This window comes from Lampetra planeri, chromosome 23, assembly GCF_965212315.1.
Source record: "Lampetra planeri chromosome 23, kcLamPlan1.2.h2, whole genome shotgun sequence".
NCBI classification, from domain to species: domain Eukaryota; kingdom Metazoa; phylum Chordata; class Hyperoartia; order Petromyzontiformes; family Petromyzontidae; genus Lampetra; species Lampetra planeri.
The window spans coordinates 2,120,965-2,192,552 of NC_136129.1; the positions used below are offsets into that span (position 1 = coordinate 2,120,965).

Consider the following 71,588-nt stretch of genomic DNA (forward strand, 5'->3'; position numbering starts at 1 on the left):
ACTTCACGTGGCCTCAACGTGCAGATAGCCTGGCACAAGCGTCGTGGTGATGTCACCGCCACATTGTGGCGAATGGCAATTGTTGTAATTGTGAATGTGTGTGTGTATGTGCGAGTGAGTGAGTGTGTGCATGTGTCTGTGAGTGTGTGCGTGTGCGTGTGTGCGTATGTGTAAGTGTGTGCGAGTATGTGTGTGAGTGTGTGTGATTGTAAATGTGTGTGTGCGTGTAAGTTTGTGTGTGTCAGTGTGTATGAGTGTGCGTGCGTGTGTGAGTGTACGTGTGTGTAGGGTGGAGCGGTAGCGTCGTGGTTAGCGCTACGCTGCGCTACGAACACGGCCACCCGAGTTCGATTCCCGCTCACGGTCAACACCAGTGACAATTATCTGTACCGGTCCTGGGCTTCCCCTAGGTCGACTCAGCCTAAAATGAGTACCTGGTGTGATGTGTAGTAAACATCGGCACTGGGGAGACAAAGGCGGCCGGGCGTGGTTCTGACCACCCACCACCTCGTGTGCCGTGCCAGCATTCATAGGTGCTCGCGAACAGCACTTGCTTCAACAGTCTGTTAAGGCTACACGGGGGATCTTTGTCTGTGTACGTGCGTACCACAGGTAGGGTGGAGTACGCCAGGCTGTACACCTCTGCTGTTCTGCCAGAATTTACGCGTGTTGAACTTCTTTCACACCGTATGTAGTCAGCTGTGCTAAACGGAGGTGAATGTGTGGTGAGTGTGTGGGTGGGTCAGTGTGTGGGTGAGTTTCTTGGGTAAGTGTGTGGGTGAGTGTGTGGGTGGGTGAGTGTGTGGGTGAGTGTGTGGGTGAGTGTGTGGGTGAGTGTGCGGGTGAGTGTGCGGGTGAGTGTGTGGGTGAGTGTGTGGATGAGTGTGTGGATGGGTGTGTGGGTGAGTGGGTGAGCGTGTGGATGAGCGTGTGGGTGGGTGTGTGGGTGCGTGTGTGGGTGAGTGTGTGGGTGCGTGTGTGGGTGAGTGTGTGGGTGAGTGTGGGTGGGTAAGTGTGTGGGTAAGTGTGTGGGTAAGTGTGTGGGTGAGTGTGTGGGTGAGTGTGTGGGTGAGTGTGTGGGTACGTGCTAATTGGAGGAGGGATAGAGTGTTTCACCCTCGCACGCTGAGTGGGGTTTTCCGGGTGCTCCAGCTTCCTCCCACGTGTAGTATAAAAACACCTGTCATCACTTGGTCCATCCCACCTTCACGTGTGATGAGTCTGTGGGCCTCTGAGTCGTCCTCTCTCTCTCTCTTCTACTGCTGCTGCTGTTACTGCTGCTACTACTAATGCTGCTATTGCAACTATTACTGCTGCTACTACTACTACTGCTACGACTGCTACTGCTGCTACTGCTGCGACTGCTGCTGCAACTGCTACTGCTGCTCATACTGCTACTACTACTGCTGCTGCTACTACTACTGTTGCTACTGCTGCTGCTGCGACTGCTGCTGCTGTACACGCGATTGGGTCCGCGGGGCGGGTCTCACTGAGATGAGTGTTGATGTCACAGGAGCGGGCCACTCGGGGGATCAACAATCAATTAACCCATCGATCAATAAAATCACTTCATTAATGAATAGCACCAATACAGAGTACACGAGAGGGTAGTCACCCTACAGAGTACACGAGAGGGTAGTCACCCTACAGAGTACACGAGAGGGTAGCCACCCCTACAGAGTACATGAGAGGGTAGTCACCCCTACAGAGTACACGAGAGGGTAGTCACCCTACAGAGTACACGAGAGGGTAGTCACCCTACAGGGTACACGAGGGTAGTTACCCCTACAGAGTACACGAGAGGGTAGTCACCCCTACAGAGTACACGTGAAGGTAGTCACCCCTACAGAGTACACGAGAGGGTAGCCACCCCTACAGAGTACACGTGAAGGTAGCCACCCCTACAGGGTACACGTGAAGGTAGTCACCCCTACAGAGTACACGTGAGGGTAGTCACCCCTACAGAGTACACGAGAGGGTAGCCACCCCTACAGGGTACACGTGAAGGTAGTCACCCCTACAGAGTACACGAGAGGGTAGCCACCCCTACAGAGTACACGTGAAGGTAGCCACCCCTACAGAGTACACGTGAGGGTAGTCACCCCTACAGAGTACACGTGAGGGTAGTCACCCCTACAGGGTACACGAGAGGGTAGTCACCCCTACAGGGTACACGAGAGGGTAGTCACCCCTACAGAGTACACGTGAAGGTAGTCACCCATACAGGGTACACGTGAAGGTAGTCACCCCTACAGAGTACACGAGAGGGTAGTCACTCCTACAGAGTACACGTGAGGGTAGCCACCCCTACAGAGTACACGTGAGGGTAGTCACCCCTACAGAGTACACGAGAGGGTAGTCACCCCTACAGGGTACACGTGAAGGTAGTCACCCCTACAGAGTACACGAGAGGGTAGTCACCCCTACAGAGTACACGTGAGGGTAGCCACCCCTACAGAGTACACGAGAGGGTAGTCACCCCTACAGAGTACACGTGAGGGTAGTCACCCCTACATGGTACACGTGAAGGTAGTCACCCCTACAGAGTACACGAGAGGGTAGTCACCCCTACAGAGTACACGTGAGGGTAGCCACCCCTACAGAGTACACGTGAGGGTAGTCACCCATACAGGGTACACGTGAAGGTAGTCACCCCTACAGAGTACACGAGAGGGTAGTCACTCCTACAGAGTACACGTGAGGGTAGCCAACCCTACAGAGTACACGTGAGGGTAGTCACCCCTACAGAGTACACGAGAGGGTAGTCACCCCTACAGGGTACACGTGAAGGTAGTCACCCCTACAGAGTACACGAGAGGGTAGTCACCCCTACAGAGTACACGTGAGGGTAGCCACCCCTACAGAGTACACGAGAGGGTAGTCACCCCTACAGAGTACACGTGAGGGTAGTCACCCCTACATGGTACACGTGAAGGTAGTCACCCCTACAGAGTACACGAGAGGGTAGTCACCCCTACAGAGTACACGTGAGGGTAGCCACCCCTACAGAGTACACGTGAGGGTAGTCACCCATACAGGGTACACATGAAGGTAGTCACCCCTACAGAGTACACGAGAGGGTAGTCACTCCTACAGAGTACACGTGAGGGTAGCCACCCCTACAGAGTACACGTGAGGGTAGTCACCCCTACAGAGTACACGAGAGGGTAGTCACCCCTACAGGGTACACGTGAAGGTAGTCACCCCTACAGAGTACACGAGAGGGTAGTCACCCCTACAGAGTACACGTGAGGGTAGCCACCCCTACAGAGTACACGAGAGGGTAGTCACCCCTACAGAGTACACGTGAGGGTAGTCACCCCTACATGGTACACGTGAAGGTAGTCACCCCTACAGAGTACACGAGAGGGTAGTCACCCCTACAGAGTACACGTGAGGGTTCGAAATCGAGTGCATGTTTTTTGAGGAGGAGGTGGTGGTGATGATGATGAGGTGGTGATGATGAGGAGGTGATGATGGAGTTGCTGGTGATGAGGTGGTGGTGATCAGGTGGTGATGGAGGTGGTGATGTAGGTGGTGGTGATGAGGTGGTGATGAGGTAGAGGAGAAGGAGGAGAGTGCGTGACATCAATTTATTTTATTTTTTATTTTCACCGCGATTACCGCGCGATTAAAACCAACCTGAAACGTACAGAGCGAAGACGGCAACCCCGCCCCCTAGCCCCCCCCCTAGCCCCCCCCATAGCCCCCCCCCCCCCCACGGTCCCCTCGCCCCCCTCGCCCCCACCCACGGCCGCGTGTCCAATCACAAACGGCGCACGCGCGAAGACTGCAACAACCCCGACATGCTGGCCCACCTCCTCCACCTTGCTCCACCACCTCCTCCACCTTGCTCCACCATCTCCTCGTCGTCACCCCCTCCTCACCACCCCCCTCCTCACCACCCCCCCCCTCCTCCTCCTTCTCATCACCTCCTCCTCCTCACCCCCCTCCTCCTTCTCATCACCTCCACCACCTCCTCATCATCACCTCCTCCACCTTGCTCCACCACCTCCTCATCGTCACCCCCTCCTCCTTCTCCTCCTCACCATCCCCTCTTCCTCACCACCCCCTCCTCCTCCTCCTCCTCACCATCCCCTCCTCACCACCACCCCCTCCTCACCACCACCCCCTCCTCCTCCTCACCGCCACCAACCCCTCCTCCTCCTCACCACCCCCTCCTCACCAAACCCTCCTTCTCCTCACCTCCTCCTCACCACCCCCTCCTCCTCACCACCCCTTCCTCCTCACCACCTCCTCCTCCTCACCACCCCCCTCCTCCTCCTCCTCCTCACCACCCCTTCCTCCTCACCACTCCCTCCTCCTCCTCCTCCTCCTCACCACCCCCCCCTCCTCCTCCTCCTCCTCATCACCACCTCCTCTTCACCACCCCCACCACCACCCCCACCACCACCCCCCCCCCTTCTCCTCCTCCTCACCACCCCCCCCCTCCTCCTCCTCACCACCCCTTCCTCCTCACCACTCCCTCCTCCTCACCACCCCCCCCCCCCTCCTCCTCATCACCACCCTTCCCCCTCCACCTCCTCCTCACCACCCCCCCTCCTCCTCCTCATCACCCCCCTCCTCCTCCTCCTCACCACCCCCCATCCTCCTCCTCCTCCTCATCACCACCTCGTCCTCACCACCCCCACCACCACCCCCCCCCTCCTCCTCCTCACCACCCCCACCACCACCTCCTCCTCACCACCACCCCCTCCTCCTCACCACCCCCACCACCACCACCTCCTCCTCACCACCCCCACCACCACCCCCTCCTCCTGCTCCACGACGAGGCGGCGTGGATCCGCTAGGCGAGGCGTGGCGAGCGGATTGCGAGGCCGAAGAAGCGGTGGATGAATCCGCCGTAGCGCTTCTTCTTGGCGCGCTTGGGCCAGCGGCCCTTGGGGCGGCCGACCCTTCGCATGAAGCCGCCGTAGCGCTTGCTCACTTCTCTGCCACCACCACCGCCGCCACCATCGCCGCCGTCGCCACCGCCGCCATCACCGCCGCCGCCGTCACCCGCCGCTCAAGCGCACGTCTCGCGCCGCCAGTCTTGCTCCGCCCGGCCCCCCCAGCTCGAATGCGGGCGGCAGGAGCGGGGTGGTGGCCCACGCCCGCACCCCCCCGCCGTCTACTCCGCTCCCGGGGCCCTCGGCTGTGGCGTCGGGAAACCGCGGCGACCCCCGCGGGCGAACTCGTGACTCGGCGGCGTCGGCTGCGTCCCTCCTGAAGGCCACGCGGGCCTCCGCCTCCTCCGCCTCCTCCTCCGCCTCCACGAGCCGCAGCGCCACCGCGGGGGTGCGGGGCCCCGCGCGGGCGTCGAGACCCCCATAGAGGGGGTCCGGAGGGGGGCTCAGAGGGGCGCCCAGGGGCACGAAGAGGCCACGGCCCGTGCAGCAGAACGGGCAGTCGGTGACCTTCACGCACACCTGGGGAGGGGTGGGGGAGGGGGGGAAAGGAGAGCAGAAGGGGGGGGGGGAGAAAGGGGGGGAGAAGGGTGGGGGGTGAGAAGGGGGGGGTGGGAAGGGTGGGGGGAGAAGGGTGGGGGGTGAGTAGGGGGGGAAGGGGGGGGAGAAGGGTGGGGGGTGAGAATGGGGGGGGGGTGAGAAGGGGGGGGTGAGAAGGAGGGGGAAGAAGGGGGGTGAGAAGGGGGGGGGTATCGGGTTTCACGCGGCCCAGCACCGCTGCTTTTTCCAGGTTCCCAGTTCGATATCTACGCAAGGCCGCGATGGCATGGAGGAGGCCACGATGGTGTGGAGGAGGCCGTGATGGTGTGGAGGAGGCCGTGATGGTGTGGAGGAGGCCGCGATGGCGTGGAGGAGGCCGCGATGGCATGGAGGAGGCCACGATGGTGTGGAGGAGGCCGTGATGGTGTGGAGGAGGCCACGATGGTGTGGAGGAGGCCGCGATGGCATGGAGGAGGCCACGATGGTGTGGAGGAGGCCGTGATGGTGTGGAGGAGGCCGCGATGGCGTGGAGGAGGCCGTGATGGGTTGGAGGAGGCCGCGATGGCGTGGAGGAGGCCGCGATGGCATGGAGGAGGCCACGATGGCGTGGAGGAGGCCGTGATGGGTTGGAGGAGGCCGTGATGGTGTGGAGGAGGCCGCGATGGCGTGGAGGAGGCCGCGATGGCGTGGAGGAGGCCGCGATGGCGTGGAGGAGGCCGCGATGGCGTGGAGGAGGCCGCGATGGCGTGGAGGAGGCCGCGATGGCGTGGAGGAGGCCGCGATGGCGTGGAGGAGGCCGCGATGGCGTGGAGGAGGCCGCGATGGCGTGGAGGAGGCCGCGATGGCGTGGAGGAGGCCGCGATGGCGTGGAGGAGGCCGCGATGGCGTGGAGGAGGCCACGATGGTGTGGAGGAGGCCGTGATGGTGTGGAGGAGGCCGTGATGGGTTGGAGGAGGCCGCGATGGTGTGGAGGAGGCCGCGATGGCGTGGAGGAGGCCGCGATGGCGTGGAGGAGGCCGCGATGGCGTGGAGGAGGCCGCGATGGCGTGGAGGAGGCCGCGATGGCATGGAGGAGGCCGCGATGGCGTGGAGGAGGCCGCGATGGCGTGGAGGAGGCCGCGATGGCGTGGAGGAGGCCGCGATGGCGTGGAGGAGGCCGCGATGGCGTGGAAGAGGCCGCGATGGTGTGGAGGAGGCCGTGATGGGTTGGAGGAGGCCGCGATGGTGTGGAGGAGGCCGCGATGGCGTGGAGGAGGCCGCGATGGCGTGGAGGAGGCCGCGATGGCGTGGAGGAGGCCACGATGGTGTGGAGGAGGCCGTGATGGTGTGGAGGAGGCCGTGATGGGTTGGAGGAGGCCGCGATGGTGTGGAGGAGGCCGCGATGGCGTGGAGGAGGCCGCGATGGTGTGGAGGAGGCCGTGATGGGTTGGAGGAGGCCGCGATGGTGTGGAGGAGGCCGCGATGGCGTGGAGGAGGCCGTGATGGTGTGGAGGAGGCCGCAATGGTGTGGAGGAGGCCGCGATGGCGGGGAGGAGGCCGCGATGGTGTGGAGGAGGCCGTGATGGCATGGAGGAGGCCGTGATGGTGTGGAGGAGGCCGTGATGGTGTGGAGGAGGCCGTGATGGTGTGGAGGAGGCCGTGATGGAGTGGAGGAGGCCGCGATGGTGTGGAGGAGGCCGTGATGGAGTGGAGGAGGCCGTGATGACGTGGAGGAGGCCGCGATGGCGTGGAGGAGGCCGCGATGGCGTGGAGGAGGCCGCGATGGTGTGGAGGAGGCCGTGATGGTGTGGAGGAGGCCGTGATGGAGTGGAGGAGGCCGCGATGGTGTGGAGGAGGCCGTGATGGAGTGGAGGAGGCCGTGATGACGTGGAGGAGGCCGCGATGGCGTGGAGGAGGCCGTGATGGCGTGGAGGAGGCCGCGATGGCGTGGAGGAGGCCGTGATGGCGTGGAGGAGGCCGTGATGGCGTGGAGGAGGCCGCGATGGTGTGGAGGAGGCCGTGATGGCGTGGAGGAGGCCGCGATGGTGTGGAGGAGGCCGTGATGGTGTGGAGGAGGCCGTGATGGCATGGAGGAGGCCGTGATGGTGTGGAGGAGGCCGCGATGGTGTGGAGGAGGCCGTGATGGCGTGGAGGAGGCCGCGATGGTGTGGAGGAGGCCGTGATGGTGTGGAGGAGGCCGTGATGGCATGGAGGAGGCCGTGATGGTGTGGAGGAGGCCGCGATTGGTGCCTTACCTGGTAAACGATAAAGAGGTTATCGTTTAATAGTGAGTTTGGGTGAGTAGTCATGGCGAGTGTTGGTGAGGGGTGTGGTGAGTGTCGGTGAGTGTTGGTGAGTGGTGTGGTGAGTGTTGGTGAGTGGGGTGGTGAGTGGTGTGGTGAGTGTTGGTGAGTGTTGGTGAGTGATGTGGTGAGTAGTGTTGGTGAGTGTTGGTGAGTGGTGTTGGTGAGTGGTGTGGTGAGTGTTGGTGAGTGAGGGTTGACTCACGCTGAGGTAGAGCGGCACCTCACGCGTGCACGCGCACGTGATCAGCAGGAGACGCAGCAGTGAGGCGCTCATCCCGACCGCCACCTGCTCATTCACAAAAAGGGAAAAACCCGCACGAGCCCATTCACAAAAAACCCGCACGAGCCCATTCACAAAAAACCCGCACGAGCTCATTCACAAAAAACCCGCACGAGCCCATTCACAAAAAATCCACACGAGCCTATTCACAAAAAACCCGCACGAGCCCATTCATAAAAAAACCTGCACGAGCCCATTTGTTCTGCCTCACGGCAGGGGTTTTGCCTCACGGCAGATGGGGGGGGGGGCATATGTACACAGGAATTTCCTGTTTTTGATGCTAATTTTGGTCACGTGACCAGGAAGTTGCGATTTAAGATTCCCGCTCAACCACGCGGGCGTCGGCCATTACACACATAATTCAAGATGGCGGCACACATCGCGTCCCAGTGAAGCCAGCCGCAATTGTCCATTGTGGGACTTTAAGAAGCATTGTCTGTAAGTTCGTTTATGTTCTTATAATATTGGCAATGCTGTTATAATGTTAGAATGACTGTTATAATGATGTAAATGCCTATATAATGCTGTTAAATTGTTATGATAAATACGAGGCCTAGTTAACAACGAATCCTGCAACTTTCCTTATTGTGAATGTAATTTAAATAAGTCGAGTCAAACTTGTACCCAAGTAACTATATTGCGATCCTGAGAGCAAGGATGACGAAATATCTCATCCACAATTTTGTGTTATGTGTAATACTGTACATTTGGGGTGCAGTGTGATGAATACACGATGAGCCTTTATGTAACAGCAGCTTATGCTCTTGTATAGTTATTCAGTGGTAATGTAGGGGCCTGGTCCATCCAGGGTCTATTGTTGAGAAACATGTTATATAAGACAATGTTCTGATGCTGTGGTGTTCATTCATTGTGTTGGTGTTTCTGGGTTATAACAGATGCTGTATCTATGCTGTTTTCTGACCAGTTTTACCTCTTTAAACTCAATACATGACGTTTGGAGTCGGACGTTCATCCTGGCTCCGAGGGTTTATTGGACGCGAGGTTAACTACACAGCTAGCGGTGCAACACAGCGCACGGCGAGGCCGAGACACCATTCACAAAAAAACACGCACACTTCCATTTCATTTGAAGGCAAGGGCCCATTCCCAAAACGCACGCGCCCATTCACAAAACGTAAAAGGAGCATTCACAAAATGGCAAGGATTCAATCACACAGCCGCATGCGTCCATGAACAGAACGCAAAGGCGCATTAAAAGAAAGCACGCGCCCATTCACAAAATCGCAAAGGCTCCATCACAAAGACGCCTGCTACCATTCACAAAAACGCACGCGCCCATTCACAAACACACAAGCACCCATTCCTACAAACACACACGCGCCCATTCATAAAAACACCCCATGGGCCCCGTTCCCCAGAACGCACGCGCCCATTCACAAACACACGAGGGACTAATCCCAAAAACTCACACGGGCCCATTCACACAAAAACCGCGCCCCCCCCCTCTTCCAAAAATTAGCGTGCGCCCATTCATAAATATCCAGGGTGATCCATTATCAAACAACTCACTCACTCAGGGACACACACCGCGGAGAAGTTAGAGAGCAAAGGGCGACCAATTCCCAAAGCCTTTCCTTGGTCAGTGGTCATTCTGATGATGCTTAAATAGGGGGGGGGGGGGGGGATAGAGGGGGGGAGGGATGTGGGGGGTGGAGGGGGGGGGTAGAGGGGGGAGGGATGTGGGGGGTGGAGGAGGGATTGAGGGGGGGGGGATTGAGGGGGGGAGGGATTGAGGGGGGGGTGATCGTAATCACCCCTTCCCCACCCTCTGGATGAGTCAGCGAGAGAGTCAATGTTGTTGTTGTTGTTGATGGAAGGGAACAAGGCTGCAGTCGCCTTTGCGTGGGGAACTGCATCAACGTCGTGCCCGCGATTGTCGCCACGCGGCGCGGGGGAGCAATTGCGTCGCAGTTCTGCCGCAGCTGTTGTTGCGTGTGTGTGTCTGTGTGTGTGTCTGTGTTTGTGTGAGTGTGTCTGTGTTTGTGTGAGTGTGTCTGTGTGAGTGTCTGTGAGTGTGTGCGAGTGTGTCTGTGAGTGTGTGTGTGTGTCTGTGAGTGTGTGTGTCTGTGAGTGTGTGTGGCTGTGAGTGTGTGTGTCTGTGAGTGTGTGTGTCTGTGAGTGTGTGTCTGTGAGTGTGTCTCCACTCGGGGCATGAGACTGCCAAACAACAGGGTGTGGCTCTCCTTCTAAACAAAAGAATGAAAGGGGCGTTGGAGGAGTGGTGGTCGTGGTTACTTATGCCCCCACCGAAGACGAACATCCGTGGAGGGATGCAGGCAAAGCCGATGAGTGAGATGCCTTCTATGACCTCCTGTCACAGGTGCTGGCTAAAGTGGCCACTCGGGACAGAGTCATCTTGTTGGGTGACTTCAATGCCCGAGTTGGTCATGATGCTGGCACCTGGTCTGGAGTGATTGGAAGGTATGGGCTAAATCAGCTCAATAACAACAGTAGGAGGCTGCTAGATTTTTGTGCAGGCTTGTAATTACCGACACGCTCTTCCGGCATCGGTGCATCCACACAACATCATGGATGCATGCCGGGTCCAAGCAAGAACATCTGCTGCACTACATAATGATGGACCAGCGGATGCGAGCCCATGTCCTTGACACCAGGACCTACCGTGGAGCTGATCTGCCCTCTGACCATCGACTAGTCATCTATAAGATGCGCCTGCCATTCTTCCACTCCGATGGTGGGTGTACACCCAGGACCCCATTCCAACCAAAAGTGGCCTGGTCTCCGTTAGCTGATGAAAGTTGCAAGTGAGAATTTCATCATCACTTGCAGCTGGGGTTGGCATCGTCCCCCACTCCTTCTGATGTCGAGGGTAAATGGGCGAGGTTTAGGACTGTGACTCATGCAGCTGCAATGGCTGCTTTGGGTACGCGGTCCAGACCTCCCCAGAAACCCTGGCTGACAGAGGAGGTGTTCATGTTAGTTGATAAAAAGCGACAGGCCCACTCTCATCGGCTGCTGCATCCCATGTCAGAGAATGAGGAGGTTTACCGCAGCCTCGCTCGGAGGTTCGGAGAGCCGTAAGGCGCTGCAAGGATGGGTGGTGGTCGCGGGTTGCTGAGGAGATGGAGTCTGCCTCAGTGGCCCGCGATCACAAATCACTATTTAACTCCATCAAAAAAGTAACCTGCAGCTCCACACCAATTACCATCATTAGGGGAAAAAACGGTGATCCAATCTCCGACCCCCAAGAACAGGTTTGCAGATTTTCTGAACATTTCTGTGAGGTCCTGGGTGAGGGGAAATCTCTCAGCCAGGAGAACATCATGGCACAAAGTGGGGATAACCCTGCTGAGGCTGCGGTGCCTCAAATATTGGAAGAGGTCACCTCCTGTGAGTGTCTGGCTGAGGTGCCATCTGTTGAGGAAGTACTGAAGGCAATCCGGAGTCTGAGACCAGGAAAGGCACCGGGCAGAGATGATCTCCCAAGCGAAATGCTGAGGGAGGGTGGCGTTTGTGCACAGACTGCCCTATATGACATCATAACAACAGTCTGGACCACTGGACGGGTTCCGCAGGATTGGAAGGATGCCCTGGTGGTCCCCCTCTTAAAGAAGGGGGACCGCACAGACTGTAACAACTACAGGAGCATCTCACTCTTCAGTGTGCGGGAAAGGTCCTGGCAAGGATTATTGAACATCGCCTTGCTAGGCACGCTGATGAGAGGCTTGCGGAACCCCAATGCGGTTTCAGGAAAGGGCGGCCCTGCACAGATGCCATATTTTCTGTCCGTCTGCTACAGCAGAGGTATAGGGAATTCCAACAAGAGCTACATCTCTGCTTTATTGACCTGGTCAAGGCCTATGATACTATCAGTAGGCCTGGGCTCTGGGTTCTTCTTCGTGCTATCGGAGTCCCTGACCCTCTGCTCACGATCATTAAGGACCTTCATGATGGTGAGCGGGCCCGGGTAAAACTACGTGGCCGGGAGTCAGAGCCTTTCCTTGTACACCTTGGTGTGCCACAGGGATGTCCTCTGGCTCCCACATTATTTAACATCTATTTTGACCGCGTATTTCGTGAAGCCTTCAATAGCTGTACCGGGGGAATTTCCATTTGGTGCATATATAATGGGAGGCTGATCGACGCCCGGGTGCGATCAAGGGATGGCTCCCTATTGGTCAACCACGTTATGTATGCCGATGATTTGGTAATAGCTGCTCATTCAGAAGAGGAGTTGGAGACGATGCTGCTGAGACTGGAGTATGCCACTAAGAGGTGAGGCCTTACCATCAGCCCCACCAAAACTAAGCACCTGCCTGGGTATTTTGTACCATCGGACACTCCACCCCCACAACTCCAAATCGGTGATGGGGCAGTTGTGGAGAGAGTGGAGAGTTTCCCATACCTGGGCAGTGTGCTTATGACCGGCTCCAGTTTAACAGCAGAGGTCTCACTCCGAATCAGTCGAGCGGCAATATCTTTTCATTGGTTGCGTAACGCTGCGTGGAAGCTACCTGGTCTGTCGCTCCGCACGAAGCTTCAGGTCTTCTCGGCCACGGTCATTCCCTCCCTTCTCTATGCTTGCGAAACGTGGACCCCCCTAATGGAGCATCTTCGCCGGTTGGAAACATTTAGGCTGGCCTGCCTACGATCCATCCTGGGTTCAACCAGGCTGGATTGTGTGAGGAGCTCACAAATCCTTGAAAGATCTGGGCAAAGTCCCATCGGTGAGCTCCTCCAGCAGGCAAGGCTGCGTTGGCTGGGTCATGTAGCCCGCATGCCCAGCTACCGCATGCCTAAACAGCTTTTGTTCGGCCGGATCGAGGGGGCTAAACGGGCGCGGCACGGGCTAGAGAAGAGATGGAGTGATGTGGTACAGGAGGACGTGGAGCTGAGTGGACTTGCCGATGACTATTCTTAGGTTTTTTCGGTAAAGTCACGTAGGTAAAACATAAAAATTAATAAAAGTAAAATAAAATAAAAATCACGACGTTTAGGAGGCAACACAAGCTTCCGTCTTCAGGTGGAACCGTCACAGCCACGACAGCTGTATCAAGTAAATGAGAGATTGCAAGAGCTACCACTCCGTATATATAATGGTTGAAGAGGGGGGAAGGGCCAAGTACGGCACACTTTTTATTCATATGGTAAGGTGAGGCTAACAATAGTGTGAAAAGGAGAAAAACAACTAAACATGGTAAAACAAGCCTGGCTGTCTATCAATAACCTATAATAGTTGTCTGTCAAATAAGATTGGCCAAATAAGTGTAGTTAAATCTTTTTTGCATGGTTAATCACATCTTTCCAATGATTACTTAGTTTGTAACCATCATCACGGTTGAAATTATGTCTGTGTTTGTATATTTGTATGGCTTCGTGTACAAACCTTTGATGGTAGCCAGGAGGTGTGCAGAGAACCTTGGTCTCGGAAAAGACAATTTCATGAGAGCCCACCGAGTTGTAGCAATGATCGGCAACGGCCGAAGAATCAGTTCTGCCGTGTTTCAGATCTGACTTGTGCTCGCGGACACGATCAGAAACATGACGTTTCGTTTCTACAATGTAGCAATCACCACAAATGCAACTCAATTTGTAGACTCCAGGATACTGTAAGTCAGGAACGACATCCTTCACAGATGGAATCAGATCACGGATTTTATGCACTGTACTGAATCGGACTTGGATCTTATGTTTGTTTTGAATTTTGGAGATCTTTTTGGTCACGCCTGCTATGTATGGTAACGTGATAGTTTTGGTCGGAGTTTCATGTGGCTGTTTCTGTGTGGTGGGAGAAACAGCTTGGCGGATAGTGCGGTCAGAGTATCCGTTCATCCTGAGGGCCCGATGTACATGTCTTAATTCACCGGCCAGGTGGTGTTGGTCAGAAATGCCATGGGCTCTGTGGTATAGCGTTTTGATGAGAGAATTCTTTTGGGATTTAACTACACTTATTTGGCCAATCTTATTTGACAGACAACTATTACAGGTTATTGATAGACAGCCAGGCTTGTTTTACCATATTTAGTTGTTTTTCTCCTTTTCACACTATTGTTAGCCTCACCTTACCATATGAATAAAAAGTGTGCCGTACTTGGCCCTTCCCCCCTCTTCAACCATTATATATACGGAGTGGTAGCTCTTGCAATCTCTCATTTACTTGATACAGCTGTCGTGGCTGTGACGGTTCCACCTGAAGACGGAAGCTTGTGTTGCCTCCGAAACGTCGTGATTTTTATTTTATTTTACTTTTATTAATTTTAATGATTTACCTACGTGACTTTACCGAAAAAACCTAAGAATATGAATCCTTGCAGTCACGAAAGCTTCAAATCTAGAATTGCCGATGACTGGTACCAGCGGTGTCAAGATCGCCCTCAGTGGAGGAGGCTCGTGAAGGACGCTACTGGGCAGTTGGAGGCAGTCGCCCTCCAACAACAACGGAGGGCGGAGGAGCGACGCTCACAACAACGAGCGGAGCGCCGGGTAGCTAAAGCACAGCAAGTTGGTACAGTAGGGGGCACAGGTGGTGCATCAGCCAGTCATCTCGATCATCTCGGTCAGTCGACCCGTGGCACCTGGGTCTGCCCCGTGACCTCCTGCCAGCGGGCGTTCGACACTTCACGTGGCCTCAAGGTGCACATGGCCTGGCACAAGCGTCGTGGTGACGTCACCACCACTTAGTGGCGAATGGCAGTTGTTGTTGTTGTGTGTGTCTGTGTGTGTCTGTGTGTGTGTCTGTGTGTGTGTGTCTGTGTGTCTGTCCCGAGACCTCCTCCTGTCAGCGAGCCTTCGACACTTCACGTGGCCTCAAAGTGCACCTGGTCTGGTACAGGCGCCGTGGTGAACGTCACCGTCACTTCGTGGCGAATGGCGGCTGTACAGTATTGGTATTGGGGAGCGGTGGTGCAGCGGTTAGCGCACTGCGCTACGCTACAAACCCAGTGACCCAAGATCGATTCCCGCTCACGGCCACCACCGGTGACGATTATCTGAACCGGTCCCTGGCCTGGTGCGGTGTGTAAATTTCGCTACTGGGGAGACACACAGACACACACACAAAGACAGACACAGACAGACAGACACACAGACAGACACACACACAGACACACACAGACACACACACACAGACACGCACACACAGACACACAAGCGGTATTGGCCGAAACATCCCAACGCTGAAACATCACCCTACAAAGACCCCCCATATAGCCCACAACAGAATGTTGGGGCAAGTGCTGTTAGCGAGCAGCAGCGCCTATGAAGGCCGGGCGTGGTGCTGGCCACCCACCCCCTCGTGTACCGTTCCGGCCTTCATAGGTGCTCGCGAACAGCACTTGCCCCTACAGTTTCTTAAGGCTATACGGGGGATCTTTGTGTCTGTGTGTGTGCAGGTTTGCTTTGTTTTAGCTAGGGGGAAACTCCATGCTTGAACAAAGAACAGGGGGAGAGAATACACACAGCACACACACCACTAACACACACACCACTCACACACACACCACTCACACACACACCGCACACACGCACACGCACTCACGCACACACACTGACACTATGACACACACACAAATTACTCAGGGGGAGAAAATACTCTCTCACTAGAACAGGGGGAGGACACACAAACTCCACTCCCTCACTCTCACTAGAACAGGGGGAGAACACACAAACTCCACTCACTCACTAACTAGAATAGGGGCAGATCACACAAACTCCACTCACTCACTCACTAGAACAAGGGGAGAACACACAAACTCCACTCACTCACTAACTAGAATAGGGGCAGATCACACAAACTCCACTAACTCACTCACTAGAACAGGGGGAGAACACACAAACTCCACTCACTCTCACTCACTAGAATAGGGGTACATCACACAAACTCCACTCACTCACTCACTAGAACAGGGGGAGATCACACAAACTCCACTCACTCACTCACTAGAACAGGGGGAGAACACACAAACTCCACTCACTCACTCACTAGAACAGGGGGAGAACACACAAACTCCACTCACTCACTCACTAGAACAGGGGGAGAACACACAAACTCCACTCACTCTCTCACTAGAACAGGGGTACATCACACAAACTCCACTCACTCACTCACTAGAACAGGGGGAGATCACACAAACTCCACTCACTCACTCACGAGAACAGGGGGAGAACACACAAACTCCACTCACTCACTCACTAGAACAGGGGGAGAACACACAAACTCCACTCACTCTCTCACTAGAACAGGGGTACATCACACAAACTCCACTCACTCACTCACTAGAACAGGGGGAGATCACACAAACTCCACTCACTCACTCACGAGAACAGGGGGAGAACACACAAACTCCACTCACTCACTCACTAGAACAGGGGGAGATCACACAAACTCCACTCACTCACTCACTAGAACAGGGGGAGATCACACAAACTCCACTCACTCACTAGAACAGGGGGAGAACACACAAACTCCACTCACTCTCTCACTAGAACAGGGGTACATCACACAAACTCCACTCACTCACTAGAACAGGGGGAGAACACACAAACTCCACTCACTCTCACTCACTAGAACAGGGGTACATCACGCAAACTCCACTCACTCACTCACTAGAACAGGGGGAGATCACACAAACTCCACTCACTCACGAGAACAGGGGTACATCACACAAACTCCACTCACTCACTAGAACAGGGGGAGAACACACAAACTCCACTCACTCTCTCACTAGAACAGGGGTACATCACACAAACTCCACTCACTCACTCACTAGAACAGGGGAAGAACACACAAACTCCACTCACTCTCTCACTAGAACAGGGGGAGAACACACAAACTCCACTCACTCCCGCGTCGGGAATGGAAACCAGGCTCTGTGTGGTGGTGAGGCGGCACGAATCTCACGACTCCCACCACCACCATCACCACCATCACCGCCCAGCCGCCAGGGTCATGAAGTTCCTCTCAGCTGCCAATGAGGCTCACTCGCTCCGGAGCGGGCTTGACGTCCTCTCGTCTCCCGCCATCTCTCGCTCGCTCGCTCTCCTCTCTCACCTGCCCCCCTCTCTCTCACCCCGACCCAGCTCTCCTCCCCCCTCGCTCGCCCAATCTCCCTTCTCTTGTCACCCCTCTCTCTCCCTCCCTACCATTCTCCCCCCCCCCCCATTTCTCTCTCCTCCCTCCTCCTTTTTCCCTCCCCCCTCTTCTTTTTCTCCCCCATTTCTCCCCCCCCCATCTCCCCCCCCTCCCGCTCCCCTCCTCCCCACCTCTCTCCGTCTCTCTGCCGCGATCGTTTAGCGGAGTTTCCGCTCTCGCTGATCGCATCTCGCCCCAACAGCGGCCGCGCGTCCGCTCTGACATCGCTCAGCGGTGTCGTCGCAGCGCTGTGACACACACACACAGACTCACACACACACATATTCACACACACACTCACACACAGACACACACACTCACAGACTCACACACACACTCACAGACACACTCACACACAAAGACAGACTCACACACACTGACTCACACAGACTCACACAGACTCACACACGCAGACTCACACACGCAGACTCACACAGACACACACACACAGACTCACACACGCAGACTCTCACACACACAGACAGACTTACAACAACAACAGCCATTCGCCACTAAGTGGCGGTGACGTCACCACGACGCTTGTGCCAGGCCAAGTGCACCTTGAGGCCACGTGAAGTGTCGAACGCCCGCTGGCAGGAGGTCACGGGGCAGACCCAGGTGCCACGGGTCGACTGACCGAGATGACTGAGATGACTGGCTGATGCACCACCTGTGCCCCCTACTGTACCAACTTGCTGTGCTTTAGTCACCCGGCGTTCCGCTCGTTGATGTGAGTGTCGCTCCTCCGCCCTCCGTTGTTGTTGGAGGGCGACTGCCTCCAACTGCCCAATAGCGTCCTTCACGAGCCTCCTCCACAGAGGCCGATCTTGACACCGCTGGTACCAGTCATCGGCAAGTCCACTCAGCTCCACGTCCTCCTATACCACATCACTCCATCTCTTCTCTAGCTCGTGCCGCGCCCGTTTAGCCCCCTCGATCCGGCGGAACAAAAGCTGTTTAGGCATGCGGTGGCTGGGCATGCGGGCTACATGACCCAGCCAACGCAGCCTTGCCTGCTGGAGGAGCTCACCGATGGGACTTTGCCCAGATCTTTCAAGGATTTGTGAGCTCCCCACACAATCCAGCCTAAGTTAAACCCAGGATGAATCGTAGGCAGGCCAGCCTAAATGTTTCCAATCGGCGAAAATGCTCCATTAGGGGGGTCCACGTTTCGCAAGCGTAGAGAAGGGAGGGAATGACAGTGGCCGAGAAGACCTGAAGCTTCGTGCGGAGCGACAGACCAGGTAGCTTCCACACAGCGTTACGCAACCGATGAAAAGATATTGCTGCTCGACTGATTCGGAGTGAGACCTCTGCTGTTAAACTGGAGCCGGTCATAAGCACACTAACCAGGTATGGGAAACTCTCCACTCTCTCCACTACCGCTCCATCACCGATTGGGAGTTGTGTGGGTGGAGTGTCCGATGGTACAAAATACCCAGGCAGGTGCTTAGTTTTGGTGGGGCTGATGGTAAGGCCCCACCTCTTAGTGGCACGCTCCAGACCCAGCAGCAGCGTCTCCAACTGCTCTTCTGAATGAGCAGCTATTACCAAATCATCGGCATACATAACGTGGTTGACCAATAGGGAGCCATCCCTTGATCGCACCCGGGCGTCGATCAGCCTCCCATTATATTTGTACCAAATGGAAATTCCCCCCGTACAGCTGTTGAAAGCTTCACGAACTACGCGGTCAAAATAGATGTTAAAGCATGTGGGAGCCAGAGGACATCTCTGTCGCACCCCAAGGTGTACAGGGAACGGATCTGACTCCCGGCCACGTAGTTTTACCCGGGCCCGCTCACCATCATGAAGGTCCTCAATGATCGTGAGCAGAGGGTCAGGGACTCCGAAAGTACGAAGAACAACCCAGAGCCCAGGCCTACTGATGGTATCATAGGCCTTGACGAGGTCAATAAAGCAGAGATGTAGGTCTTGTTGGAATTCCCTACACCTCTGCTGTAGCAGACGGACAGAACATATGGCATCTGTGCAGGACCGCCCTTTCCTGAAACCGCATTGGGGCTCCACAATCCCCTCCTCAGCGTGCCTAGCAAGGCGATGTTGAATAATCCTTTCCAGGACCTTTCCCGGCACACTGAGGAGTGCGATGCCCCTGTAGTTGTTACAGTCTGTGCGGTCCCCCTTCTTAAAGAGGGGGACCACCAGGGCATCCTTCCAATTCGGATCCCGTCCAGTGGTCCAGACTGTTGTTATGATGTCATATAGGGCAGTCTGTGCACAAACGCCACCCTCCCTCAGTATTTCGCTTGGGAGATCATCTCTGCTCGGTGCCTTTCCTGGTCTCAGACTCTGGATCGCCTTCAGTACTTCCTCAACAGATGGCACCTCAGCCAGCCACTCACAGGGGGTGACCTCTTCCAATATTTGAGGCACCGCAGCCTCAGCAGGGTTATCCCCACTTTGTGCCATGATGTTTTCCTGGGAATTTCCAATCCCCCAGGACCTCACAGAAATGCTCAGCAAATCTGCAAACCTGTTCCTGGGGGTCGGAGATTGGATCACCGTTTTCCCCCCTAATGATGGTAATAGGTGTGGCGCTGCAGGTTACTTTTTTGATGGAGTTAAATAATGATTTGTGATCGCGGACCACTGAGGCAGACTCCATCTCCTCAGCAACCCGCGACCACCACCCATCCTTGCAGCGCCTTACGGCTCTCCGAACCTCCGAGCGAAGGCTGCGGTAAACCTCCTCATTCTCTGATGTGGGATGCTGTAGCCGATGAGAGTGGGCCTGTCGCTTTTCTCAACTAAGCTGAACACCTCTGTCAGCCAGGGTTTCTGGGGAGGTCTGGACCGCGTACCCAAAGCAGCCATTGCAGCTGCATGAGTCACATGTCGAGGGCCCATTTACCCTCGACATCAGGAGGAGTGGGGGACGATGCCAACCCCAGCTGCAAGCGATCATGAAATTCTCACTTGCAACTTTCATCAGCTAACTGAGACCAGGCCACTTTTGGTTTGAATGGGGTCCTGGGTGTACACCCACCACCGGAGTGGAAGAATGGCAGGCACATCTTACAGATGACTAGTCGATGGTCAGAGGGCAGATCAGCTCCACGGTAGGTCCTGGTGTCAAGGACATGGGCTCGCATCCGCTGGTCCGTCACTATGTAGTCCAGCAGATGTTCTTGCTTGGACCCGGCATGCATCCATGATGTTGTGTGGATGCGCCGATGCCGGAAGAGCGTGTTGGTAATTACAAGCGCATGGGCTGCACAAAAATCTAGCAGCCTCCTACCGTTGTTATTGAGCTGATCTGGCCCATGCCTTCCAATCACTCCAGACCAGGTGCCAGCATCATGACCAACTCGGGCAGTGAAGTCACCCAACAAGATGACTCTGTACCGAGTGGGCACTTTAGCCAGCACCTGTGACAGGTCAAAGAAGGCATCTGACTCATCGGCTTTGCCTGCATCCCTCCACGGATGTTCGTCTTCGGTGGGGACATAAGTAACCACGACCACCACTCCTCACCTCCGGTTGATGGGAAGGCGAGCCCAAAGTATCCTGGGGCTTACAGCTTCCCACACCTCACCGCCACGCTCCCACGCCCCCTTCATTCTTTTGTTTGGCATCTCCTGCCCCGAGTGGAGGACTGTCCACCCCTCATGGTGGCAGGAGCCAGAACCGGTCCACCGGACCTCCTGAATGCCACAGAGATCCAGGCGGTACCGGTCCAGCTCCCGACAAAGGAGTGGCAGCCTCTCCTCCGCAGTGAGCGATCGAACATTCGACGTGGCCATCCGCAGTGGTTTTATGTTGTTTCTGGAGGAGCCCCGAGGGTGAAGATTCAATCTCCTGGCTCCGCCAATTGGGGTTTGGCCAGGAGACGTCATAGAAGCCTGTCCCCCCGGGGCCTCCGGCACAAGCTTATTAGTTACATATTTATGTTTAAGTCGTGGTCTCGTGGTAATTAATTGAAGATGGAGTGATTACCAGCCCCTCGCACTCTTCCAGAGCCCCCGTTTAGCCACTGTGGTGGTCACAGACGCCATGAGGGGAGAGGCCAATGGGCATTGGCCCTCCCCTCACAGCAATGTCCACGACAGTTTTGCCCGTCCGGCACCGTGAGGAGGTAGGGGGTTGTTTTGCCAGACTGCACACACAACACACACTCCGACACACACACACCACGCACTCCGACACACACACACCACGCACACACACCACACACACCTACACACACACACCACGCACAACGACACACACACAAACATACACCACGCACACTGACACACACACACCACGCACACCAACACACACACACACTGACACACACACAACACACATGTGATGCCGCCGCCACGAAGCCATTCAGCAGGCGCCCCATCTGCGGCCTCGCCACCACCAAGCGACGGAGCCGACCCCACGTCCCCCTCACCTCACCTCACATGAACACGCCCGCAAGCATCCCCCCCCCTCATAGAGCGGGAAGGGGAGGACACCTGATCGACCGGTTTTTATCCGAGAAACCCTTATCGGGATTAACTCTCACGGTTTCCGGCGATCAGGGAATTGGATGATTGAGCTGAAGGTATGAATAGATCGGGAGAGGGGAGGCGCTCGGGGAGCCCGTGCACAGATTCCCACGGCGAGCCTTTGTGACGGACGCCGCCGCATGAACTGCAATAATGGGGGGGCCTGCGTGAGAAAGGGATTGATTGGAATTTGCGCCGCGCAGGTTGAGCATTAATTAGCATATCAAAAGCGCCCGGAACCGCCGTGCGCGTGCCAGAGGGTCGCGAGCCTATTGTTCAGAGCCGCATCCCTTTGAGGTAGGGAGGATAAATAGGGAGCGCAAAGGGGAAATCGGGCTCTTGACTCCAGCACCAGGCGACACCACTAGCTCCAGCCCAGCGACCCGGACGTCCGTGAGACGCACCACGGTACGCTGCGAGCAGGAGATCAACGGACCGCGGTGAGCACCTAACAGTGAGTAAGAAGGTGAATTAGAATCATAGTAGATAAATCGGGAATAGGTATAAAGGTATCAGCGTAGGCCAGCCTCGTCGACTCACGGATTTAACACCTAGTTCCAGGTAGCAGACAATAAATCATTAATAGCGAAGCGTGGTCTCGCGTGATCTTGTTGAGCAGTGTGTCGCGTGGGGAGCTGCGTGTGTGTGCGTGCGTCCACCCCGTGCGCGATACAGGTGCGCGATCATAACGCGAGTAATCAGGGGTAAAGTGTAGTGCTGCGGCTCGCCTCGGGGGAGCGCTGCGCAGAGCGGCGCGAGAGCGGGTGCCGCGTGGGTTCACTCCGTGTGTGATACAGGGGCGCGATCATAACGTGAGTTGAGTTGGAGTGCGCGGAGCGGCGTGTGTGGGTGCGCGTGTGTACACAGTGGTTCGCCACGTGAGTGAGCGCTGCGTAGAGCGGCGCACGAGTGGGTGTCGCGTGTGTGCAGGTGTGTGCGCTCGTAGTGTGGGGGAAGGGGTCGGTGCGCCCGCAGGTCCCCGCTCCGTCTGTCTTGCGTAGTGTGAGGGCAGCGTCGTTCGCCCTCCTACCCCTGACCCCCGTTTAATAGCGCGTGAGCCATGGAGAGACAACGCAGCGTTTGCAGGTGAACGAGAGCGGGCGGCGAGCTATGCCTCTCACACGAGCTCGCGGAGGGACGGACCAGGGAGGGGAGCCGTCAGCCGATGAGCCCAGCGACGGCAGCAGCTACTCGCAGAGTTGCGAGGGGTCGGCACACGGCGGGGCCCCTGCCATACGCATGGAGCATGGAGGGACTTCGGGGGCCAGCGACCCCAACAATTTGGTGTCAGAAGTCGTACGAACCCTCACATCTTCACGGGAAGTTAGCGCGTTACTCCACGCAAAGGTAAGGCATGTGTTCACCGGCCAGGGGACCCCTACATGGAAAGCGTTTTCCCGCAATATCATAGGTGCTAAAGAGCTTAATGGCTGGTCGGACGCGCAGGCGTTACGACATCTTACGTTGAACCTGGAGGGGCGGGCAGCCGACTTTGTAGAGGCCCTACCCGAAAGCGCGCAAACCCAACTAGAGGAACTAATGCGTAGATTAGATCGGCGTTTCGGCACGCGCAACGCGATACAGGCAAAGACGGCCTTAGAGGCACGCCGATGCCAACCTGGCGAGGACTTTCGAGACTACGCCGAGGACGTGTGATCACTAACCCGGATCGCCCGCCCAGAGTTCGCGAAGGAGGTCATTGACGCGCTAGCTGCAGACAAGCTACTCAGGTACCTAGCTCGCACCGCATGGTGGCAGCCCAAAAGGGGTAGCGCAGGCCTCCCCTTCGATACCCTAGTCGAGCAAGCACTGGAGTGTGAGGAGCTCTCCAGTGAACGCGTGCAGCTCCGAGGGTCGGGACAGGAGTGCACCGTGGCGAGCCTCATCCCTGACGAGGAGGAGGATGAGGAGGAGCCCGCCAGCCCCATAAGGAGACGGGCAAGAGAACCCCAGAGACCCCGCGAGACGACCCCGGGGTGGGTAGCCGGGTTACAGACCGGCATGGGAGATATTGCTGGCCGGGTAGACCGAATGGACGGTAAGGTAACCCAAGTACGCGAGGAAGCGAATAAAAATGTGAAGACCATCCAGTCTGAGATGGGTGAACTACACTCCACAGTAGGGGGGCTGGCCGGGAAAGTATCCCAATTAGAGTCCGAGTTAGAACAACTGCGTACAGGGAGAGGGAGCGGGCAGGGGGCCCACTACGGAGCCACCACCCCTTCCCAGACGTGTTATGTGTGCGACCGGCGAGGGCATCTCAGGAGGGACTGCCCTCAGCCTGCCCGTGCGAGGCAGATGCATAGGTCAAACACTAAGGTCCCCCTAGAGAGGGGACCACCGGGGGATGAAATCGACGTAGACCCGACCCAAACCAGCCGTAATGATAATGGCGAGCGAGCGATCTCCACACAGATTCCAGCCACGACACCAAGGAACGCGGCGACTCCTGGCGACTGGCTGCGGGAGCTGGTGGCGGGAATCACGGGGGCCACGTCGCTGGTGGAAGGGGAGGTAAACGGAGTGCGTACCCGAATCCTGCTGGACACGGGGGCGGTGGCCTCGCTCGTGAGCGCAGCGCACTGCAGCGCGATCGAGGTCGACGTGCGTCACCTGCAGGCACCGGACCGCGCGCTGCACACGGCGAGCGGAGCCGGAATGGGGCTGCTGGGGAGAGCCACCCTAGAGGTCCGCATAGGCAGCCAGGTGTGCAACCAGGAGTTCTACGTGTCGAGTGCGTTGTGTCACGAGTGTATCGCAGGTACCGACCTCTTAGAACAGCTGGGACTCAACGTGCAACCCCGCCAGCGATGCCACCATGGAGAGCAACGGCGAGCGGATACCGTTCCTGGGACGAGAATCAACGCGCCCCCGCTTCGCACCTGTGGCCGCTATCCTGGCGACGGCAGTCACCATCGGGCCGCTCACCGAGATGCTGGTGCCGGTGGCAACATCCCCCACCGACCCCGCGCTCCGACCATCAGGAGAGGTAATGCTAACTCCTCACCCAGAGTTGGCAAAACGGTATGGGGTCGTTGGATCCGCCACGTTGGTAAACGCAGATGGGGACCGATTGTTTATGTGGATGTTTAACCCCCACAGTACCCCAGCGATACTGCGACGGCACACCCCGATAGCCACCATACACCCCCTGCACGCACGCCACTCTAACGACTCGGTGTTCGCACTCTGGGCTGAGGACCCCGGTCGTCCTGAGGGTGACCAGGACCTGGCCTGGCGAGTCGGCCCGACTCCCCGAGCCGAGGTCATTCCCCTGCTCGATGCGTTACATGTACCATGGGCGGATTTACCTAAGGGAGAGGCCGATCGGCTGCGCGTGTTACTGCGGGAGTATGCCGACGTATTCAGTGAACACGACTCGGACGTGGGTCGGACCGACCTTGTTAAGCACCAAATTGACACCGGTGCAGCCCGACCCATCAAACTCCCTGCGTACCGAGTGGGCGCACCCGAACGCGCCCAAATCAAAGAGGCAGTTGGGGACATGCTTCGCGATAACATAATTCAGCCCTCGGCGAGCCCCTGGTCAGCCTCAGTGGTACTAGTAACGAAAAAGGATGGGTCAACCCGGTTCTGCGTCGATTACCGTAAACTGAATGCAGTCACGCTCGGCGATGCCTTCCCCACACCCCGCATCGACGACACCTTCGACAGCCTCGCCGGAGCGCGATATTTTTCCACCCTCGATCTCGCGTCCGGGTACTGGCAGGTGGAGATGGCGGAGGAGGATCGGCCGAAAACCGCATTCACCACCCTGATGGGGCTATTCGAGTTTCGAGTACTCCCTTTCGGACTCACCAATGCGCCCGCGACGTTCCAGCGGCTGATGGAGTTGGTGATGCGGGGCTTGCAATGGGAACAGTGCCTGATTTACTTGGACGATGTGATAGTGTTCAGTAGATCTTTGTCTGAGCATTGGTCCAGGTTACGGGAGGTATTCCAGCGACTGCAAGCAGCTCATCTCAAGCTCAAGCCACGTAAGTGTTACATCGCACAACGCGAGGTGGGGTACCTCGGGCACCGCGTCAGCGAGGCAGGCGTGCACACCGATCCGGAGAAGGTACGCGCCATAGTGGAGTGGCCACGGCCAAGGAATCTGACGGAGATCCGATCATTTTTAGGGCTCGCCACCTATTATCGTCGATTTGTAAAGGGATTCAGCGAGATTGCACGCCCCCTCACCCAACTCACCTCCCCTAAGCACCCCTATCAGTGGACGGGGGCCTGCCAGACGGCCTTCACCACTCTCAAAGACCACCTCACCCACGCCCCCACCCTCGCTTTCCCCGATTTTACCACCAATTTTATTTTGCACACCGACGCCTGCAGCAGCGGGCTGGGCGCGGTGTTGTCACAGGTACAGGATGGGACGGAACGAGTCATCGCGTACGCCAGCCGGACCTTGAGTGGGGCCGAGCTGAACTATTGCGTGACCCGCCAAGAGTTGTACGCCGTGATTTTCGCATGTAAGCAGTTCCGGCCGTATTTGTACGGCAGGAAATGTCGCGTACGCACTGACCATTATGCTCTGCAGTTCCTTCTTACATTCAAGGAGCCACGGGGGCAGATGGCCCGGTGGTTGGCACAGTTGCAGGAGTACAACCTGCAAATCGAGTATCGGGCTGGCCGGACGCATGCAAACGCGGACGCCTTGTCGAGGCGGCCCACGGTGTACGCCGAGACAAGGGCGGAGGAGGCCTGCCCGTGTTTCACGGGGGGACGCTGCCGGCAGGCAATGGACCCCCGAGAGGCCGCGGCCACTGACCCCCCCCCAGCGAGGGAGAGTGCAGTGTGCGCCACAGAGACCCTTACAGGTGGCACCGAGGATCCCGTCGACCGCCCGGCAAGCGCGGGACCCGCGGCTCGGGACCCGATCAGATGGATCCAGGAGGACGTCGGCTGCGCCTTCCCAGGCCTGAACGACGAGCAGCTGAGACAGACCCAGCAGCGAGATCCCGATCTGGCGGCAGTGGAGGCAGCACTGCGGGAGGAAAAGAGCGCCCTACCAGGACCCTGGAGCGGTTTGTATGCCCGGTTGTGTGTGCAGAACGGAGTAGTACGGGAGTTAACCGAGGCCGGCCAGCCGGGGTGCATCTGTGTTCCTGCCCAGGTGCGACCCCAGCTGCTACGGCTGGTGCATGACCACCCACTCGGGGGCCACGATGGGGAACGACGCACTCGAGAGACCCTGCGTCGCCAGTATCTCTGGCCCAAATTGGCACAAGACGTGGCGGCCTGGGTACAGGGCTGCCGCGCCTGTCAGCAGTGCGGGCCGAAACCGGCACGATACCAGGTACCCCTAAGGCCGTTCCGCGTCAGCCGCACGAATCAGCTGGTCGGGATCGATCTACAGGGGCCATTCCCGCGATCCCATCGAGGCAACCGGTATATCCTAGTCGCAGTAGAGTATTTCACCCGCTACCCCGTGGCAGTGGCCATCCCTGATAAAACGGGCCTTGGTGGTGGCCCGGGCTATCGTGGAACATTACGTACTGAAGCACGGGATCCCAGAACGAGTCCTCACCGACCAGGGTAGCGAGTTCGAGGCCGAGCTGTTCCAGGCACTGTGCTGAGAATTCGGAATCCAGAAGGACCGAACCACAGCGTACCACCCCCAAGCGAACGGTATGGTAGAGCGCATGAATCAGACCCTAGCGGGGAAACTCAAACGTATGGCGGCCGCAAATCAACGGGATTGGGACGAACACCTCCCCTACGCCCTTTTCGCCTACGCCACCACCGTACACACGTCGACGGGACAAACCCCGTTTTTAATGATTTTCGGCCGTGAGTCTCGTTTACCCGTAGATCTGCTATTCGGCGTCCCTTCCCCCCAGCCGGAGGAGAGAAGCCGCCCCGTGGAACACCTGTTGGAGACTCTGCGAGAAGCCCGAGGCCGAGCATACCCGCAAGGGGAAGCCACGCATCGGCGGCAGGAACAGGACACCCGACCCCGCATGGAACCCCCCTTATTCCTGACAGACGCTAAGGTGTGGCTACACACCCCTCGCGTCGGGGCCGGGCAGGTGGGGAAACTGACAACCTACTGGCGGGGACCCTGGACCGTGGTGCGGCAGATCTCCCCCTGGACGGTACAAATTTATGGCGGGGAGAGGGGTCGAGAGACGGTGGTCAATGTCCGCCGCTTAAAACCATGGAAAGTGGCCCCGGCGAGAGAGAACCCCGTCACCCGAAGGCCCCGAAATCCCGGAGTACCCGCACCCCTCGTGTTGGGGGGCCTCGCACACTACATGGGCCCCGCCGAGCCCCCGAGACGCCCCGATCCAGTCCGGAGACGGCGCAGACGATGGCCCCTAAACCCTTCCGCTGCTGAGTTTGTGCCCCAGCCCACAGGTGCCGGAGGACGGGGAGAGCCGCTGGAGTGGAGGAGGAGGCCGCCGCAGGAGCCACAGAGGACGGAACCACCCACCCCGAGACCAGCCACCAGGTCCGGACGGATCCCCCGGACCCCGCAACGTTTCCTCGTGGGCGCGGCCCAAGCAAGGTGCTCCAGTCAACCCGGGACGGGGACTGGCACCTCGGGGGGGCTATGTGATGCCGCCGCCACGAAGCCGTTCAGCAGGCGCCCCATCTGCGGCCTCGCCACCACCAAGCGACGGAGCCGACCCCACGTCCCCCTCACCTCACCTCACTTGAACACACCCGCACGCATCCCCCCCCCCCATAGAGCGGGAAGGGGAGGACACCTGATCGACCGGTTTTTATCCGAGAAACCCTTATCGGGATTAACTCTCACGGTTTCCGGCGATCAGGGAATTGGATGACCTCCCCCGACGCTACGTTGCACCGCGGCGCTGCGACCGGCCTTAATATGGTGTGGCCGCGGCGAAGGGCATTCGGCCACCACGGTTGAAACGCATCCCCCACACACACCCCCCCCCACGCGTCGACGAGGCCAGCAGGGGAAGGACGGGACAGCATGAGTAGCAGGACCACAGGGGCTCTTGCGCATAGTCGCGGAAGGTTGGGATAGTTGCGCTTGAGCGCGCAGGCACAATTGTTGGGGAGGGTAAATGATTGAGCTGAAGGTATGAATAGATCGGGAGAGGGGAGGCGCGCGAGGAGCCCGTGCACAGATTCCCACGGCGAGCCTTTGTGACGGACGCCGCCGCATGAACTGCAATAATGGGGGGGCCTGCGTGAGAAAGGGATTGATTGGAATTTGCGTCGCGCATATCAAAAGCGCCCGGAACCGCCGTGCGCGTGCCAGAGGGTCGCGAGCCTATTGTTCAGAGCCGCATCCCTTTGAGGTAGGGAGGATAAATAGGGAGCGCAAAGGGGAAATCGGGCTCTTGACTCCAGCACCAGGCGACACCACTAGCTCCAGCCCAGCGACCCAGACGTCCGTGAGACGCACCGCGGTACGCTGCGAGCAGGAGATCAACGGACCGCCGTGAGCACCTAACAGTGAGTAAGAAGGTGAATTAGAATCATAGTAGATACATCGGGAATAGGTATAAAGGTATCAGCATAGGCCAGCCTCGTCGACTCACGGATTTAACACCTAGTTCCAGGTAGCGGACAATAAATCATTAATAGCGAAGAGTGGTCTCGCGTGATCTTGTTGAGCAGTGTGTCGCGTGGGGAGCTGCGTGTGTGTGCGTGCGTCCACCCCGTACACGATACAGGTGCGCGATCATAACGCGAGTAATCAGGGGTGAGTGTCGTGCTGCGGCTCGCCTCGGGGGAGCGCTGCGCAGAGCGGCGCTAGAGCGGGTGCCGCGTGGGTTCACTCCGTGTGTGATACAGGGGCGCGATCATAACGTGAGTTGAGTTGGAGTGCGCGGAGCGGCGTGTGTGGGTGCGCGTGTGTACACAGTGGTTCGCCACGTGAGTGAGCGCTGCGTAGAGCGACGCACGAGTGGGTGTCGCGTGTGTGCAGGTGTGTGCGCTCGTAGTGTGGGGGAAGGGGTCGGTGCGCCCGCAGGTCCCCGCTCCGTCTGTCGACGCCGGGACTCGCGCAGTGTGAGGGCAGCGTCGTTCGCCCTCCGACCCCTGACCCCCGTTTAATAGCGCGTGAGCCGTGGAGAGACAACGCAGCGTTTGCAAGTGAACGAGGGCGTGCGGCGAGCTATGCCTCTCACACGAGCTCACGGAGGGACGGACCAGGGAGGGGAGCCGTCGGGCGATGAGCCCAGCGACGGCAGCAGCTACTCGCAGAGTAGCGAGGGGTCGGCGCACGGCGGGGCCCCTGCCATACGCACGGAGCATGGAGGGACTTCGGGGGCCAGCGACCCCAACACACACACTACACACACACACACCACACACACACACCACACACACCACGCACACCACACACACACCACGCACCCCGACACACACACACCACGCACCCCGACACACACACACCGACACACACACACCACGGACCCCGACACACACACACCACGCACACCGACACACACACACCACGCACCCCGACACACACACACCACGCACCCCGACACACACACACCGACGCACACCGACTCACACACCACGCACACCAACACACACACACACCACGCACCCCGACACACACCCACCACGCACCCCGACTCACACACACCGACACACACCGACACACACACACCACGCTCCCCGACACACACACCACGCACACCGACACACACACACCACGTACACCGACACACACACACCGACACACACCGACTCACACACACCACGTACACCGACACACACACACCGACACACACCGACTCACACACCACGCACACCAACACACACACCACGCACCCCGACACACACACACCACGCACCCCGACACACACACACCACGTACACCGACACACACACACAACGCACCCCGACACACACACACCGACACACACACCACGCTCCGCGACTCACACACACCGACACACACACACACACCACGCACCCCAACACACACACACACCATGCACCCCGACACACACACACCGACACACACACCACGCTCCGCGACTCACACACACCGACACACACACCCCCCACGCACACCGACACACACACACCACGTACACCGACACACACACTCACACACACATCCACATTCACGTACCCCCCCCCCTACGTACCCCCCCCCCCCTACGTACCCCCCCCCCCACGTGCCCCCCCCCCCCCCACGTGCCCCCCCCCCCCCCATGTGCCCCCCCAGCCCCTCCCCCCGCTCCCCGCGTCTCGCGTCTCGCGCGTGATGAGAGCTGTCACCTCGTTCCGCTCAGATAACGGCCGGGGGGGGGGGCGAGAGGGGGGCGGGAGGGAGGCAGGAGGGGGGCGGGAGGGGGGCTGGGGGCGGGTGGGGGGCGGGAGGTGGCGCGGCCTCCATCAGTAGCGCTGTGGTCGCGTGCAGGGCGCGTGTGATGACTCTCTGTGTGTGTGGTGTGTGTGATGTGTGTGTGTAGTGTGTGTGTGATGTGTGTGTGTGTAGTCTGTGTGTGGGGTGTGTGTGATGTGTGTGTGTAGTGTGTGTGGTGTGTGATGTGTGTGTGTAGTGTGTGGGTGATGTGTGTGTGTGTGATGTGTGTGTGTAATGTGTGTGATGTGTGTGTGTGGTGTATGTGTAGTGTGTGTGTGTAGTGTGTGTGTGGTGTGTGTGTGATGTGTGTGTGGTGACTCTCTGTGTGTGTAGTGTGTGATGTGTGTGTGTAGTGTGTGTGTGGAGTGTGTGGAGTGTGTGTGTGGTGTGTGTGTGTGGTGACTCTCTGTGTGTGTGGTGTGTGGTGTGTGTGTGATGTGTGTGTGTGATGTGTGTGGTGTGTGTGTGGTGTGTGCGTGTAGTGTGGTGTGTGTGTGTAGTGTGTGTTTGATGTGTGTGGTGTATGTGTGGTGTGTGTGGTGTGTGTGTGGTGTATGTGTGTCTGGTGTGTGTGGTGTGTATAGTGTGTGTGTGGTGTGTGTGTGGTCTCTGTGTAGGGTGTGTGTGCGTGGTGTGTGGTGTGTGCGTGGTGTGTGTGTGGTGAATGTGGTGTGTGATGTGTGTGTGTGATGTGTGTGTGTGATGTGTGTGTGTGATGTGTGTGGTGTGTGTGCGATGTGTGAATGTGGTGTGTGTGTGTGATATGTGTGATGTGTGTGGCGTGCATGCGGTACGTGTGTGTGGTATGTGTGGTGCGTATGTGATGTGTGTGTGTTTAGTGTTGTTTTTCCCCGCACCAACAATTAGCACGGTTGGCTACGTACGGTACGAAAAAAATTCCACGTACATACATACTACCCTTAGACTAACACGGCCCATAGACTCAACACTATCCTTAGACTAACACTACTCATAGACTAACACTACCCTTAGACTAACACGGCCCATAGACTCAACACTACCCTTAGACTAACACTACCCATAGACTAACACTACCCTTAGACTAACACTGCCCATAGACTCAACACTACCCTTAGACTAACACTGCCCATAGACCAACACTGCCCATAGACTAACACTACCCATAGACTCAACACTGCCCATAGACTCAACACTGCTCATAGACTCAACACTGCACATAAACGCAACACTGCCCATAGACTCAACACTGCCCATAGACTCAACACTGCTCATAGACTCAACACTGCCCATAGACTAACACTACCCATAGACTCAACACTGCCCATAGACTCAACACTGCTCATAGACTCAACACTGCACATAAACGCAACACTGCCCATAGACTCAACACTGTCCATAGACTCAACACTGCCCATAGACTCAACACTGCACATAGACTCAACACTACCCATAGACTCAACACTACCCATAGATTCAACACTGCCAATAGACTCAACACTGTCCATAGCTCAACACTTCCCATAGACTCAACACTGCACATAGATTCAACACTGCACACGGACTCAACACTGCCCATAGACTCAACACTGTCCATATATTTAACACTGCACCTTCGATAAGCACGGTTGGCTGCGTATGATTGGTGCGAACGAAGTTCAACAGACATACAATGATCTATCTACTGCTGGATGAATGCCTCCGTCTCGCACGATCACGCGCCACCGTTTCAACGACGCAGCCGGCTCCGGGGCGAAGGCAAATTGGATACAACGCGGTTGATGAACGTGTTTAGATAACGCGTTTTCTCTCTCTCTATAACGCGAAGGCAAATTGGATACAACGCGGTTGATGTAAAACTGACAACATTGGAACCTCCTCTTCCTAACGACGGTGATTGATTGGTTCCACGAGACCGATCGCTAAGCGATTTGGTCGTTAAGTGAGGATAGGAATGCACGTTGAAGGCTTAAATCGTTCTGATAGCATCGGAAATTACCCCTTTCTCACTCAAAAATGCACTTTCTGATATTCAACAATTTATATTCATGCATAAAGATACTAACAACATTATAAACACATGATATTAAAAGAAACATGGTTAATCAATGCATTACAGTGAGGGAAAAAATATCTGATCCCCTGCTGATTTTGTACGTTTGCCCACTGACAAAGAAATGATCAGTCTATAATTTTAATGGTACGTTTATTTGAACAGTGAGAGACAGAATAACAACAACAAAATCCAGAAAAACGCATGTCAAAAATGTTATAAATTGATTTGCATTTTAATGAGGGAAATAAGTATTTGACCCCCTCTCAATCAGAAAGATTTCTGGCTCCCAGGTGTCTTTTATACAGGTAACGAGCTGAGATTAGGAGCACACTCTGAAAGGGAGTCCTCCTAATCTCAGCTTGTTACCTGTATAAAAGACACCTGTTCACAGAAGCAATCAATCAATCAGATTCCAAACTCTCCACCATGGCCAAGACCAAAGAGCTCTCCAAGGATGTCAGGGACAAGATTGTAGACCTACACAAGGCTGGAATGGGCTACAAGACCATCGCCAATTAGCTTAGTGAGAAGGTAACAACAGTTGGTGCGATTATTCGCAAATGGAAGAAACACAAAAGAACTGTCAATCTCCCTCGGCCTGGGGCTCCATGCAAGATCTCACCTCGTGGAGTTGCAATGATCATGAGAACGGTGAGGAATCAGCCTAGAACTACACGGGAGGATCTTGTCAATGATCTCAAGGCAGCTGGGACCATAGTCACCAAGAAAACAGTTGGTAACACACTACGCCGTGAAGGACTGAAATCCTGCAGTGCCCGCAAGGTCCCCCTGCTCAAGAAAGCACATATACATGCCCGTATGAAGTTTGCCAATGAACATCTGAATGATTCAGAGGACAAGTGGGTGAAAGTGTTGTGGTCAGATGAGACCAAAATGGAGCTCTTTGGCATCAACTCAACTCGCCGTGTTTGGAGGAGGAGGAATGCTGCCTATGACCCCAAGAACACCGTCAAACATGGAGGTGGAAACATTATGCTTTGGGGGTGTTTTTCTGCTAAGGGGACAGGACAACTTCACCGCATCAAAGGGACGATGGACGGGGCCATGTACCGTCAAATCTTGGGTGAGAACCTCCTTCCCTCAGCCAGGGCATTGAAAATGGGTCATGGATGGGTATTCCAGCATGACACTGACCCAAAACACACGGCTAAGGCAACAAAGGAGTGGCTCAAGAAGAAGCACATTAAGGTCCTGGAGTGGCCTAGCCAGTCTTCAGACCTTAATCCCATAGATAATCTGTGGAGGGAGCTGAAGGTTAGAGTTGCCAAACGTCAGCCTCGAAACCTTAATGACTTGGAGAAGATCTGCAAAGAGGAGTGGGACAAAATCCCTCCTGAGATGTGTGCAAACCTGGTGGCCAACTACAAGAAACGTCTGACCTCTGTGATTGCCAACAAGTGTTTTACCACAAAGTACTAAGTCATGTTTTGCAATACTTATTTCCCTCATATAAATGCAAATCAATTTATAACATTTTTGACATGCGTTAATCTGGATTTTTGTTGTTGTTATTCTGTCTCTCACTGTTCAAATAAACCTACCATTAAAATTATAGACTGATCATTTCTTCGTCAGTGGGCAAACGTACAAAATCAGCATGGGATCAAATACTTTTTTCCCTCACTGTAATTAATATTTACTGTACCTATAACAGTCTGTCGTTAACAGGGGAATGGTCGGTAAGCGAACACATTTGGCTCTATGGAGGCACTACACTATACACTACTGTACACTCCACTACTACATACTACACTACATTATACACTACACTACTCTACACTACACTATACACTACTATACACCACTATACACTACACTATACACCATTAAACACTACACTACTATACACTACACTATACACTACTATACACTACACTATTATACACTATACGACTACACACTACACTATACACTACACCACTATATACTACACTATACACTACACTACTACGCACGATACACTACACTACTATACACTACATTATACACTACACTTTACACTACTATACACTACACTACTACACACTACACTATACACTACACCACTATATACTACACTATACACTACACTACTACACACTACACGATACACTACACTACTATACACTATACTACTACACTACTACACACTACACTACACACTACACTACATACTACACTATACACTACACTATACACTGCACCTTGGGCTCTATAGTCGCTAACAGCGGTGGTCGTTGTGAGGGGTTCTACTGTCTGTTCTCCTCATCACGCCCCGCGTTGTTTTCACAACGCCACTTGGAGACATAACGCGATGACGACGACGATGATGATGATGAGGAGGAGGTTTCAGATTGCTGTTTTAACATCCCAACACAGCTGTTTTGCACTGGCAAAGGAGGTCCCATGATGATGAATATACTTAAGGGAACGCACTTTTCTCGAACGCGAATTGGATATAACGCGGTTCTAGCGGCTGCTGCCTCGATACAGCATCATCATCATCATCATCGCCACACAAGGCATTGGGATGCTGCTGGATGCTGCTGCTGGATGCTGCTGGATGTTACCCACGCGGCTCGGTCTTTGCTCGGCCTGCGTTACGCATCTCACGGACCGTGCTTTATGTTCTATATTATGTTGTTATAACGCGATTTTCCCATAACGCGGTGTTCTTCAGGAACCCAACTACGACCATGCTACTGGCGCGCTACATAACTAAATACGAACTGAAATGTTGTCATTTTACCAGGTGCAAGGCCCCACGGAGCCTGGCCATCACGAACGATGGCCCAACGAAGAGTGGATTATCATCATCATCATCGACATCTCTGCGTGTACATGTATCACGGACAAAGACTCGAGGCGCGTGATGTTGAGCCGAAATGTGGAGGTGGAAACAGAGAGAGAGAGAGACACGCAAACTCCAAATACACAACAGCAGCAGCAGCATCAGGCATCGCCAGGGTCGGGATCAAGACCCACGACCTCCTGCGCACCGGGCGAGGTAGTCAACATCCCTCTGTACTTTGCCGTCGCTCCATCTCCGCCAGGGGACGGCCCACTAGGGCCGTCTTCGCCTCCGCGGCGCCTTGTGGCTGCCACTGCGCGCCGAGTCTCGACCCGCCACGTCGCCGCTCTCGTCCTCAGGGGGTCTGACACGTGCCCGTGAACGTTCTCTGGACGTTCTCTATCTATTTGTGTCGACGTGTGTAGATGTATTATGTATTCATGCCGTGTGGGTTATACGGCCTCTCTGGGCGCAGTGCCCAACGCCAGAGCGGTCAGCAACAAACAGCACGATCGACATCGATGACAATAGATGATGATAATAGATGATGATAGCTGATCATGATGATGATAATAGATGATGATAGCTGATGATGATAGATGACAATAGATGATGATGATAATAGATTATGATTATAATAAATTATTATGATAATGGTTGATAATAGATGATAATAGATAAATTATAATAAATTATGATAATATATTATAATATATTGTACGAGTGTGGTGAGTGGGTGGATGGTAGAGTGAATTTGTGAGTGAGTGGGTGAGTTTAGTGAGTGGGTGAGTGTGTTAGCAGGTGAGTTTAAATGAGTGAATGGATGAATGAGTGAGTTAGGGAGTGAGTGAGTTAGTGAGTGAGTGAGTTAGTGAGTGAGTTAGTGAGTGATTGAGTGAGTGAGTGATTGAGTTAGTGAGTGAGTGAGTTAGTTAGTGAGTGAGTGAGTTAGTGAGTGAGTTAGTGAGTGAGTTAGTGAGTGAGTGAGTGAGTGAGTTAGTGAGTGAGTGAGTGAGTGAGTTAGTGAGTGAGTTAGTGAGTGAGTGAGTTAGTGAGTTAGTTAGCACGAGGCGACCAGTAACACGCAGCACTCTTCAAGCCGTGGCTGGTAGATTGGCGCGCACGCGCTAGCCAGTGGAGCGATGTTCTTAGGAGAGATTGGGGATGATGATGGCGATGGTGATGATGATGGTGGTGGTGGTGATGGGGATGATGATAGTGATGATGGTGGTTGTGGTTGGTGACGGTGGTGATGGTCATGGGGATGATGGTGGTGATGATGGTGGTGATGGTCATGGTGATGATGGTGGTGATGGTGGTGATGATGGTGATGATAGTGATGATGGTGGTGGTGATGGTAGTGGTCATGGTGGTGATGGTGATAGTGGTGACAGTGATGATGATGGTAGAGATGCGAGAGGCGATTCCAATGTGGAAGTGAGGTGACCTGCTGAGTGGTGAGTGGGTGAGTGAGTGAGTGGATGAATGAGTGAGTGAGTGAATGGGTGAATGGATGAGTGACTGAATGGGTGAGTGAGTGACTGGGTGAACGGATGAGTAACTGAGTGGGTGAGTGAATGAATGGGTGAGTGAGTGGGTGAGTATGTGAGTGGGTGAGTGAGTGAGTGGGTCAGTGAGTGAGTGGGTGAGTGAGTGAGTAAATTGATGAGTGCATGAATGGGTGAGTGAGTGGGTGAGTGAGTGAGTGAATGGGTGAGTGAGTGGCTGAGTGAGTGGCTGAGTGAGTGGCTGAGTGAGTGGCTGAGTGAGTGAGTGGGTGAGAGAGTGAGCGAATGGATGAGTGAATGAATGGGTGAGTGAGTGGGTGAACGGATGAGTGACTGAGTGGGTGAGTGAGTGAGTGAGTGAATGAGTGAGTGAGTGGGTGAGTGAGTGGGTGGGTGAGTGAGTGGGTGAGTAAATGATTGGGTGAGTGAATGAATGAGTGAGTGGGTGAACGGATGAGTGACTGAGTGTGTGAGTGAGTGAATGAGTGAGTGAGTGAGTGGGTGAGTGAGTGAGTGGGTGAGTGAGTGGGTGACTGGGTGAGTTGGTGAGTGAGTGGGTGAGTGAGTGGGTGAGTGAGTGAGTGAGTGAGTGAATGGGTGAGTGGGTGAGTGAGTGAGTGAGTGAGTGAGTGGGTGAGTGAGTGAGTGGGTGAGTGGGTGAGTGAGTGGGTGAGTGAGTGAATGGGTGAATGGGTGAGTGAGTGGGTGAGTGGGTGAGTGGGTGAGTGAGTGGGTGAGTGGGTGAGTGGGTGAGTGAGTGAGTGAGTGGGTGAGTGAGTGGGTGAGTGCGAGAGTGAGTGAATGGGTGAGTGAATGAGTATGTGAGTGAGTGAGTGGGTGAGTGAGTGAGTGAGTAGTTGTGGCTTGCAGTGTGGTGGTGGTGGAGGCTGGAGAACTGAACGAGTGAGCTTCACGTGCAGCGCACCACAGCAGCGATGCGAGAGTGAAGAGGAGGCGAGCCAGTGGCCGGAGTGAATGAGTGCTGGGTTATCAGCGCGGTTCGAAACGTCGGACATTAAACCGATGCGCGAAACAATCAGAAACAACACCAACAAACAATCTCCCCGCCCCCCCCCCCCACCGCCGCTACATCGATGAGAGAGGTGGTTCGTGTGCGCACAGAAGGGGGAAGACAAAGACGCGTGCGAACCTTAAGTCGGAGCCGGGATTCGAACCCAATGTGGCTCGCTGTGCGCGGCGCAGCTGCGGTGGTGGCGACGTCGTGAAAACGCGGCGCCTTTATAGAGAGGGGGGGGCGGGAGAGAGAGGGGGGGAGAGGGAGGGGGGTCGGGAGAGGGGGGGAGGGAGGGGGGGCGGGAGAGAGAGAGGGGGGGGCGGGAGAGAGAGAGGGGGGCGGGAGAGGGGGGGAGGGGGGGGGGCGGGGGAGAGAGAGGGGAGGGGCTGGAGAGAGGGAGGGGGGCGGGAGAGGGGGGGTGGCGGGAGAGGGGGGGGGGGAGACGCAGGCGGCGAGGGTTAGAGGACGCGCACATGATGGGAGGATGGACGGGGAGTCGGGGAGCGGTGGCGCAGCGGTTAGCGCTACGCTGCGCTACCCACCCGGCCACCCGAGTTCGATTCCCGCTCACGGCCACCTACACCAGTGACGATTATCTGAACCGGTCCTGGGACTCCCCTATGTCGGCTAAGCCCCAATTAAGGTGCTTGGTGGGATGTGTGACAACATCGCCACTGGGAGACAAAGGCGGCCGGGCGTGGTGCTGGCCACCCGCCCCACCCTCTCGTGCGCCGTGCCGGCCTTCACGGGTGGTTGCTAACAGCACTTGCCCCAACAGCCTGTTGAGGCTACACGGGTGACCTGTGTCTTTGTAAAGGAGAAGAAGGAGACGTGGGAGAGGGGGAAGAGGGATGAGGAGGAGAGGGGGGGAGGGGGGAGGAGAGGGGGGGAGGGGGGAGGAGAGGGGATAGAGGGGGAAGAGGGGGAGGAGAGGGGGGAGAGGGGGGAGAGGGGGTGGGGGTGGAGGGGGAGGAAGGGGTGGAGGTGGAGGGGGAGGAGGGGGTGGAGACGCGCGCGTGTGAGTGGAGGTTCGGGGTCTGTGACGTGGGGGCGATGGAGGCGGGCGAGGGAGCGAGGGAGGGATGATGATGATGATGATGGCGGTGGTGGTGGAGGGGGCGGTTAATGGGTGTGATGGTGGGAGACGTAAGAATTTGGACAGGGGGTGCTGGAGGAAAGTGATGGGTGGTTGTGATGGGGGCGATGGTGGCGGTGATTGGTGTGATGGGGGTGATGATGGGGGTGTTGATGGGGGTGACGATGGGGGTGTTGATGGGGGTGTTGATGGGGGTGTTGGTGGGGGTGATGATGGGGGTGTTGATGGGGGTGTTGATGGGGGTGTTGATGGGGGTGATGGTGGGGGTGATGATGGGGGTGATGGTGGGGGTGATGATGGGGGTGTTGATGGGGGTGATGATGGGGGTGGTGATGGGGGTGGCGATGGGGGTGGTGATGGGGGTGTTGATGGAGGTGTTGATGGGGGTGATGGTTGGAGTGATGATGGGGGTGGTGATGGGGGCAGTGGTGATGGGGGTGGTGTTGGGGGTGGTGATGGGGTGTTGATGGGGGTGATGATGGGGGGTGTTGATGGGGGTGATGATGGGGTCTTGATGGGGGTGGTGATGGGGGTGGTGATGGGGGTGTTGATGGGGGTGTTGATGGGGGTGTTGATGGAGGTGATGATGGGGGTGGTGATGGGGGTGATGATGGGGGTGGTGATGGGGGTGATGATGGGGGTGGTGTTGGGGGTGGTGATGGGGTGTTGATGGGGGTGATGATAGGGGGTGGTGATGGGGGTGATGATGGGGGTGATGATGGGGGTGTTGATGGGGGTGATGATGGGGGTGGTGATGGGGGTGGTGATGGGGGTGATGATGGCGGTGTTGATGGGGGTGGTGATGGGGGTATTGCTGGGGTGATGATGGGGGTGGTGATGGGGGTGATGATGGGGGTGGTGTTGGGGGTGGTGATGGGGTGTTGATGGGGGTGATGATGGGGGGTGGTGATGGGGGTGATGATGGGGTCTTGATGGGGGTGGTGATGGGGGTGGTGATGGGGGTGTTGATGGGGGTGTTGATGGGGGTGTTGATGGAGGTGATGATGGGGGTGGTGATGGGGGTGATGATGGGGGTGGTGATTGGGGTGATGATGGGGGTGGTGTTGGGGGTGGTGATGGGGTGTTGATGGGGGTGATGATGGGGGGTGGTGATGGGGGTGATGATGGGGGTGATGATGGGGGTGTTGATGGGGGTGATGATGGGGGTGGTGATGGGGGTGGTGATGGGGGTGATGATGGCGGTGTTGATGGGGGTGGTGATGGGGGTGTTGCTGGGGTGATGATGGGGGTGGTGATGGGGGTGATGATGGGGGTGGTGTTGGGGGTGGTGATGGGGTGTTGATGGGGGTGATGATGGGGGGTGGTGATGGGGGTGGTGATGGGGGCAGTGGTGATGGGGGTGGTGTTGGGGGTGGTGATGGGGTGTTGATGGGGGTGATGATGGGGGGTGTTGATGGGGGTGATGATGGGGTCTTGATGGGGGTGGTGATGGGGGTGGTGATGGGGGTGTTGATGGGGGTGTTGATGGGGGTGTTGATGGAGGTGATGATGGGGGTGGTGATGGGGGTGATGATGGGGGTGGTGATGGGGGTGATGATGGGGGTGGTGTTGGGGGTGGTGATGGGGTGTTGATGGGGGTGATGATAGGGGGTGGTGATGGGGGTGATGATGGGGGTGATGATGGGGGTGTTGATGGGGGTGATGATGGGGGTGGTGATGGGGGTGGTGATGGGGGTGATGATGGCGGTGTTGATGGGGGTGGTGATGGGGGTATTGCTGGGGTGATGATGGGGGTGGTGATGGGGGTGATGATGGGGGTGGTGTTGGGGGTGGTGATGGGGTGTTGATGGGGGTGATGATGGGGGGTGGTGATGGGGGTGATGATGGGGTCTTGATGGGGGTGGTGATGGGGGTGGTGATGGGGGTGTTGATGGGGGTGTTGATGGGGGTGTTGATGGAGGTGATGATGGGGGTGGTGATGGGGGTGATGATGGGGGTGGTGATTGGGGTGATGATGGGGGTGGTGTTGGGGGTGGTGATGGGGTGTTGATGGGGGTGATGATGGGGGGTGGTGATGGGGGTGATGATGGGGGTGATGATGGGGGTGTTGATGGGGGTGATGATGGGGGTGGTGATGGGGGTGGTGATGGGGGTGATGATGGCGGTGTTGATGGGGATGGTGATGGGGGTGTTGCTGGGGTGATGATGGGGTGGTGATGGGGGTGATGATGGGGGTGGTGTTGGGGGTGGTGATGGGGTGTTGATGGGGGTGATGATGGGGGGTGGTGATGGGGGTGATGATGGGGTCTTGATGGGGGTTGTGATGGGGGTGGTGATGGGGGTGGTGATGGGGGTGATGATGGCGGTGTTGATGGGGGTGGTGATGGGGGTGTTGATGGGGGTGATGATGGGGATGGTGATGGGGATGGTGATGGGGGTGGTGATGGGGGTGGTGATGGGGGTGATGATGGCGGTGTTGATGGGGGTGGTGATGGGGGCGGTGGTGATGGGGGTGTTGATGGGGGTGTTGATGGGGGTGGTGATGGGGGTGTTGATGGGGGTGTTGATGGGGGTGGTGATGGGGGTGTTGATGGGGGTGATGATGGGGGTGATGATGGGGGTGGTGATGGGGGTGGTGATGGGGATGTTGATGGGGGTGATGATGGGGGTGGTGATGGGGGTGGTGATGGGGGTGGTGATGGGGGTGATGATGGCGGTGTTGATGGGGGTGGTGATGGGGGTGTTGATGGGGGTGATGATGGGGGTGGTGATGGGGGTGATGATGGAGGTGGTGTTGGGGGTGGTGATGGGGTGTTGATGGGGGTGATGATGGGGGGTGGTGATGGGGGTGATGATGGGGTCTTGATGGGGGTGGTGATGGGGGTGGTGATGGGGGTGTTGATGGGGGTGTTGATTGGGGTGTAGATGGAGGTGATGATGGGGGTGGTGATGGGGGTGATGATGGGGGTGGTGATGGGGGTGATGATGGGGGGTGGTGTTGGGGGTGGTGATGGGGTGTTGATGGGGGTGATGATGGGGGGTGGTGATGGGGGTGATGATGGGGGTGATGATGGGGCTGTTGATGGGGGTGATGATGAGGGTGGTGATGGGGGTGGTGATGGGGGTGATGATGGGGGTGGTGTTGGGGGTGGTGATGGGGTGTTGATGGGTGTGATGATGGGGGTGGTGTTGGGGTGTTGATGGGGGTGATGATGGGGGTGGTGATGGGGGTGATGATGGGGTATTGATGGGGGTGGTGATGGGGGTGGTGATGGGGGTGGTGATGGGCGTGATGATGGCGGTGTTGATGGGGGTGGTGATGGGGGTGTTGATGGGGGTGATGATGGGGGTGGTGATGGGGGTGATAATGGGGGTGGTGTTGGGGGTGGTGATGGGGTGTTGATGGGGGTGATGATGGGGGGTGGTGATGGGGGTGATGATGGGGTCTTGATGGGGGTGGTGATGGGGGTGGTGATGGGGGTGGTGATGGGGGTGATGATGGCGGTGTTGATGGGGGTGGTGATGGGGGTGTTGATGGGGGTGATGATGGGGATGGTGATGGTGATGTGGGTGGTGATGGGGGTGGTGATGGGGGTGATGATGGCGGTGTTGATGGGGGTGGTGATGGGGGTGGTGATGGGGGTGGTGATGGGGGTGATGATGGGGGTGGTGTTGGGGGTGGTGATGGGGTGTTAATGGGGGTGATGATGGGGGGTGGTGATGGGGGTGATGATGGGGTCTTGATGGGGGTGGTGATGGGGGTGGTGATGGGGGTGTTGATGGGGGTGTTGATGGGGGTGTTGATGGGGGTGATGATGGGGGTGGTGATGGGGGTGTTGATGGGGGTGGTGATGGGGGGTGGTGATGGGGGTAGTGATGGGGGTGATGATGGGGGTGGTGATGGGGGTAATGATGGGGGTGATGATGGGGGTAGTGATGGGGGTTGTGATGGGGATGATGATGGGGGTGGTGATGGGGGTGGTGATGGGGTGTTGATGGGGGTGGTGATGGGGGTGGTAATGGGGGTGTTCATGGGGGTGATGATGGGGGTGGTGATGGGAGTGATGATGGGGTCTTGATGGGGGTGGTGATGGTGATGGGGGTGTTGATGGGGGTGATGATGGGGGTGTTGATGGGGGTGGTGATGGGGGTGTTGATGGGGGTGGTGATGGGGGTGGTGAGGGGGTGATGATGGGGGTGATGATGGGGGTGATGATGGGGGTGTTGATGGGGGTATTGATAGGGGTGATGATGGGGGTGTTGATGGGGGTGATGATGGGGGTGATGATGGGGGTGATGATGGGGGTGGTGATGGGGGCGGTGGTGATGGGGGTGTTGATGGGGGTGGTGATGGGGGTGGTGATGGGGGTGTTGATGGGGGTGTTGATGGGGGTGGTGATGGGGGTGATGATGGGGGTGTTGATGGGGGTGTTGAAGGGGGTGGTGATGGGGGTGATGATGAAGGTGGTGTTGGGGGTGGTGATGGGGTGTTGATGGGGGTGATGATGGGGGGTGGTGATGGGGGTGATGATGGGGTCTTGATGGGGGTGGTGATGGGGGTGGTGATGGGGGTGTTGATGGGGGTGTTGATTGGGATGTAGATGGAGGTGATGATGGGGGTGATGATGGGGGGTGGTGATGGGGGTGATGATGGGGGTGATGATGGGGCTGTTGATGGGGGTGATGATGGGGTTGGTGAAGGGGGTGGTGATGGGGGTGATGATGGGGGTGGTGTTGGGGGTGGTGATGGGGTGTTGATGGGTGTGATGATGGGGGTGGTGTTGGGGGTGGTGATGGGGTGTTGATGGGGGTGATGATGGGGGGTGGTGATGGGGGTGATGATGGGGTATTGATGGGGGTGGTGATGGGGGTGGTGATGGGGGGTGGTGATGGGCGTGATGATGGCGGTGTTGATGGGGGGTGGTAATGGGGGTGTTGATGGGGGTGATGATGGGGGTGGTGATGGGGGTGATAATGGGGGTGGTGTTGGGGGTGGTGATGGGGTGTTGATGGGGGTGATGATGGGGGGGTGGTGATGGGGGGTGATGATGGGGTCTTGATGGTGGTGGTGATGGGGGTGGTGATGGGGGTGGTGATGGGGGGTGATGATGGCGGTGTTGATGGGGGTGGTGATGGGGGTGTTGATGGGGGTGATGATGGGGATGGTGATGGGGATGGTGATGGGGGGTGGTGATGGGGGTTGTGATGGGGGTGATGATGGCGGTGTTGATGGGGGTGGTGATGGGGGTGGTGATGGGGGTGGTGATGGGGGTGATGATGGGGGTGGTGTTGGGGGTGGTGATGGGGTGTTAATGGGGGTGATGATGGGGGGTGGTGATGGGGGTGATGATGGGGTCTTGATGGGGGTGGTGATGGGGGTGGTGATGGGGGTGTTTATGGGGGTGTTGATGGGGGTGTTGATGGGGGTGATGATGGGGGTGGTGATGGGGGTGTTGATGGGGGTGGTGATGGGGGTGGTGATGGGGGGTAGTGATGGGGGTGATGATGGGGGGTGGTGATGGGGGTGATGATGGGGGTGATGATGGGGGGTAGTGATGGGGGTGGTGATGGGGATGATGATGGGGGTGGTGATGGGGGTGGTGATGGGGTGTTGATGGGCGTGGTGATGGGGGGTGGTGATGGGGGTGTTCATGGGAGTGATGATGGGGGTGGTGATGGGAGTGATGATGGGGGTGATGATGGGGGTGGTGATGGGGGTGATGATGGGGTCTTGATGGGGGTGGTGATGGTGATGGGGGTGTTGATGGGGGTGATGATGGGGGTGTTGATGGGGGTATTGATAGGGGTGATGATGGGGGTGTTGATGTGGGTGTTGATGGGGGTGTTGATGGGGGTGATGATGGGGGTGATGATGGGGGTGATGATTGGGGTGGTGATCGGGGCGGTGGTGATGGGGGTGTTGATGGGGGTGGTGATGGGGGTGTTGATGGGGGTGTTGATGGGGGTGGTGATGGGGGTGATGATGGGGGTGTTGATGGGGGTGTTGAAGGGGGTGGTGCTGGGGGTGATGATGGGGGTGGTGTTGGGGGTGGTGATGGGGTGTTGATGTGGGTGATGATGTGGGGTGGTGATGGGGGTGATGATGGGGTCTTGATGGGGTTGGTGATGGGCGTGGTAATGGGGGGTGATGATGGGGGTGGTGATGGGAGTGATGATGGGGGTGATGATGGGGGTGGTGATGGGGGTGATGATGGGGGTGCTGATGAGGATGGTGGATGGGGGTGTTGATGGGGGTGATGATGGGGGTGTTGATGGGGGTGTTGATGGGGGTGATGATGGGGGTGGTGAGGGGGGTGATGATGGGGGTGTTGATGGGGGTGTTGATGGGGGTGATGATGGGGGTGATGATGGGGGTGATGATGGGGGGTGGTGATGGGGGCGGTGGTGATGGGGGTGTTGATGGGGGTGGTGATGGGGGTGTTGATGGGGGTGTTGATGGGGGTGGTGATGGGGGGTGATGATGGGGGTGTTGATGGGGGTGTTGATGGGGGTGGTGCTGGGGGTGATGATGGGGGTGGTGTTGGGGGTGGTGATGGGGTGTTGATGGGGGAGATGATGGGGGGTGGTGATGGGGGTGATGATGGGGTCTTGATGGGGTTGGTGATGGGGGTGGTAATGGGGGTGATGATGGGGGTGATGATGGGGGTGATGATGGGGGTGTTGATGGGGGGTGATGATTGGGGTGGTGATGGGGGTGGGTGATGGGGGGTGATGATGGCGGTGTTGATGGGGGTGGTGATGGGGGGTGTTGATGGGGGTGATGATGGGGGTGGTGATGGGGGGTGATGATGGGGGTGGTGTTGGGGGTCGCGATGGGGTGTTGATGGGGGTGATGATGGGGGTGGTGATGGGGGTGATGATGGGGGTGGTGTTGGGGGTGGTGATGGGGTGTTGATGGGGGTGTTGATGGGGGGTGTTGATGGGGGTGATGATGGGGGTGATGATGGGGGTGTTGATGGGGGTGTTGATGGGGGTGTTGATGGGGGTGTTGATGGGGTGTTGATGGATGTGTTGATGGGAGTGGAAATGGGGGTGTTGATTGGGGTGTTGATGGGGGTGATGATGGGGGTGTTGATGGGGGTGTTGATGGGGGTGTTGATGGGGGTGATGATGAGGGTGATGATGGGGGGTGTTGATGGGGGTGGTGATGGGGGTGGTGATGGGGGTGGTGATGGGGGTAGTGGTGGGGGTGATGATGGGGGTGTTGATGGGGGTGGTGATGGGGGTGTGATGGGGGGTGGTGATGGGGTAGTGGTGGGGGTGATGATGGGGGGTGGTGATGGGGGTGATGATGGGTATTATGATGGGGGTGGTGATGGGGGTGGTGATGGGGATGATGATGGGGGTGGTGATGGGGTGTTGATGGGGGTGGTGATGGGGGTGGTGATGGGGGTGATGATGTGGGTGATGATGGGGGGTGTTGATGGGGGTGGTGATGGGGGTGTTCATGGGGGTGATGATGGGGGTGGTGATGGGGAGTGATGATGGGGGTGATGATGGGGGTGGTGATGGGGGTGATGATGGGGTCTTGATGGGGGTGCTGATGGGGATGGTGATGGGGGTGTTGATGGGGGTGATGATGGGGGTGTTGATGGGGGTGTTGATGGGGGTGATGATGGGGGTGGTGAGGGGGGTGATGATGGGGGTGTTGATGGGGGTGTTGATGGGGGTGATGATGGGGGTGATGATGGGGGTGATGATGGGGGTGGTGATGGGGGGCGGTGGTGATGGGGGTGTTGATGGGGGTGGTGATGGGGGTGTTGATGGGGGTGTTGATGGGGGGTGGTGATGGGGGGTGATGATGGGGGTGTTGATGGGGGTGTTGATGGGGGTGGTGCTGGGGGGTGATGATGGGGGTAGTGTTGGGGGTGGTGATGGGGTGTTGATGGGGGAGATGATGGGGGGGTGGTGATGGGGGTGATGATGGGGTCTTGATGGGGTTGGTGATGGGGGTGGTAATGGGGGTGATGATGGGGGGTGATGATGGGGGTGATGATGGGGGTGTTGATGGGGGTGATGATGTGGGGGTGGTGATGGGGGTGGTGATGGGGGTGATGATGGCGGTGTTGATGGGGGGTGGTGATGGGGGTGTTGATGGGGGTGATGATGGGGGTGGTGATGGGGGTGATGATGGGGGTGGTGTTGGGGGTCGTGATGGGGTGTTGATGGGGGTGATGATGGGGGGGTGGTGATGGGGGGTTATGATGGGGGTGGTGATGGGGGTGGTGATGGGGGTGGTGATGGGGGTGATGATGGCGGTGTTGATGGGGGTGGTGATGGGGGTGTTGATGGGGGTGATGATGGGGGTGGTGATGGGGGTGATGATGGGGGTGGTGTTGAGGGTGGTGATGGGGTGTTGATGGGGGTGTTGATGGGGGTGTTGATGGGGGTGTTGATGGGGGTGTTGATGGGGTGTTGATGGAGGTGTTGATGGGGGGTGATGATGGGGGTGTTGATTGGGGTTTTGATGGGGGTGATGATGGGGGTGTTTATGGAGGTGTTGATGGGGGTGTTGATGGGCGTGATGATGAGGGTGATGATGGGGGTGTTGATGGGGGTGGTGATGGGGGGTAGTGGTGGGGGTGATGATGGGGGTGTTGATGGGGGTGGTGATGGGGGTTGTGATGGGGGTGGTGATGGGGGTAGTGGTGGGGGTGATGATGGGGGTGGTGATGGGGGGTGATGATGGGTATGATGATGGGGGTGGTGATGGGGGTGGTGATGGGGATGATGATGGGGGTGGTGATGGGGTGTTGATGGGGGTGGTGATGGGGGTGGTGATGGGGGTGATGATGTGGGTGATGATGGGGGTGTTGATGGGGGTGGTGATGGGGGTGTTCATGGGGGTGATGATGGGGGTGGTGATGAGAGTGATGATGGGGGGTGATGATGGGGGTGGTGATGGGGGGTGATGATGGGGTCTTGATGGGGGTGCTGATGGGGATGGTGATGGGGGGTGTTGATGGGGGTGATGATGGGGGTGTTGATGGGGGTGTTGATGGGGGTGATGATGGGGGTGGTGAGGGGGGTGATGATGGGGGTGTTGATGGGGGTGTTGATGGGGGTGATGATGAGGGTGTGATGGGGGTGTTGATTGGGGTGTTGATGGGGGTGGTGATGGGGGTGTTGATGGGGGTGTTGATGGGGGTGGTGAGGGTGTGATGATGGGGGGTGATGATGGGGGTGAAGATGGGGGGTGTTGATGGGGGTGTTAATGGGGGTGATGATGGGGGTTTTGATGTGGGTGTTGATGGGGGTGTTGATGGGGGTGATGATGGGGGTGATGATGGGGGTGTTGAAGGGGGGTGTTGATGGGGGGTGTTGATGGAGGTGGTGCTGGGGGTGGTGATGGGGGTGTTGATGGGGGGTGATGATGGGGGGTGGTGATGGGGGTGATGATGGGGTCTTGATGGGGGTGTAGATGGGGGTGGTGATGGGGTTGTTGTTGGGGGTGATGATGGGGGTGTTGATGGGGGTATTGATGGGGGGTGATGATGGGGGTGGTGATGGGGGGGGTGATGATGGGGGTGATGATGGGGGTGTTGATATGGGTGTTGATGGGGGTGTTGATGGGGGTGTTGATGGGGGTGTTGATGGGGGTGATGATTGGGGTGTTGATGGGGGTGTTGATGGGGGTGTTGATGGGGGTGGTGATGGGGATGGTGAAGGGGGTGTTGATGGGGGTGATGATGGGGGTGTTGATGGGGGTGTTGATGGGGGTTATGATGGGGGGTGTTAGGTGATGGGGGTGGTGATGGGGGTGTTGATGGGGGGTGGTGATGGGGGGTGGGTGATGGGGGGTGTTGATGGGGGTGATGATGGGGGTGGTGATGGGGGTGTTGATGGGGGTTGATGATGAGGGTGGTGATGGGGGTGATGATGGGAGTGGTGATGGGGGTGGTGATGGGGGGTGATGATGGGGGTGCTGATGGGGGTGATGATGGGGGTGATGATGGGGGAGTTGTTGGGGGTGGTGATGGGGGTGATGATGGGGGTGATGATGGGGGTGGTGATGGGGGTGATGATGGGGGTGGGTGATGGGGGTTGTGATGGGGGTGTTGATGGGGGTGTTGATGGGGGGTGTTGATGGGGGGTGATGATGGGGGTGATGATGGGGGTGATGATGGGGGTGTTGATGAGGGTGTTGATGGGGGTGTTGATGGGGCGTGTTGATGGGGGTGTTGATGGGGGTGTTGATGGGGGTGATGATTGGGGTGTTGATTGGGGTGTTGATGGGGGTGATAATGGGGGTGTTGATGGGGGGTGTTGATGGGGGTGATGATGGGGGTGATGATGGGTTGTGTTGATTGGGGTGGTGATGGGGGTGGTTAGGGGGGTGGTGATGGGGGTAGTGATGGGGGGTGGTGATGGGGGTTATTATGGGAGTGGTGATGGGGGTGGTGGTGGGGGTGGTGGTGGGGGTGATGATGGGGGTGTTGATGGGGGTGTTGATGGGGGGTGTTGATGGGGGTGATGATGGGAGTGGTGATGGGGGTGTTGATGGGGGGTGATGATGGGGGTGATGATGGGGGTGTGATGGGGGTGATGATGGGGGTGGTGATGGGGGTGATGATGGGGGTGGTGATGAAGGTGGTGATGCGGTGATGATGGGGGGTGGTGATGGGGGTGATGATGGGGTGGTGATGGGGGTGGTGATAGGTGTGGTGATGGGGGTGATGATGGGGGTGATGATGTGGGTGATGATGGGGGTGGTGATGGGGGTGGTGATGGGGGGTGTTCATGGGGGTGATGATGGGGGTGGTGATGGGAGTGATGATGGGGGTGATGATGGGGGTGGTGATGGGGGTGATGATGGGGTCTTGATGGGGGTGCTGATGGGGATGGTGATGGGGGTGTTGATGGGGGTGATGATGGGGGTGGTGATGGGGGTGATGATGGGGGTGTTGATGGGGGTGTTGATGGGGGTATTGATGGGGGTGATGATGGGGGTGTTGATGGGGTGTTGATGGGGGTGATGATGGGGGGTGGTGATGGGGGGTGATGATGGGGGTGTTGATGGGGGTGTTGATGGGGGTGGTGATGGGGGTGTTGATGGGGGTGGTGTTGGGGGTGGTGATGGGGTGTTGATGGGTGTGATGATGGGGGTGGTGTTGGGTGTGGTGATGGGGGTGTTGAGGGGGTGATGATGGGGGGTGGTGGATGGGGGTGATGATGGGGTATTGATGGGGGTGGTGATGGGGGGTGGTGATGGGGGGTGGTGATGGGGGTGATGATGGCGGTGTTGATGGGGGTGGTGATGGGGGGTGTTGATGGGGGTGATGATGGGGGTGGTTTGGGGGTGGTGATGGGGGTGTTGATGGGGGTGTTGATGGGGGTGTTGATGGGGGTGTTGATGGGGGTGATGATGGGGGTGATGATGGGGGTGTTGATTGGGGTGTTGATGGGGGGTGTTGATGGGGTGTTGATGGAGGTGTTGATGGGGGTGATGATGGTGGTGTTGATTGGGGTGTGATGGGGGTGTTGATGGGGGTGTTGATGGGGGTGTTGATGGGGGTGTTGATGGGGGGTGATGATGAGGGTGATGATGGGGGTGTTGATGGGGGTGGTGATGGGGGTGGTGTGGGGGTGGTGATGGGGGTAGTGGTGGGGGTGATGATGGGGGGTGTTGATGGGGGTGGTGATGGGGGGGTGGTGATGGGGATGATGATGGGGGGTGGTGATGGGGGTGGTGATGGGGGTGGTGATGGGGGGGTTGATGTGGGGGTGATGATGGGGGGTGTTGATGGGGGGTGGTGATGGGGGTGTTCATGGGGGTGATGATGGGGGTGGTGATGGGAGTGATGATGGGGGTGATGATGGGGGGTGGTGATGGGGGTGATGATGGGGTCTTGATGGGGGTGCTGATGGGGATGGTGATGGGGGGTGTTGATGGGTGTGATGATGGGGGGTGTTGATGGGGGTGTTGATGGGGGTGATGATGGGGGGTGGTGTGGGGGTGATGATGGGGGGGTGTTGATGGGGGGTGTTGATTGGGGTGATGATGGGGTGTGATGGGGGTGTTGATTGGGGTGTTGATGGGGGTGGTGATGTTGATGGGGGTGTGATGGGGGTGGTGAGGGGGGTGATGATGGGGGGTGATGATGGGGGTGTTGATGGGGGTGTTATGGAGGTGATGATAGGGGTTTTGATGTGGGTGTTGATGGGGGTGTGTGGGGGGTGATGATGGGGGTGATGATGGGGGGTGTTGAAGGGGGTGTTGATGGGGGTGTTGATGGAGGTGGTGATGGGGGTAGTGATGGGGGTGATGATGGGGGTGGTGATGGGGGGTGATGATGGGGGTGGTGATGGGGGTGATGATGGGGGTCTTGATGGGGGTGTAGATGGGGGTGGTAATGGGGGTGTTGATGGGGGTGATGATGGGGGTGTTGATGGGGGTATTGATGGGGGTGATGATGGGGGTGGTGATGGGGGGGTGATGATGGGGGTGATGATGGGGGTGTTGATATGGGTGTTGATGGGGGTGTTGATGGGGTGTTGATGGGGGTGCTGATGGGGGTGATGATTGAGGTGTTGATGGGGGTGTTGATGGGGGTGTTGATGGGGGTGGTGATGGGGGTGTTGATGGGGGTGATGATGGGGGGTGTTGATGGGGGTGTTGATGGGGGTTTTGATGGGGGTGTTAGGTGATGGGGGTGGTGATGGGGGTGGTGATGGGGGTGTTGATGGGGGTGGTGATGGGGGTGGTGATGGGGGTGATGATGGGGGTGATGATGGGGGTGGTGATGGGGGTGTTGATGGGGTTGATGATGAGGGTGGTGATGGGGGTGATGATGGGGGTGATGATGGGAGTGGTGATGGGGGTGGTGATGGGGGTGATGATGGGGGTGCTGATGGGGGTGATGATGGGGGGTGATGATGGGGGTGTTGTTGGGGGTGGTGATGGGGGTGATGATGGGGGTGATGATGGGGGTGGTAATGGGGGTGATGATGGGGGTGGTGACGGGGGTGGTGATGGGGGTGTTGATGGGGGTGATGATGGGGGTGTTGATGTGGGTGTTGATGGGGGTGTAGATGAGGGTGTTGATGTGGGTGTTGATGGGGCGTGTTGATGGGGGTGTTGATGGGGGTGTTGATGGGGGTGATGATTGGGGGTGTTGATTGGGGTGTTGATGGGGGTGATAATGGGGGTGTTGATGGGGGTGTTGATGGGGGTGATCATGGGGGTGATGATGGGGTGTGTTGATTGGGGTGGTGATGGGGGTGGTGAGGGGGGTGGTGATGGGGGTAGTGATGGGGGTGGTGATGGGGGTTATTATGGGAGTGGTGATGGGGGTGGTGGTGGTGGTGATGATGGGTGTGTTGATGGGGGTGTTGATGGGGGTGTTGATGGGGGTGATGATGGGAGTGGTGATGGGGGTGTTGATGGGGGTGATGATGGGGGTGATGATGGGGGGTGATGATGGGGGTGGTGATGGGGGTGATGATGGGGGTGGTGATGGGGGTGGTGATGGGGTGATGATGGGGGTGGTAATGGGGGTGATGATGGGGGTGGTGATGGGGGTGGTGATGGGTGTGGTGATGGGGGTGATGATGGGGGTGATGATGTGGGTGATGATGGGGGTGGTGATGGGGGTGGTGATGGGGGTGTTCATGGGGGTGATGATGGGGGTGGTGATGGGAGTGATGATGGGGGTGATGATGGGGGTGGTGATGGGGGTGATGATGGGGTCTTGATGGGGGTGCTGATGGGGATGGTGATGGGGGTGATGATGGGGTCTTGATGGGGGTGTAGATGGGGGTGGTGATGGGGGTGTTGATGGGGGTGATGATGGGGGTGTTGATGGGGGTATTGATGGGGCTGATGATGGGGGGTGTTGATGCGGGTGATGTTGGGGGTGTTGATGGGGGTGTTGATGGGGTGATGATGGGGTGTTGATGGGGGTGTTGATGGGGGTGGTGATGGGTGTGTTGATGGGGGTGTTGATGGGAGTGTTGATGGGGGTGTTGATGGGGGTGCTGATGGGGGTGATGATTGGGGTGTTGAAGGGGGTGTTGATGGGGGTGTTGATGGGGGTGGTGATGGGGATGGTGATGGGGGTGTTGATGGGGGTGATGATGGGGGTGTTGATGGGGGTGTTGATGGATGTGATGATGGGGGTGGTGATGGGGGTGTTGATGGGGGTGTTGATGGGGGTGTTGATGGGGGTGGTGATGGGGATGGTGATGGGGGTGTTGATGGGGGTGATGATGGGGGTGTTGATGGGGGTGTTGATGGGGGTGATGATGGGGGTGTTAGGTGATGGGGGTGGTGATGGGGGTGTTGATGGGAGTGGTGATGGGGGTGGTGATGGGGGTGATGATGGGGGTGTTGATGGGGGTGGTGATGGGGGTGGTGATGGGGATGTTCATGGGGGTGTTGATGGGAGGGTGATGATGGGGGTGTTGATATGGGTGTTGATGGGGGTGTTGATGGGGGTGATGATGGGGGTGATGATGGGGGTGTTGATGGGGGTGTTGATGGGGGTGTTGATGGGGGTGTTGATGGGGGTGATGATGGGGGTGATGATGGGGGTGTTAATTGGGGTGTTGATGGGGGTGATGATGGGGGTGTTGATGGGGGTGTTGATGGGGGTGTTTATGGGGGTGGTGATGGGGATGGTGATGGGGGTGTTGATGGGGGTGATGATGGGGGTGTTGATGGGGGTGTTGATGGGGGTGATGATGGGGGTGTTGATGGGGTTGTTGATGGTGTTGATGGGGGTGTTGATGGTGGTGGTGATGGCGATGGTGATGGAGGTGTTGATGGGGGTGATGATGGGGGTGTTGATGGGGGTGTTGATGGGGGTTATGATGGGGGTGTTAGGTGATGGGGGTGGTGATGGGGGTGTTGATGGGGGTGGTGATGGGGGTGGTGATGGTGGTGATGATGGGGGTGATGATGGGGGTGGTGATGGGGGTGTTGATGGGGTTGATGATGAGGGTGGTGATGGGGGTGATGATGGGGGTGATGATGGGAGTGGTGATGGGGGTGGTGATGGGGGTGATGATGGGGGTGCTGATGGGGGTGATGATGGGGGTGATGATGGGGGTGTTGTTGGGGGTGGTGATGGGGGTGATGATGGGGGTGATGATGGGGGTGGTGATCGGGGTGATGATGGGGGTTGTGATGGGGGTGGTGAGGGGGGTGTTGATGGGGGTGATGATGGGGGTGTTGATGTGGGTATTGATGGGGGTGTAGATGGGGGTGATGATGGGGGTGATGATGGGGGTGATGATGGGGGTGTTGATGAGGGTGTTGATGGGGGTGTTGATGGGGGTGTTGATGGGGGTGATGATTGGGGTGTTGATTGGGGTGTTGATGGGGGTGATAATGGGGGTGTTGATGGGGGTGTTGATGGGGGTGATGATGGGGGTGATGATGGGGGTGTTGATTGGGGTGGTGATGGGGGTGGTGAGGGGGGTGGTGATGGGGGTAGTGATGGGGGTGGTGATAGGGGTTATTATGGGAGTGGTGATGGGGGTGGTGGTGGGGGTGGTGGTGGGGGTGATGATGGGGGTGTTGATGGGGGTGTTGATGGGGGTGTTGATGGGGGTGATGATGGGAGTGGTGATGGGGGTGTTGATGGGGGTGATGATGGGGGTGATGATGGGGGTGATGATGGGGGTGGTGATGGGGGTGATGATGGGGGTGGTGATTGGGGTGGTGATGGGGTGATGATGGGGGTGGTAATGGGGGTGATGATGGGGGTGGTGATGGGGGTGGTGATGGGTGTGGTGATGGGGGTGATGATGGCGGTGGTGATGGGGGTGACGATGGGGGTGTTGATGGGGATGATGATGGAGGTGTTGATGTGGGTGTTGATGGGGTGTTGATGGGGGTGATGATTGGGGTGATGATGGGGGTGGTGATGGGGGTGTTGATGATGGGGTCTTGATGGGGGTGGTGATGGGGGTGTTGATGGGGGTGATGATGGGGGTGGTGATGGGGGTGTTGATGATGGGGTGTTGATGGGGGTGGTGATGGGCGTGTTGATGGGGGTGATGATGGGGGTGTTGATGGGGGTGATGATGGGGGTGGTGATATAAGTGATGATGGGGGTGGTGATGGGGGTGATGATGGGGGTGGTGATGGGGGTGATGATGGTGGTGATGATGGGGGTGGTGATGGGGGTGATGATGGGGGTGTTGATGGGGGTGTTGATGAGGAGGAAGTTGACGGTGGGACGCGTTGGGATAGAAAAAGGAGGTGGGTGGTGTCATGAGGATGGTCATGGGTGATGGGAGGATGGTGATGGGAGGAGGGTGATGGGAGAAGGGTGATGGTCATGAGTGATGGGAGGATGGTGATGGGAGGAGGGTGATGGTCATGGGTGATGGGAGAATGGTGATGGCAGGTGAGTAATGGGTGATGGGAGGATGGTGATGGGAGGAGGGTGATGGGAGGTGGGTGAATGGTGATGGGAGGATGGTGATGGGAGGTGGGTGAATGGTGATGGGAGGATGGTGATGGGAGGAGGGTGATGGGAGGAGGGTGATGGTCATGGGAGATGGTGATGGGAGGTGAGTAATGGGTGATGGGAGGATGGTGATGAGAGGTGGGTGAATGGTGATGGGAGGATGGTGATGGGAGGAGGGTGATGGTCATGGGTGATGGGAGGATGGTGATGGGAGGTGAGTGATGGTGTAATGGGAGGATAGTGATGGGAGGTGGGTGATGGGAGGAGGGTGATGGTCATGGGTGATGGGAGGATGGTGATGGCAGGTGAGTGATGGGTGATGGGAGGATGGTGATGGGAGGTGGGTGAATGGTGAAGGGAGGATGGTGATGGGAGGAGGGTGATGGTCATGGGTGATGGGAGAATGGTGATGGCAGGTGAGTAATGGGTGATGGGAGGATGGTGATGGGAGGTGGGTGAATGGTGATGGGAGGATGGTGATGGGAGGAGGGTGATGGGAGGTGGGTGAATGGTGATGGGAGGATGGTGATGGGAGGTGGGTGAATGGTGATGGGAGGATGGTGATGGGAGGAGGGTGATGGGAGGAGGGTGATGGTCATGGGAGATGGTGATGGGAGGTGAGTGATGGGTGATGGGAGGATGGTGATGAGAGGTGGGTGAATGGTGATGGGAGGAGGGTGATGGGAGAAGGGTGATGGTCATGAGTGATGGGAGGATGGTGATGGGAGGTGAGTGATGGGTGATGGGAGGATGGTGATGGGAGGTGGGTGAATGGTGAAGGGAGGATGGTGATGGGAGGAGGGTGATGGTCATGGGTGATGGGAGAATGGTGATGGCAGGTGAGTAATGGGTGATGGGAGGATGGTGATGGGAGGTGGGTGAATGGTGATGGGAGGATGGTGATGGGAGGAGGGTGATGGGAGGTGGGTGAATGGTGATGGGAGGATGGTGATGGGAGGTGGGTGAATGGTGATGGGAGGATGGTGATGGGAGGAGGGTGATGGGAGGAGGGTGATGGTCATGGGAGATGGTGATGGGAGGTGAGTGATGGGTGATGGGAGGATGGTGATGAGAGGTGGGTGAATGGTGATGGGAGGATGGTGATGGGAGGAGGGTGATGGTCATGGGTGATGGGAGGATGGTGATGGGAGGTGAGTGATGGGTGATGGGAGGATGGTGATGGGAGGTGGGTGATGGGAGGAGGGTGATGGTCATGGGTGATGGGAGGATGGTGATGGCAGGTGAGTGATGGGGGATGGGAGGATGGTGATGGGAGGAGGGTGATGGGAGGATGGTGATGAGAGGTGGGTGAATGGTGAAGGGAGGATGGTGATGGGAGGAGTGTGATGGTCATGGGTGATGGGAGAATGGTGATGGCAGGTGAGTAATGGGTGATGGGAGGATGGTGATGGGAGGTGGGTGAATGGTGATGGGAGGATGGTGATGGGAGGAGGGTGATGGGAGGTGGGTGAATGGTGATGGGAGGATGGTGATGGGAGGTGGGTGAATGGTGATGGGAGGATGGTGATGGGAGGAGGGTGATGGGAGGAGGGTGATGGTCATGGGAGATGGTGATGGGAGGTGAGTGATGGGTGATGGGAGGATGGTGATGAGAGGTGGTTGAATGGTGATGGGAGGAGGGTGATGGGAGAAGGGTGATGGTCATGAGTGATGGGAGGATGGTGATGGGAGGTGAGTGATGGGTGATGGGAGGATGGTGATGGGAGGTGGGTGAATGGTGAAGGGAGGATGGTGATGGGAGGAGGGTGATGGTCATGGGTGATGGGAGAATGGTGATGGCAGGTGAGTAATGGGTGATGGGAGGATGGTGATGGGAGGTGGGTGAATGGTGATGGGAGGATGGTGATGGGAGGAGGGTGATGGGAGGTGGGTGAATGGTGATGGGAGGATGGTGTTGGGAGGTGGGTGAATGGTGATGGGAGGATGGTGATGGGAGGAGGGTGATGGGAGGAGGGTGATGGTCATGGGAGATGGTGATGGGAGGTGAGTGATGGGTGATGGGAGGATGGTGATGAGAGGTGGGTGAATGGTGATGGGAGGATGGTGATGGGAGGAGGGTGATGGTCATGGGTGATGGGAGGATGGTGATGGGAGGTGAGTGATGGGTGATGGGAGGATGGTGATGGGAGGTGGGTGATGGGAGGAGGGTGATGGTCATGGGTGATGGGAGGATGGTGATGGCAGGTGAGTGATGGGTGATGGGAGGATGGTGATGGGAGGTGGGTGAATGGTGATCGGAGGATGGTGATGAGAGGTGGGTGAATGGTGATGGGAGGATGGTGATGGGAGGAGGGTGATGGGAGGTGGGTGATGGGAGGATGGTGATGGGAGGAGGGTGATGGGAGGAGGGTGATGGTCATGGGTGATGGGAAGATGGTGATGGCAGGTGAGTGATGGGTGATGGGAGGATGGTGATGGGAGGAGGGTGATGGGAAGATGGGAGGAGGGTGATGGTCATGGGTGATGGGAAGATGGTGATGGGAGGTGAGTGATGGGTGATGGGAGGATGGGGATGGGAGGTGGGTGAATGGTGAAGGGAGGATGGTGATGGGAGGAGGGTGATGGGAGGTGAGTGATGGGAGGATGGTGATGGGAGGAGGGTGATGGGAGGAGGGTGATGGTCATGGGTGATGGGAGGATGGTGATGGCAGGTGAGTGATGGGTGATGGGAGGATGGTGATGGGAGGTGGGTGAATGGTGATGGGAGGATGGTGATGGGAGGTGAGTGATGGGAGGATGGTGATGGGAGGATGGTGATGGGAGGAGGGTGATGGTCATGGGTGATGGGAGGATGGTGATGGGAGGTGAGTGATGGGTGATGGGAGGATGGTGATGGGAGGTGGGTGAATGGTGATGGGAGGATGGTGATGGGAGGTGAGTGATGGGAGGTGAGTGATGGGAGGATTGTGATGGGAGGAGGGTGATGGGAGGATGGGAGGAGGGTGATGGTCATGGGTGATGGGAGGATGGTGATGGGAGGTGAGTGATGTGTGATGGGAGGATTGTGATGGGAGGATGGTGATGGGAGGATGGTGATGGGAGGTCGGTAATGGGAGGTGAATGATGGGACATCCTGGACCTCGCCTAAGTCAACTCAGACTTAAATAAGTCATCTGGCGCAATACGGAGAGGGTCTGACCTTAATAGGTGCTCGCTGACAGTCCTTGTCCCAACAGTCTATGAAGGTAACACCTACAGCACTGTCCTCCCCTTAGATCGACTCAGCCTGAAGTTCAGCGTGCGGGGGGATGTGCCAGCACCGCCGTCACGTGCTCAATTAAATGTGTTCAGTCATTTAAATTAAATATAAAACACATCCCCCATCGTCGCCGTGCGGCGAAGCGTGGGCAGAGCGATCGGCTGTGCGACTGAGTGAGCGAGAGAGCGATTGAGTGAGCGAGAGAGCGGGTGAATGAGCGAGCGAGTGGGTGAATTAGCGATTGAAAGGGGTGAGTGGGTGGCCGAGTGAATGAGCCAGGTGATGATTGGGAGGGAGGGTGAGTACGTGAGTGAGTGAGTGATTTAGTGAGTGATTGAGTGAGTGATTGAGAGAGTTCTAGATTTGAAGCTTTCGTGACTGCAAGGAATCATATTCTTAGGTTTTTTCGGTAAAGTCACGTAGGTAAAACATCAAAATTAATGAAAATAAAATAAAATAAAAATAAAAATCACGACGTTTCGGAGGCAACACAAGTCTTCGTCATCAGGTGGGACCGTCACAGCCGAATTAGCTGCATCAAGTGAGGCAATAGTTGAAGGGGGGAGGAGAGGGGTGGGGGAGCTCATCAGAATGTGGTAGCCAATGAATGGAACGTATCGGGAGGGGGAGGGGGGGCCCCGCTCCCCCCCCCCCTCCCGATACGTTCCATTCATTGGCTACCACATTCTGATGAGCCCCCCCCTCTCCTCCCCCCTTCAACTTGCTTATAAGGGATTACTTCTTGAATCATTGCCTCACTTGATGCAGCTAATTCGGCTGTGACGGTCCCACCTGATGACGGAGACTTGTGTTGCCTCCGAAACGTCGTGATTTTTGTTTTTATTTTATTTTATTTTCATTAATTTTGATGTTTTACCTACGTGACTTTACCAAAAAAACCTAAGAATATGATTGAGAGAATGATTGAGAGAGTGAGTGATTGAGTGAGTGATTTAGTGAGTGAGTGAGTGATTTAGTGAGTTATTGAGTGATTGAGTGAGTTATTTAGTGAGTGAGTGATTGAGTGAGTGATTGAGTGAGTAAGTGATTCAGTGAGTGAGTGATTGAGTGAGTGAGTGTGTGAGTGAGTGAGATGATTGAGTGAGTGATCGAGTGAGTGGGTGAGTGAGTGATTGAGTGAGTGAGTGATTGAGTGAGTGAGTGATTGATTGAGTGAGTGGGTGATTGTGTGATTGAGTGAGTGATTGCGTGAGTGATTGAGTGAGTGAGTGATTGAGTGATTGAGTGAGTGAGTTATTGAGTGAGTGAGTGAGTTATTTAGTGAGTGATTTAGTGAGTGATTGAGGGAGTGGTTTAGTGAGTGAATGATTGAATGAGTGAGTGATTGAGTGAGTGAGTGAGTGATTGAGTGAGGAGTTAGTGAGTGAGTTAGTTTGTGAGTGAGTGAGTGAGTGAGTTAGTGAGTGAGTGATTGAGTGAGTGAGTGATTGAGTGAGTGAGTGATTCAGTAAGTGAGTGATTGAGTGATTGAGTGATTGAGTGAGTGAGTGGGTGATTGTGTGATTGAGTGAGTGATTGCGTGAGTGATTGAGTGAGTGAGTGATTGAGTGATTGACTGAGTGAGTGATTGAGTGAGTGAGTGAGTTATTTAGTGAGTGATTTAGTGAGTGATTGAGGGAGTGGTTTAGTGAGTGAATGATTGAATTAGTGAGTGATTGAGTGAGTGATTCAGTGAGTGAGTGAGTGATTAAGTGAGTGAGTGATTGAGTGAGTTAGTGAGTGATTGAGTGAGTGAGGAGTTAGTGAGTGAGTTAGTTTGTGAGTGAGTGAGTTAGTGAGTGAGTGATTGAGTGAGTGAGTGATTGAGTGAGTGAGTGATTCAGTGAGTGAGTGATTGAGTGAGTGAGTGTGTGAGTGAGTGAGTGAGATGATTGAGTGAGTGATTGAGTGATTGAGTGAGTGAGTGAGTGAGTGATTGAGTGAGTGAGTGGGTGAGTGAATGGGTGAGTGAGTGGGTGAGTGAATGGGTGAGTGAGTGAGTGATTGAGTGATTGAGTGAGTGATTGAGTGATTGAGTGAGTGAGTGAGTGATCTAGTGATTGAGTGAGTGAGTGAGAGATTGAGTGAGTGATTCAGTGAGTGAGTGAGTTAGTTTGTGAGTGAGTGAGTTAGTGAGTGAGTGATTGAGTGAGCGAGTGAGTGATTGAGTGATTGAGTGAGTGATTGAGTGAGTGAGTGAGTGAGTGATTGAGTGATTGAGTGAGTGAGTGAGTGATTGAGTGATTGAGCGGGTGAGTGATTGAGTAAGTGAGTGATTGAGTGATTGAGTGAGTAAGTGAGTGATTTAGTGAGTTATTGAGTGATTGAGTGAGTTATTTAGTGAGTGAGTGATTGAGTAAGTGAGTGATTGAGTGAGTGAGTGATTCAGTGAGTGAGAGATTGAGTGAGTGAGTGAGTGTGTGAGTGAGTGAGATGATTTAGTGAGTGGGTGAGTGAGTGAGTGAGTGATTGAGTGATTGAGTGAGTGAGTGAGTGATTGAGTGAGTGAGTGAGTGGGTGAGTGAGTGAGTGATTGAGTGATTGAGTGAGTGAGTGAGTGAATGATTGAATGAGTGAGTGATTGAGTGAGTGATTCAGTGAGTGAGTGAGTGATTAAGTGAGTGAGTGACTGAGTGATTGAGTGAGTGAGGAGTTAGTGAGTGAGTTAGTTTGTGAGTGAGTGGGTTAGTGAGTGAGTGATTGAGTGAGTGAGTGATTGAGTGAGTGAGTGAGTGATTCAGTGAGTGAGTGAGTGATTGAGTGAGTGAGTGAGTGATTGAGTGAGTGATTGAGTGAGTGAGTGAGTGAGTGGGTGAGTGAGTGAGTGAGTGATTGAGTGATTGAGTGAGTTATTTAGTGAGTGAGTGATTGAGTGAGTAAGTGATTCAGTGAGTGAGTGATTGAGTGAGTGAGTGTGTGAGTGAGTGAGATGATTGAGTGAGTGATTGAGTGAGTGGGTGAGTGAGTGATTGAGTGAGTGAGTGATTGAGTGAGTGAGTGAGTGATTGATTGAGTGAGTGAGTGAGTGGGTGAGTGAGTGAGTGAGTGATGGAGTGATTGAGTGAGTGATTGAGTGAGTAAGTGGGTGATTGTGTGATTGAGTGAGTGATTGCGTGAGTGATTGAGTGAGTGAGTGATTGAGTGATTGAGTGAGTGAGTGAGTGAGTGAGTTATTTAGTGAGTGATTTAGTGAGTGATTGAGGGAGTGGTTTAGTGAGTGAATGATTGAATGAGTGAGTAATTGAGTGAGTGATTCAGTGAGTGAGTGAGTGATTAAGTGAGTGAGTGATTGAGTGAGTGAGTGAGTGAGTGATTGAGTGAGTGAGGAGTTAGTGAGTGAGTTAGTTTGTGAGTGAGTGAGTGAGTTAGTGAGTGAGTGATTGAGTGAGTGAGTGATTGAGTGAGTGAGTGATTCAGTGAGTGAGTGATTGAGTGATTGAGTGATTGAGTGAGTGAGTGGGTGATTGTGTGATTGAGTGAGTGATTGCGTGAGTGATTGAGTGAGTGAGTGATTGAGTGATTGAGTGAGTGAGTGATTGAGTGAGTGAGTGAGTTATTTAGTGAGTGATTTAGTGAGTGTTTGAGGGAGTGGTTTAGTGAGTGAATGATTGAATGAGTGAGTGATTGAGTGAGTGATTCAGTGAGTGAGTGAGTGATTAAGTGAGTGAGTGATTGAGTGAGTGAGTGAGTGATTGAGTGAGTGAGGAGTTAGTGAGTGAGTTAGTTTGTGAGTGAGTGAGTTAGTGAGTGAGTGATTGAGTGAGTGAGTCATTGAGTGAGTGAGTGAGTGATTCAGTGAGTGAGTGATTGAGTGAGCGAGTGAGTGTGTGAGTGAGTGAGTGAGATGATTGAGTGAGTGATTGAGTGATTGAGTGAGTGAGTGAGTGATTGAGTGAGTGAGTGGGTGAGTGAATGGGTGAGTGAGTGGGTGAGTGAATGGGTGAGTGAGTGAGTGATTGAGTGATTGAGTGAGTGATTGAGTGATTGAGTGAGTGAGTGAGTGATCTAGTGATTGAGTGAGTGAGTGAGTGAGAGATTGAGTGAGTGATTCAGTGAGTGAGTGAGTTAGTTTGTGAGTGAGTGAGTTAGTGAGTGAGTGATTGAGTGAGCGAGTGAGTGATTGAGTGATTGAGTGAGTGATTGAGTGAGTGAGTGAGTGATTGAGTGATTGAGTGAGTGAGTGATTGAGTAATTGAGCGGGTGAGTGATTGAGTAAGTGAGTGATTGAGTGATTGAGTGAGTAAGTGAGTGATTTAGTGAGTTATTGCGTGATTGAGTGAGTTATTTAGTGAGTGAGTGATTGAGTAAGTGAGTGATTGAGTGAGTGAGTGATTCAGTGAGTGAGTGATTGAGTGAGTGAGTGTGTGATTGAGTGAGATGATTGAGTGAGTGATTGAGTGATTGGGTGAGTGGGTGAGTGAGTGAGTAAGTGATTGAGTGATTGAGTGAGTGAGTGAGTGATTGAGTGATTGAGTGAGTGAGTGAGTGAATGATTGAATGAGTGAGTGATTGAGTGAGTGATTCAGTGAGTGAGTGAGTGATTAAGTGAGTGAGTGACTGAGTGATTGAGTGAGTGAGGAGTTAGTGAGTGAGTTAGTTTGTGAGTGAGTGAGTGAGTGATTGAGTGAGTGAGTGATTGAGTGAGTGAGTGAGTGAGTGATTCAGTGAGTGAGTGAGTGATTGAGTGAGTGAGTGAGTGAGTGATTGAGTGAGTGATTGAGTGAGTGAGTGGGTGAGTGAGTGAGTGAGTGATTGAGTGATTGAGTGAGTGATTGAGTGATTGAGTGATTGAGTGAGTGAGTGAGTGATTTAGTGATTGAGTGAGTGAGTGAGTGAGAGATTGAGTGAGTGATTCAGTGAGTGAGTGAGGGATTAAGTGAGTGAGTGATTGAGTGAGTGATTGAGTGAGTGAGGAGTTAGTTTGTGAGTGAGTTAGTGAGTGAGTGATTGAGTGATTGAGTGGGTGAGTGAGTGAGTGATTGAATGATTGAGTGAGTGATTGAGTGAGTGAGTGATTGAGTGATTGAGTGAGTGAGTGATTGAGTGGGTGAGTGATTGAGTGAGTGAGTGAGTGATTGAGTGAGTGAGTGATTGAGTGATTGAGTGAGTGATTGAGTGAGTGAGTGAGTGAGTGAGTGATTGAGTGATTGAGCGAGTAATTGAGTGAGTGATTGAGTGAGTGAGTGGGTGAGTGAGTTAGTGATTGGGTGAGTGAGTGAGTTATTTAGTGAGTGATTGAGTGACTGAGTGAGTGAGTGATTGAGTGATTGAGTGAGTGAGTGATTGAGTGAGGGAGTGAGTGATTGAGTGAGTGAGTGATTGAGTGAGTGATTTAGTGAGTGATTGAGGGAGTGGTTTAGTGAGTGAATGATTGAATGAGTGAGTGATTGAGTGAGTGATTCAGTGAGTGAGTGAGTGATTAAGTGAGTGAGTGATTGAGTGAGTGAGTGAGTGATTGAGTGAGTGAGGAGTTAGTGAGTGAGTTAGTTTGTGAGTGAGTGAGTTAGTGAGTGAGTGATTGAGTGAGTGATTGAGTGAGTGAGTGATTCAGTGAGTGAGTGATTGAGTGAGTGAGTGTGTGAGTGAGTGAGATGATTGAGTGAGTGATTGAGTGATTGAGTGAGTGAGTGAGTGATTGAGTGAGTGAGTGGGTGAGTGAATGGGTGAGTGAGTGAGTGATTGAGTGATTGAGTGAGTGATTGAGTGATTGAGTGAGTGAGTGAGTGAGGAGTTAGTGAGTGAGTTAGTTTGTGAGTGAGTTAGTGAGTGAGTGATTGAGTGAGCGAGTGACTGATTGAGTGATTGAGTGAGTGATTGAGTGATTGAGTGAGTAAGCGAGTGATTTAGTGAGTTATCGAGTGATTGAGTGAGTTATTTAGTGAGTGAGTGATTGAGTAAGTGAGTGATTGAGTGAGTGAGTGATTGAGTGAGTGAGTGAGTGATTGAGTGAGTGAGTGAGTGTGTGAGTGAGTGAGATGATTGAGTGAGTGATTGAGTGATTGAGTGAGTGGGTGAGTGAGTGAGTGAGTGAGTGATTGAGTGATTGAGTGAGTGAGTGATTGAGTGAGTGAGTGAGTGGGTGAGTGAGTGAGTGATTGAGTGATTGAGTGAGTGATTGAGTGAGTGAGTGAGTGAGTGACTGATTGAATGAGTGAGTGATTGAGTGAGTGATTCAGTGAGTGAGTGAGTGAGTGATTAAGTGAGTGAGTGAGTGACTGAGTGATTGAGTGAGTGAGGAGTTAGTGAGTGAGTTAGTTTGTGAGTGAGTGAGTTAGTGAGTGAGTGATTGAGTGAGTGAGTGATTGAGTGAGTGAGTGAGTGATTCAGTGAGTGAGTGAGTGATTGAGTGAGTGAGTGAGTGAGTGATTGAGTGAGTGAGTGAGTGAGTGATTGAGTGAGTGAGTGGGTGAGTGAGTGAGTGAGTGAGTGAGTGATTGAGTGATTGAGTGAGTGATTGAGTGATTGAGTGATTGAGTGAGTGAGTGAGTGATTTAGTGATTGAGTGAGTGAGTGAGAGATTGAGTGAGTGATTCAGTGAGTGAGTGAGGGATTAAGTGAGTGAGTGATTGAGTGAGTGATTGAGTGAGTGAGGAGTTAGTTTGTGAGTGAGTTAGTGAGTGAGTGATTGAGTGATTGAGTGGGTGAGTGAGTGAGTGATTGAGTGATTGAGTGAGTGATTGAGTGAGTGAGTGAGTGATTGAGTGATTGAGTGAGTGAGTGATTGAGTGATTGAGTGGGTGAGTGATTGAGTGAGTGAGTGAGTGAGTGATTGAGTGAGTGAGTGATTGAGTGAGTGAGTGAGTGATTGAGTGATTGAGCGAGTAATTGAGTGAGTGATTGAGTGAGTGAGTGGGTGAGTGAGTTAGTGATTGGGTGTGTGAGTGAGAAATTGAGTGAGTGATTGAGTGACTGAGTGAGTGAGTGATTGAGTGATTGAGTGATTGAGTGAGTGAGTGATTGAGTGGGTGAGTGATTGAGTGAGTGAGTGAGTGATTGAGTGAGTGAGTGATTGAGTGAGTGAGTGAGTGATTGCGTGAGTGATTGAGTGAGTGATTGAGGGAGTGGTTTAGTGAGTGAATGATTGAATGAGTGAGTGATTGAGTGAGTGATTCAGTGAGTGAGTGAGTGATTAAGTGAGTGAGTGATTGAGTGAGTGAGTGAGTGATTGAGTGAGTGAGTGATTGAGTGAGTGAGTGATTCAGTGAGTGAGTGATTGAGTGATTGAGTGATTGAGTGAGTGGGTGATTGTGTGATTGAGTGAGTGATTGCGTGAGTGATTGAGTGAGTGAGTGAGTGAGTGGGTGAGTGAGTGAGTGATTGAGTGATTGAGTGAGTGATTGAGTGATTGAGTGATTGAGTGAGTGAGTGATTTAGTGATTGAGTGAGTGAGTGAAAGATTGAGTGAGTGATTCAGTGAGTGAGTGAGGGATTAAGTGAGTGAGTGATTGAGTGAGTGATTGAGTGAGTGAGGAGTTAGTTTGTGAGTGAGTTAGTGAGTGAGTGATTGAGTGATTGAGTGGGTGAGTGAGTGAGTGATTGAGTGATTGAGTGAGTGATTGAGTGAGTGAGTGAGTGATTGAGTGATTGTATGAGTGAGTGATTGAGTGATTGAGTGGGTGAGTGAGTGATTGAGTGAGTGAGTGAGTGAGTGATTGAGTGAGTGAGTGATTGAGTGAGTGAGTGAGTGATTGAGTGATTGAGCGAGTAATTGAGTGAGTGATTGAGTGAGTGAGTGGGTGAGTGAGTTAGTGATTGGGTGTGTGAGTGAGTGATTGAGTGAGTGATTGAGTGACTGAGTGAGTGAGTGATTGAGTGATTGAGTGAGTGAGTGATTGAGTGGGTGAGTGATTGAGTGATTGAGTGAGTGAGTGATTGAGTGATTGAGTGAGTGAGTGATTGAGTGAGTGATTCAGTGAGTGAGTGAGTGATTAAGTGAGTGAGTGACTGAGTGATTGAGTGAGTGAGGAGTTAGTGAGTGAGTTAGTTTGTGAGTGAGTGGGTTAGTGAGTGAGTGATTGAGTGAGTGAGTGATTGAGTGAGTGAGTGAGTGATTCAGTGAGTGAGTGAGTGATTGAGTGAGTGAGTGAGTGATTGAGTGAGTGATTGAGTGAGTGAGTGAGTGGGTGAGTGAGTGAGTGAGTGATTGAGTGATTGAGTGAGTTATTTAGTAAGTGAGTGATTGAGTGAGTAAGTGATTCAGTGAGTGAGTGATTGAGTGAGTGAGTGTGTGAGTGAGTGAGATGATTGAGTGAGTGATTGAGTGAGTGGGTGAGTGAGTGATTGAGTGAGTGAGTGATTGAGTGAGTGAGTGAGTGATTGATTGAGTGAGTGAGTGAGTGGGTGAGTGAGTGAGTGATGGAGTGATTGAGTGAGTGATTGAGTGAGTAAGTGGGTGATTGTGTGATTGAGTGAGTGATTGCGTGAGTGATTGAATGAGTGAGTGATTGAGTGATTGAGTGAGTGAGTGAGTGAGTTATTTAGTGAGTGATTTAGTGAGTGATTGAGGGAGTGGTTTAGTGAGTGAATGATTGAATGAGTGAGTAATTGAGTGAGTGATTCAGTGAGTGAGTGATTAAGTGAGTGAGTGATTGAGTGAGTGAGTGAGTGAGTGAGTGATTGAGTGAGTGAGGAGTTAGTGAGTGAGTTAGTTTGTGAGTGAGTGAGTGAGTTAGTGAGTGAGTGATTGAGTGAGTGAGTGATTGAGTGAGTGAGTGATTCAGTGAGTGAGTGATTGAGTGATTGAGTGATTGAGTGAGTGAGTGGGTGATTGTGTGATTGAGTGAGTGATTGCGTGAGTGATTGAGTGAGTGAGTGATTGAGTGATTGAGTGAGTGAGTGATTGAGTGAGTGAGTGAGTTATTTAGTGAGTGATTTAGTGAGTGTTTGAGGGAGTGGTTTAGTGAGTGAATGATTGAATGAGTGAGTGATTGAGTGAGTGATTCAGTGAGTGAGTGAGTGATTAAGTGAGTGAGTGATTGAGTGAGTGAGTGAGTGATTGAGTGAGTGAGGAGTTAGTGAGTGAGTTAGTTTGTGAGTGAGTGAGTTAGTGAGTGAGTGATTGAGTGAGTGAGTGATTGAGTGAGTGAGTGAGTGATTCAGTGAGTGAGTGATTGAGTGAGTGAGTGAGTGTGTGAGTGAGTGAGTGAGATGATTGAGTGAGTGATTGAGTGATTGAGTGAGTGATTGAGTGATTGAGTGAGTGAGTGAGTGATCTAGTGATTGAGTGAGTGAGTGAGTGAGAGATTGAGTGAGTGATTCAGTGAGTGAGTGAGTTAGTTTGTGAGTGAGTGAGTTAGTGAGTGAGTGATTGAGTGAGCGAGTGAGTGATTGAGTGATTGAGTGAGTGATTGAGTGAGTGAGTGAGTGATTGAGTGATTGAGTGAGTGAGTGATTGAGTAATTGAGCGGGTGAGTGATTGAGTAAGTGAGTGATTGAGTGATTGAGTGAGTAAGTGAGTGATTTAGTGAGTTATTGCGTGATTGAGTGAGTTATTTAGTGAGTGAGTGATTGAGTAAGTGAGTGATTGAGTGAGTGAGTGATTCAGTGAGTGAGTGATTGAGTGAGTGAGTGTGTGATTGAGTGAGATGATTGAGTGAGTGATTGAGTGATTGGGTGAGTGGGTGAGTGAGTGAGTAAGTGATTGAGTGATTGAGTGAGTGAGTGAGTGAGTGAGTGATTGAGTGATTGAGTGAGTGAGTGAGTGAATGATTGAATGAGTGAGTGATTGAGTGAGTGATTCAGTGAGTGAGTGAGTGATTAAGTGAGTGAGTGACTGAGTGATTGAGTGAGTGAGGAGTTAGTGAGTGAGTTAGTTTGTGAGTGAGTGAGTGAGTGATTGAGTGAGTGAGTGATTGAGTGAGTGAGTGAGTGATTCAGTGAGTGAGTGAGTGATTGAGTGAGTGAGTGAGTGAGTGATTGAGTGAGTGATTGAGTGAGTGAGTGGGTGAGTGAGTGAGTGAGTGATTGAGTGATTGAGTGAGTGATTGAGTGATTGAGTGATTGAGTGAGTGAGTGAGTGATTTAGTGATTGAGTGAGTGAGTGAGAGATTGAGTGAGTGATTCAGTGAGTGAGTGAGGGATTAAGTGAGTGAGTGATTGAGTGAGTGATTGAGTGAGTGAGGAGTTAGTTTGTGAGTGAGTTAGTGAGTGAGTGATTGAGTGATTGAGTGGGTGAGTGAGTGAGTGAGTGATTGAATGATTGAGTGAGTGATTGAGTGAGTGAGTGATTGAGTGATTGAGTGAGTGAGTGATTGAGTGGGTGAGTGATTGAGTGAGTGAGTGAGTGATTGAGTGAGTGAGTGATTGAGTGATTGAGTGAGTGATTGAGTGAGTGAGTGAGTGAGTGAGTGATTGAGTGATTGAGCGAGTAATTGAGTGAGTGATTGAGTGAGTGAGTGGGTGAGTGAGTTAGTGATTGGGTGAGTGAGTGAGTTATTTAGTGAGTGATTGAGTGACTGAGTGAGTGAGTGATTGAGTGATTGAGTGAGTGAGTGATTGAGTGAGTGAGTGATTGAGTGAGTGAGTGATTGAGTGAGTGATTTAGTGAGTGATTGAGGGAGTGGTTTAGTGAGTGAATGATTGAATGAGTGAGTGATTGAGTGAGTGATTCAGTGAGTGAGTGAGTGATTAAGTGAGTGAGTGATTGAGTGAGTGAGTGAGTGATTGAGTGAGTGAGGAGTTAGTGAGTGAGTTAGTTTGTGAGTGAGTGAGTTAGTGAGTGAGTGATTGAGTGAGTGATTGAGTGAGTGAGTGATTCAGTGAGTGAGTGATTGAGTGAGTGAGTGTGTGAGTGAGTGAGATGATTGAGTGAGTGATTGAGTGATTGAGTGAGTGAGTGAGTGATTGAGTGAGTGAGTGGGTGAGTGAATGGGTGAGTGAGTGGGTGAGTGAATGGGTGAGTGAGTGAGTGATTGAGTGATTGAGTGATTGAGTGATTGAGTGAGTGAGTGAGTGAGGAGTTAGTGAGTGAGTTAGTTTGTGAGTGAGTTAGTGAGTGAGTGATTGAGTGAGCGAGTGACTGATTGAGTGATTGAGTGAGTGATTGAGTGATTGAGTGAGTAAGCGAGTGATTTAGTGAGTTATCGAGTGATTGAGTGAGTTATTTAGTGAGTGAGTGATTGAGTAAGTGAGTGATTGAGTGAGTGAGTGATTGAGTGAGTGAGTGAGTGATTGAGTGAGTGAGTGAGTGAGTGTGTGAGTGAGTGAGATGATTGAGTGAGTGATTGAGTGATTGAGTGAGTGGGTGAGTGAGTGAGTGAGTGAGTGAGTGATTGAGTGATTGAGTGAGTGAGTGATTGAGTGAGTGAGTGGGTGAGTGAGTGAGTGATTGAGTGATTGAGTGAGTGATTGAGTGAGTGAGTGAGTGAGTGACTGATTGAATGAGTGAGTGATTGAGTGAGTGATTCAGTGAGTGAGTGAGTGAGTGATTAAGTGAGTGAGTGACTGAGTGATTGAGTGAGTGAGGAGTTAGTGAGTGAGTTAGTTTGTGAGTGAGTGAGTTAGTGAGTGAGTGATTGAGTGAGTGAGTGATTGAGTGAGTGAGTGAGTGATTCAGTGAGTGAGTGAGTGATTGAGTGAGTGAGTGAGTGAGTGAGTGAGTGATTGAGTGAGTGAGTGAGTGAGTGATTGAGTGAGTGAGTGGGTGAGTGAGTGAGTGAGTGAGTGATTGAGTGATTGAGTGAGTGATTGAGTGATTGAGTGATTGAGTGAGTGAGTGAGTGATTTAGTGATTGAGTGAGTGAGTGAGAGATTGAGTGAGTGATTCAGTGAGTGAGTGAGGGATTAAGTGAGTGAGTGATTGAGTGAGTGATTGAGTGAGTGAGGAGTTAGTTTGTGAGTGAGTTAGTGAGTGAGTGATTGAGTGATTGAGTGGGTGAGTGAGTGAGTGATTGAGTGATTGAGTGAGTGATTGAGTGAGTGAGTGAGTGATTGAGTGATTGAGTGAGTGAGTGATTGAGTGATTGAGTGGGTGAGTGATTGAGTGAGTGAGTGAGTGATTGAGTGAGTGAGTGATTGAGTGAGTGAGTGAGTGATTGAGTGATTGAGCGAGTAATTGAGTGAGTGATTGAGTGAGTGAGTGGGTGAGTGAGTTAGTGATTGGGTGTGTGAGTGAGAAATTGAGTGAGTGATTGAGTGACTGAGTGAGTGAGTGATTGAGTGATTGAGTGATTGAGTGAGTGAGTGATTGAGTGGGTGAGTGATTGAGTGAGTGAGTGAGTGATTGAGTGAGTGAGTGATTGAGTGAGTGAGTGAGTGATTGCGTGAGTGATTGAGTGAGTGATTGAGGGAGTGGTTTAGTGAGTGAATGATTGAATGAGTGAGTGATTGAGTGAGTGATTCAGTGAGTGAGTGAGTGATTAAGTGAGTGAGTGATTGAGTGAGTGAGTGAGTGAGTGAGTGATTGAGTGAGTGAGGAGTTAGTGAGTGAGTTAGTTTGTGAGTGAGTGAGTGAGTGAGTTAGTGAGTGAGTGATTGAGTGAGTGAGTGATTGAGTGAGTGAGTGATTCAGTGAGTGAGTGATTGAGTGATTGAGTGATTGAGTGAGTGGGTGATTGTGTGATTGAGTGAGTGAT

General features: G+C 54.8%; 1 protein-coding gene across 1 annotated transcript; it reads right to left on the reverse strand.

Moving 5' to 3' along the window:
• Positions 1 to 5,014: 5,014 nt before the first annotated feature.
• Positions 5,015 to 38,485, reverse strand: LOC144726508 (uncharacterized). The gene is made up of 3 exons (XM_078605305.1): positions 38,436 to 38,485; positions 7,935 to 8,018; positions 5,015 to 5,429 (listed from the first exon to the last, which is right to left on the reverse strand). The coding sequence occupies exons 2-3, from the start codon at positions 8,004 to 8,006 to the stop codon at positions 5,016 to 5,018; spliced, it is 486 nt and encodes a 161-aa protein (XP_078461431.1). The 5' UTR covers positions 8,007 to 8,018; positions 38,436 to 38,485; the 3' UTR covers position 5,015.
• Positions 38,486 to 71,588: the final 33,103 nt, after the last annotated feature.

Excerpts from the sequence above, each read along its gene's own strand:
- LOC144726508 (XM_078605305.1), bottom strand. The coding sequence starts at position 8,006 with ATGAGCGCCTCACTGCTGCGTCTCCTGCTGATCACGTGCGCGTGCACG. Across the intron at positions 5,430-7,934 it reads AGGTGCCGCTCTACCTCAGC|GTGTGCGTGAAGGTCACCGA; the intron begins GTGAGTCAACCC and ends ACCCCTCCCCAG.